At 40.6% G+C, this 60478-nt stretch overlaps 1 protein-coding gene across 1 annotated transcript; it reads right to left on the bottom strand.

Moving 5' to 3' along the window:
• Nucleotides 1-17969: 17969 nt before the first annotated feature.
• On the bottom strand, nucleotides 17970-59188 carry LOC114664511 (zinc finger protein 665-like). The gene is made up of 6 exons (XM_051932412.1): nucleotides 59078-59188; nucleotides 52968-54061; nucleotides 45715-46933; nucleotides 39908-40016; nucleotides 21272-21674; nucleotides 17970-20036 (listed from the first exon to the last, which is right to left on the bottom strand). Exons 2-6 carry the CDS (start codon nucleotides 53344-53346, stop codon nucleotides 19090-19092), a joined length of 3057 nt encoding a protein of 1018 aa, XP_051788372.1. The 5' UTR covers nucleotides 53347-54061; nucleotides 59078-59188; the 3' UTR covers nucleotides 17970-19089.
• Between the last annotated feature and the right edge of the window lie 1290 nt (nucleotides 59189-60478).

Raw genomic sequence — 60478 nt, 5'->3', positions numbered from 1 at the left:
GTTAAGGAACTGGGTTGGAACAAAAACCTGCACATACTGTGGCACTCCAGGACCGACGTTGCCTACCCCTGTCCTACAGCAATGATGAAAGTACAGACAGCAATTCCAGTCCCTCAAGGAGCGCACCCCTAACACATCATTGGGAAGGAGACCTTTCAACTGGAGTCTGAGATAAGGAATGGAACTCAGTCATCAACGTTACACCTTCTTCATCAATTTGTACACATTGTTGTACAATTCAGTTAACAATTGTCCATTGCACACATCTGTTTTCACTAAAATAATCTAGAACATTTCTTAGACAAGACTCGAATTGCAATTGATGCCATCGAGTCCTTGCCTCTCATATGTCCCAGCAAAGTCTTACACTCAGATCATTATTTTATTTGGATTCATGATTACTCCTAATCTACCATTAGCATTATTTGGAGTCAGACCAGATGGGACAAAATCCACAGCACAGTAAGCAGCAGTGAAGATCAGTAATATTCAGTGTGCCACTGTGGTCTGTGAATTTAATTAGCATCAAGTCCCTAAAGTCCTACTGTCTACCACGCTACTTAGTAGCTTATTCCAAGTGTCTATGGTTCTCTGTGTAAAGAAAAGTTTCTTAATGTTTGTGTGAAATTTACCCTTAACAAGTTTCCAACTGTGTCCCCGTGTTCTTCATGAACTCATTTTAAAATAACAGTCTCAATGCACTGTGCTAATTCACTTCATAATTTTAAACACTTCAATCAGGTCTCCTCTTAATCTTCTTTTGCATAAACAGTAAAGGCTCAGGTCTTTTAATCTTTCCTCCAAATTCATCCCCTGTAGCCTTGGAATCAGCCTAGTCGCTCTTCTCTGGATGTTGAACTCCTATAAACAGCCTGCTTATGAAATCTCTCTATTATATAAAAAAAACCTGGGATGAGACGTGACTTTTTCAGAGTGATACTTTCATGTCCTGCGAGATGAGACTTTGTGACAAGAGATTTAACCACACCTGGGGCCGGAAATTAAAGACAAAGAGTAGATGACAAAGAAGAACGTTGTGAAAAATTCAAAAACGTTGCCGCAATACACATGTAGAGCAGAAGAGATAATGGAAGTATGAAAATTCGAAAGTCTCAAAAAATGGATAATAAAGATCGCATTAGCACACACAAATGGAAATTATTATTCAGTGAAATAAAAGAACAGTGAAAATAGATTGAATACAGTATATTGTTTTGGATTTAAACTTTAAGTCGGAGACTTGTAGATTGTCTACTTCGTGTTGCCAGGAGGGGACAGTTCTGTCTCTCAATTAAAAGAATAGAACATTCCTCTTCATAGGGACGTGCCTCCGAGGAGTGGGAACCCCAACAGGAGCAGAGGATGTCTGTGGGAGAAGAGAGACAAGGCAGTGAGACAAAAGGAGAGCTGCTGTACTGGCTTTTAAATGTTTGAAGCGCTGCAAGAGATGCAGATCACGTGGCACGGCAGCAGCAATCCAGCAGGTGATTGAGCAATTAGGAGGTAAAAAAACTATTTGTTTCCCATTGTATCACTGTTTAAGAGGGGGTTTCAGAGGAGCGACCATGTCTCCTTAGGGTGCGTTCAGCCCCCCTTTTCACAACGCGAGTGGCAAAGACGCGAAGTGGCTGCCGTGTAGCATGGGCCAGGGGGGGCCAGGGGGATTAGGGTTGGCGAGCAAAGCAAGCGGGAGGGGGTTTGGCAAGCGAAGCGAGCAGGGGGTGAAGCTCCCTAGTATACTTATGAAAATTATCTACAGGAAATGGTTTGTTTTGACTTTGGAAATTTATTGTTACAGCATGAGAGTGTAGCAATCTTTTGTCATGCAGAAAATTGTGATGACTTTCAAGGGGACTGAATACTTTTACACTCCACTGTATTAATGAAATTCTCCTTTTAAAAGACTATGAACTGGTCATGGGTGTGGATATGAATGTATACATGAATCCACTACTTCATATATGTCTGCCTCCACTTCAACAGTGCATCCCTTCTTCAATTAGGCCACTATGCAGACTTAGATCGGTTTTGAATTTGTGTGATTTGTTCCATTTTCCTAGTCCCTCTGCTAAAACGTTCTTCTTTTACTTCCCCTGCCATCATTCATCACATTCAAGGATTGACTATGTTTTTATTTTGCAGTCTCTGGCCGCTTTGTAATCAAATTTTACTAGCCTGACTAGCTGATCACAGGGTGTCCATTATCCAAATTGTTCTACTGAAGTGTGCTACCCGCACCACTTGTAGGTGGTCTGACACATTCCTGCTTCACAACACTAAGTTCTGTGCCAAGCTGTCAGTTACTGTATGTTAGACAACAATTTTGACAATAAACTCCAACTGTCTCATACATGTGGCTGTCAGTAAATGTTGCCATTCATGTCTTTACCATAATTTCTGCTGTAAATGAGGAGCGTTAGTGCCAACTTAAATTTAAAAACCATCTCTTGGCATTGCAGGATTCACGTCCCCATTTAGTAGATCCTGATTATGAACTGCAGATTTCCATGGCCATATCTGAATTAAACTCTGCTGCCACCGAGTTCTGAATTTGAGATTCATCATATTTGCACATGATGCTATATGTCCAGTGCAAAACGTAATAAATTACTGCCATTGAAAATGCCTAAATGTGATTCATTTCTGTCTATTGCAGCCATTAGAAATAAATTGGGCTCTCACACTACCAATCCACAACAGATTAATAACTGCTTCTTTGACTTGTCTTTTGAGCTTTTCCTTGAAAGCTCTAAATCTTCTGCAGAACAATCTTGTTTTTCAAAAAATTGTCTCTTCCCAAATGCCCTGGTATATTTGCAGCCAAGCGAGATTCTTCAATTTGATTGTGTGAGTTGAAAGAGGCCATTGATTTAATGAATACAGGTCGATCTCCAGGCCCAGATGGATTACCTCCCAAGGTAATTTTGCCATTTTGGAAACAGCTGGTGCCCCCTTATTTATAAATATTAAACTTCTCCACTTCCATATCTAAAAGGTACAATTAAATTAATTCAGTCCTAATTACTCACCGTTAAAAGCAGAGCAAGGACCCAGCAGATTGTTTCAGCAATCGACCCTTTTCATTGATTAATTCAGATGTAAAACTGTTAGCTAAATTTAATGCAAAACAATTACATTCAGGACAGCCGAGACAGTTTGAGCAAATGAGCTTGATGGACTGAACTGTCTCCTATCATTTTTCAAAATTATTATGTTCTTAATTACAGATATCCACCCTGATTAGACAGGCTTCACTCATTCTTGTCAGGTTGCATATAATACACGCTGCCTCTTGCATGTTCTACTTGTGGCCCCATCTTTATCAAGTTCAGCGGCTTTATGGGCTCTTGACACAGAAACGGCCTTGGATCGCATGTCCCTGTAGCAGCTTATGAGATTCTCAGACTGAAAAAGTGAGTCCGAGCAAGAAGACCCACAACGCTAACTGCCTTACACCAGTTCTATCAGGAGGAAAGCACAAACATTCCTGTCACATATCGAGAGTCATTGGTGGAGGGCTACCCTAAATGTTTGATTCAAGTTAAGCAATGTAACCAATGTATGTAAATGACTGACCAACTAAAAATCTGATATAATTAATAATGGCTGAAGTAAATAAGTCTCTTAGCTATTATTTTGACATTACCTCTTACGGAAATAAAGGCAACCTAATGGACATAACACAGGGAATGCATGGTAACATGATGGTGCACGGAGCCCCATTCACATTCCTATTCCTTAATGTGAAAACACTTCTTTGATGTACAGTATTCATGAAAGAGAGACCCCTGTGTAGTGAAGGATTCCCCTCATCCCTATCATCTTTTATCTCTTCATAGACCACCTCTTCGTGGTCTGTAGTGACTCCTGGACAGCCAGGTACAACTGTTCCGCAATGTAGATCTGTTACTGGAAAGGGTTCCGTTCTTTTCTCCATTTAGAAAGTGGAAAACATAGTGTATTGGGAACTGCACCAAAACCACAAAACATCTTTGAATGGGTGCTTTTATCCTTACCTGCTGCCCTTCAGCTACATCTCTCTAGACCTTCGCTGGCTGACAGGAGATTCACAAGGCCACAACGCATTCCTGATGTGTTCTGAGAAGTTTTTTTTTTTTTTTTTTAATAAAGCTTGTACCACGCCTCAAGTCATGTTACTCGCCCTCATCCGGCATGACAAATAAATAAATAAATAAATGGTCGGGAAATATGAGTGACCAACGCGACTTTCCCACAAGCCACAGCTGCAAATACAGAAAGCAACAGCAGAAGTCAATGAAAGAACGGCAAGGAAATTATTGAAAATACGGAAAATACAAACTACACTAGCTGTGCAAAATTTCCTGCTTCAAACTCAAGCTGGGCAAGCCACGCCCCGTAGTACTACTGCGCATTCACGCCGTTTTTTTCTCATCCGTTGTAACGTGAGCACAGACTCTGTCTGCTTGTTTGTGTTTTCAACTTAAAGTTTGCTGCTACCTTTTCTAACTGTGTGTTGTATGTTACTGACAAAGTAAGTTGTCCGCAATCCATGGATTGTCTAATGTAGTTTAATATCACAGCGAACACTTCAACTTATGTTAATGTTTAATTTTCAGATATACGAATGCGCCATCATGGCCAAGTTTGCTGATCGTGAATGAACATGTGATTAAATGTACGGTTAATTAATTAATTAATTCATTCATTATATTTATATAGTGCTTTTCTCAGCACTCAAAGCGCTATCCACAAAGGGAGGTTAACTTTAATTTTCAAGGAGCGATGCGCTGTACTTCACTTTGTTCCAAGACGCTAATATCAACATTTTGTAAAACGTATTAAACGTAAGGGCGATACGGTGGTGCAGTGGGTAGCGCTGCTGCCTCGCAGTTAGGAGACCCAGGTGCGCTTCCCGGGTCATTCCTGCGTGGAGTTTGCATGTTCTCTGCGTGGGTTCCCTCCGGGTACTCCGGTTTCCTCCCACAGTCCAAAGGCCTGCAGGTTAGGTGCATTGGCGATTCTAAATTGTCCTTGGTGTGTGTGTGTGTGTGTGCACGCCCTGCGGTGGGCTGGCGCCCTGTCCGGGGTTTGTTTCCTGCCTTGCGCTCTGGATTGGCACCGGCAGACCTCCGTGACCCTGTAGTTAGGATATAGCGGGTTGGATGGATTAAACGTAAAGCATTTCTTTTGTATACAAAGGCCGTCTTGAGCTTTACGCCGTGACTTTACTTAGAACGTAGGGTAATCGTGCCATCTACTGGTAAGATTAAAGAATACTTAAAGTTCAGGATATGATGTTTGGCTATTGCAACTGCATTAGTAATCTATAATGTTCCAGTATTTACATTTGATTATTTATGTTTATATACAGTGATCCCTCGCTATATCGCGCTTCGCCTTTCGCGGCTTCACTCCATCGCGGATTTTATATGTAAGCATATTTAAATATATATCGCGGATTTTTCGCTGCTTCGCGGGTTTCTGCGGACAATGGGTCTTTTAATTTCTGGTACATGCTTCCTCAGTTGGTTTGCCCAGTTGATTTCATACAAGGGACGCTATTGGCAGATGGCTGAGAAGCTACCCAACTTACTTTCTCTCTCTCTCTCTCTCTCTCTTGCGCTGACGTAGGGGGGTGTGAGCAGGGGGGCTGTGTGCAGCTGCTTCCTGAAGGACATGCTGCACGGAGCTTCGCATACTTAAAAGCTCAAAGAGCACGTATTGATTTTTTATCTTTCTCTCTCTCTATCTCTCTCTCTCTCTCTCTCTCTGCTCCTGACAGAGGGGGTGTGAGCTGCCGCCTTCAACAGCTTCGCATACTTAAAAGCCAAAAAGCCCTATTGATTTTTTTTTGACTGCTTGCTTTGCACTCCTTTGAAAAGGAAGATATGTTTGCATTCTTTTAATTGTGAGACAGAACTGTCATCTCTGTCTTGTCATGGAGCACAGTTTAAACTTTTGAAAAAGAGACAAATGTTTGTTTGCAGTGTTTGAATAACGTTCCTGTCTCTCTACAACCTCCTGTGTTTCTGCGCAAATCTGTGACCCAAGCATGACATTCTAAAAATAACCATATAAACATATGGTTTCTACTTCGCGGATTTTCCTATTTCGCGGGTGGCTCTGGAACGCAACCCCCGCGATGGAGGAGGGATTACTGTATTTACTCCATCTGTACTTGTGTACCTATTTCGTTATTTCTAAACAGATACCACACACGCAAACACACACACGTGCACTTGATGCAAGCCTGAAAGGGGTTCAAACTACTCTCTGGTGTGGCTGCTGTTCTTTCTAACCGAAGAATTAGACCAGCAGACGTACAGTCAGCCCAGTAACGTACAACTGTCCCTCCCAGTAGCTCAACTATTTACAAAATCCTGCGTTGAAGCAAACCCTGCCCCATATAAAAAAGATTTAAGAGAAATAACACATAACTAATCGTACTAACAATAATGAAATTAGAGTATGTAAAAAATGTAAAAAAATCCTTTAACATATAAAATGTACTTTGGATGGACGTTTAATGTTTCTTAATCAGAGAGTTTTGCCAAGCCATAACCCATAGTTCAAAGAAATGTTTGCCCACCTACTCTTCATTCAGGCCAACTAGACCCCCTCTCCCAAATGCACCACCAAATGAGAGTCTGCCATCTCTTCAGGGATTTTCTTTTGCAAGAAATTAACGTAGCTTCACATATTCTATCTATCTATCTATCTATCTATTGGTGTCTTGCAAGTGGTGTATTTTTTCCAGAACAGACCTTAGACGCTGTTCACCATTTCTTTGTATTCACTGTTGCACTTTAGTATTATTACTTATTATTTAACTGATGCCTTTATCCAGCATCATTTTAGATACAACTGGTTACATTACTTTTTCTTTTTCCAAATGGAGTACAGGCAGATTAAGTAACTTGCTCGTGGTCACATGGGGTCAGTAGCGGGATTCTTTCAGGGTTTGAGGTCTATAGCCTTAACTACTGTGCCACACTGCCTACCCTTGTTATTCCTGTACAGACCCCTTTTTCTTTCAGTTCACAATGGTCCTCCGAGACAAGGGCTTCTTTCACTCCAGTCCAGAGTTCCCTGACCTAAACAGACTCTTTATTATTATCAAGACACCGAAATGTATAGTGGGACACTGGCCATAAACTACATGTGACAGCTGTTCTAAGTTCTATAACTCTACACAGCATGGGAGTCATGTAACCCAATATGCTTGGATTGTATTTGATTCTCTACACTATCTGGTCTACCAGGTCTTTCTCATAAGGTGAACTTTATAGTTTCTGTCCCCCCAACTGCATAATTAAATTGAACATTTTCGCCTCCATGGTGTGAAACTGACTTTCAACACACCTGACACATTTCATTACAAATGAATGAATTCATTGTCCAGATATCAACTAATCTGCCTAATTAACTGATACCCAAGGCATACTTGCCCAACTCACTTAGATCAGAGAACATAAGAATTCTGATATAAATCCAAGTGGAAACCGTTACCTGCATATTCTATACTAAAGGTCGTATACAAGGCAAATCTATATTTAAAGGGCAAACACAAAAACCGACGCACTGGTTTATAAAAAATACCCGGCCGCTGAATAAGCAAACAAAAAGTGCGACCCTCTAATCACTGAACTGGTCAATGGACGAGCCATGCATCCTGATAGAAAACCAGTCGGCTTTTACGTGCTCCTGGGCGGCTTTGGCGTTAATCGACCCCTAAAACAAGACATATCACGCCTCATTATTTTCCCGCAACTTTTGACAAGTGTATGCCTGCTTTGGGGGCGCCATATCCAAAATGAACACAGAACATGACACCACGGCCTGAACAGAGAGAAACCCAGAACTACCGCCATCACCACACGAGCTTCTATATTACAGCAAAGCACGTACGTCTCAGGTGACGGAAAACTCCAAGACAGTTACGTCATTTTTAAACAGTTTTCTCATTCTTTCTCCACTGAATATTTTATAAATACATATCTTTTCTCTTAAGGATGTACCTGTCACCTTTCGCCTCATGAACCGAACAGCGAGACACTCAATATGCGAGGAGAGCGGAACAGCCTGCGGTGTAAACTTAGTAACTGAGACACGTGTCAAAATAAAAGTCACTTTAAAAATCTGTAACAGAATTTTGTTTAACTTTATTCATTTTTATTCAAAATTTCACTTTTAGTTATTTACACTTATGGCAAACTATGGTAAAACGATGTAAAAATATTTTTTGTTAAAAATGACCTTTTCCATCATTGACCTTTGTCCCTGCTGTGGCGTTATTTGCAATTTCTGCGCACGCGCCTCCTCGCTCAGTAGTCCAGGTTTGGCTGTGGAGAGGCGAAAAAAGTCGGAGCTGTCATTAGCACCTGTGTTGCGCTGTTTTAAATGTGCTCTAGTTAGGCATACAGTGTAATTTATCTTACAAGAAACTGGTCAGCTTTTAGAAACTTTCTACATTATTTACAAATAAAGTGTTTTTAATGACACCTGTTGATCCTCGCGGTTAAAACCCGCCCTCATCTTCTATTCCAAATCTTACAGGAACGGGTTGACAAAAGAATGGCTGGTTATACTTTCTTTTTCCTTCATGCTATTCAGGTAACCTTTTAAAAACAGATTTATTATTATCACTTTTGAGAAAACACAACTGATTTCATTGGTTCCTTCGTGTAATACAGTTAGGTCCATAAATATTTGGACAGAGACAACTTTTTTCTAATTTTGGTTCTGTACATTACCACAATGAATTTTAAATGAAACAACTCAGATGCAGTTGAAGTGCAGACTTTCAGCTTTAATTCAGTGGGGTGAACAAAACGATTGCATAAAAATGTGAGGCAACTAAAGCATTTTTTTAACACAATCCCTTCATTTCAGGGGCTCAAAAGTAATTGGACAAATTAAATTACTGGAAATAAAATGTTCCTTTCTAATACTTGGTTGAAAACCCTTTGCTGGCAATGACAGCCTGAAGTCTTGAACTCCTGGACATCACCAGATGCTGGGTTTCCTCCTTTTTAATGCTCTGCCAGGTCTTTACTGCAGCGGCTTTCAGTTGCTGTTTGTTTGTGGGCCTTTCTGTCCGAAGTTTAGTCTTCAACAAGTGAAATGCCTGCTCAATTGGGTTAAGATCAGGTGACTGACTTGGCCATTCAAGAATTTTCCACTTCTTTGCTTTAATAAACTCCTGGGTTGCTTTGGCTGTATGTTTTGGGTCATTGTCCATCTGTATCATGAAACGCCGCCCAATCAATTTGATTGTATTTAGCTGGATTTGAGCATACAGTATGTCTCTGAACACCTCAGAATTCATTCGGCTGCTTCTGTCCTGTGTCACATCATCAATAAACACTAGTGTCCCAGTGCCACTGGCAGCCATGCACACCCAAGCCATCACACTGCCTCCACTGTGTTTTACAGATGATGTGGTATGCTTTGGATAATGAGCTGTTCCACACCTTCTCCATACTTTTTTCTTGCCATCATTCTCGTAGAGGTTGATCTTGGTTTCATCTGTCCAAAGAATGTTTTTCCAGAACTGTGCTGGCTTTTTTAGATGTTCTTGAGCAAAGTCCAATCTAGCCTTTCTATTCTTGAGGCTTATGAGTGGCTTGCACCTTGCAGTGCACCCTCTGTATTTACTTTCATGCAGTCTTCTCTTTATGGTAGACTTGGATATCGATACGCCTACCCCCTGGAGAGTTTTGTTCACTTGGTTGGCTGTTGTAAAGGGGTTTCTCTTCACCATGGAAATGATTCTCCACCACTGTTGTCTTCCGTGGACATCCAGGTCTTTTTGCGTTGCTGAGTTCACCAGTACTTGCTTTCTTTCTCAGGATGTACCAAACTGTACATTTTGCCACTCGTAATATTGTAGCAATTTCTCAGATGGGTTTTTTCTGTTTTCACAGCTTAAGGATGGCTTCTTTCACCTGCACAGGGAGAGCTCCTTTGACCGCATGTTGTCTGTTCACAGCAAAATCTTCCACATGCAAGCACCACACCTCAAATCAACTCCAGGCCTTTTATCTGCTTAATTGATAATGACATAACGACGGACTTGCCCACACCTGTCCATGAAATAGCCTTTGAGTCAATTGTCCAATTACTTTTGAGCCCCTGAAATGAAGGGATTATGTTCAAAAAATGCTTTAGTTGCCTCACATGTTTATGCAATTGTTTTGTTCACCCCACTGAATTAACGCTGAAAGTCTGCACTTCAACTGCATCTGAGTTGTTTCATTTAAAATTCATTGTGGTACTGTTCAGAACCAAAATTAGAAAAAAGTTGTCTCTGTCCAAATATTTATGGACCTAACTGTACACAATATTGTAGTGGATGGCGCTGACGTGTTGCATAAGCATGGGAATGGCATTAGTGGAGAGTCAGCAGCAGAAAGAACATCCTGTCTTTCAAATAAGTAGCTTCAGAGGCAGCTTGCAGGGTCATCGGCTCCATATGTAGCTTTACGTATCCTTAGAAAGACTGCTAGCTTAGCCACACTGGCGCATTGTGAGACTTTGGGAGACTTGCTGTTTCAAAGGGCTTCACTACAGCTGGCACTGAAGCTGCTCATTTGTATGACTGAATGCCAACTCATTCTGGTGGTGATTCACAGCGCCTTTACAATTTATTTTGTGATTTGCAAATAAAATAATTGCTAATTTTTCAGTCATGTTACTCATCACCTTGACAACCTCAGTCAGGGAATAAAAGCCATTCGAGCAACAGAGCTACACCAATGTGACCCTTTTTACTACACAATGCCGAGTCACAGTCGTGTCCACTGATGTAGTGCAAAATTCATGACACCTAAATAGTGAAAGTTGGTACTCCCATCAAGAAAAACTTTATAGCCTTGAATGCTTTGAAGGAATGGGGGGTGTCTGGGGGGCGGCATTATTGGGTACAATGTTGATGGGGTTTTATCATCACCTTCTCATCTTTTTTATTGTGACCTTTCTCCCATACATTTGCTCTTTCATCCAAACAGCAGTAGATCTAAACTATGTACATAACTGCTCAAATTTTTATATGTTACAATATTTTACTTGAGCTCTGTCTCTCTTTCTCATTCTTGTCCCATCCTCTTCTTCCTTCTTCATTTTTCTAAATGCACTGTTAAAATGAGTGTATTGGATGTATGAGGTTTGTGTTTTTCAGTGGTTTTGTGAATTTTGATTATTGTGTGTATTGAATCCACCTGATACACTTGCACCTGGATGTGACCCTGGCAGTCGGTAGGAGCATCTCCATTTGAGTTAATGCATCACAATTCTGACTCCATGAATGGAAATTAATTGTAGGACTCACTGGAGACCATGACAAGCTTCCACATTTTGACTTCTGACCAAACTTCTCCCGTTATAAAGGCCTTTCTCAACAGATTTTTCAAGATTCTTACCAGCATAAAACCTAAAAATGTTAGTTGGATGGTTTAGTGGCTTTGCCCAGGGGCTCTGGCCCCCAGTAATTCTACATTGGCTTAAGCAGGATTTAAAATGTAATGTTACATAATAATAATTTCTTACCTGTTGGCTCCAAAACAGCGAGTCAAGTAAAAATATCCATGCAATTAGGAGACCTGCATATTCACTTATCATGTTAGTCTTCTCAATGTTGCAATCAAATAATTCATCTACCTTAAACCTGCTCCTTCAAGGAAGGGTGAAAACACCCCGTTCTGAAGAGCTGGTTAGTTTGGTTTTATCTGTAAAAGCTTCTTTTGCTGATTGTACCATTTATTTATTTATTTATAAAGCAATTTAAAAACAACATAAAGGCTGACCAAAGTGCTGTATAATAAAACCCAACATATAAAACACACAATAACTAAAGAGTAAAAGAAACAGAAACACATAAGAGCTGAAAAAATTCATAATAAAAAATGGGCTGGACTCCGGAGAAATTGTTTTTCCTTTTGAAAACGTAACGGTAGTGGACTGCATACATCAGCACCACCTCTAGATGGCAGAGTTGAGCTGACTGACAGCAATAAGCAGAGCTTTAGCTTTATTAGAGTCCTGGGTGTTGGACCTTGAACAGAATCCCCTTTGTCACTTTTTGTCCACATGTTCTCATCTCCTTTGGACCTTTGTATCTTGTTCCTTGTCTTCTTTCTTACCTGTTGATATTCCAATATTATCTGAAATTCGGATTCTTTTACATCTGTCCTCCCTGCATCTCACCCCTTACCCGCAGAACTTCATCTGTTTAAACAGTCTTGCTGCTAAAGGTCTTTTTGGTTTGTGTTGGAAATCTCCCAATTCTAACTGGTCATGTTGTAATGGGGCTACATAATAAGTATTTATGTCTATGTTGAGTTTTCATCGTCCCATTTACTGTCCATTATTTGTGCATCAGTAAATGTTGTCCCAATAAGTGAAAAGGTGAAGGATGATGGAGAGAGACCACAGCCCGGAGACGGAAATTGCCTGTTAAACTCACCAGATACACCCGGGACATTCCGTATTTAAAACAGAAGAGCGAAAGGCTAAAGAGAATGAGAATTTGAATTTACCTGGGGGGTATTTTCCGTACGTCGCTTAAATCATCTGAGATCAGATGCCTCATCTTGGATGAGTTAATGCCAGTGAAACTCATCCGGGATAGGTTGGTTTTTCAAACGCAGCCGTGTATTAGATTAGTATAGCTGGATCTAATCATACGAGATGAATGCGCGCGCCCGTGCTGAGTGAAAAGCCCATATATATTGAGTCTAGAAAACATGATCAGCAAGTCTTTGATAGGCTGTAGCAAAATGACGAAAGAACGGGCGCATTTTTTTTTTCACACATGCGGAGCAAGACCTTTTATTTTAAGGACATGAAGAATTTCAAGATTTAATATGCACAAGGGTTAACACTGCAAAAGCAGCCCAAACCAGAAAAGACAGCTGGCAAAAAGTGGCCGACAAATTAAACGCTAAGTACTGTGCATTGTACTTACTGAATGCAGCGTTTCATTTCCTATGTGTCAGATTAATTATTATTTAATATGTCATAATTCCAGATCAAACGTGAGCACAAGGAGAACACGGGAACAGGTTAAAGTGAAGTACAAGAATATACTTCAAACTGGTAAATATTGGTATACAGGTACTGGTCATAAAATTAGAATATCATGACAAAGTTGATTTATTTCAGTAATTCCATTCAAAAAGTGAAACTGGTATATTAGATTCATTCATTACACACAGACTGATGTATTTCAAATGTTTATTTCTTTTAATGTTGATGATTATAACTGACAACTAATGAAAGTCCCAAATTCAGTATCTCGGAAAATTAGAATATTGTGAAAAGGTTCAATATTGAAGACACCTGGTGCCGCACTCTAATCAGCTAATTAACTCAAAACACCTGCAAAAGCCTTTAAATGGTCTCTCAGTCTAGTTCTGTAGGCTACACAATCATGGGGAACACTGCTGACTTGACAGTTGTCCAAAAGACGACCACTGACACCTTGCACAAGGAGGGCAAGACACAAAAGGTCATTGCTAAAGAGGCTGGCTGTTCACAGAGCTCTGTGTCCAAGCGCATTAATAGAGAGGCGAAGGGAAGGACAAGATGTGGTAGAAAAAAGTGTACAAGCAATAGGGATAACCGCACCCTGGAGAGGATTGTGAAACAAAACCCATTCAAAAACGTGGGGGAGATTCACAAAGAGTGGACTGCAGCTGGAGTCAGTGCTTCAAGAACCACCACGCACAGACGTATGCAAGACATGGGTTTCACTGTCGCATTCCTTGTGTCAAGCCACTCCTGAACAAGAGACAGCATCAGAAGCGTCTCGCCTTTGGACTGCTGCTGAGTGGTCCAAAGTTATGTTCTCTGATGAAAGTAAATTTTGCATTTCCTTTGGAAATCAAGGCCCCAGAGTCTGGAGGAAGAGAGGAGAGGCACAGAATCCACGTTGCTTGAGGTCCAGTGTAAAGTTTCCACAGTCAGTGATGGTTTGGGGTGCCATGTCATCTGCTGGTGTTGGTCCATTGTGTTTTCTGAGGTCCAAGGTCAACGCAGCCATCTACCAGAAAGTTTTAGAGCACTTCATGCTTCCTGCTGCTGACGAACTTTATGGAGATGCAGATTTCATTTTCCAACAGGACCTGGCACATGCACACAGTGCCAAAGCTACCAGTACCTGGTTTAAGGACCATGGTATCCCTGTTCTTGATTGGCCAGCAAACTCGCCTGACCTTAACACCATAGAACATCTATGGGGTATTGTGAAGCGGAAGATGCAATACGCTAGACCCAACAATTCAGAAGAGCTGAAGGCCACTATCAGAGCAACATGGGCTCTCATAGCACCTGAGCAGTGCCACAGACCGATCGACTCCATGCCACGCCGCATTGCTGCAGTAATCCAGGCCAAAGGAGCCCCAACTAAATATTGAGTGCTGTACATGCTCATACTTTTCATGTTCTTACCTTTCAGTTGGCCAACATTTCTAAAAATCCTTTTTTTGCACTGGTCTTAATTGATATTCTAATTTTCCAAGATACTGAATTTGGGACTTTCATTAGTTGTCAGTTATAATCATCAACATTAAAAGAAATAAACATTTGAAATACATCAGTCTGTGTGTAATGAATGAATCTAATATACAAGTTTCACTTTTTGAATGGAATTACTGAAATAAATCAACTTTGTCATGATATTCTAATTTTATGACCAGCACCTGTATAACTATTTAAAGAATTGTTGACATAAATAATCATATATAATGTAAAGAACATTAATTTTAAAGCTAATAAGAAGGCAGACAAGTAAAAAACAGGTGGAGGTCCACGTGGTCCAGACCTAACCCCTGCAGAAGAGTTGGCTCTCCAGCAAAATGCCCATCGCCCTGTTTCTGAGGACATTCCAGGGGGAAGCTCCTCCCCAGAACCAGTAGCAGGATGCAGTGGTCACTTCATTTCAGGTAAAGGATGGTCACTGCATATATTTGTCCTCCATGTGTGCTATAGGGGCGGCACGGTGGCGCAGTGGGTAGCGCTGCTGCCTCGCAGTTGGGAGACCTGAGGACCCGGGTTCACTTCCCGGGTCCTCCCTGCGTGGAGTTTGCATGTTCTCCCCGTGTCTGCGTGGGTTTCCTCCGGGCACTCCGGTTTCCTCCCACAGTCCAAAGACATGCTGGTTAGGCAGACTGGCGATTCTAAATTGGCCCTAGTGTGTGCTGGGTGTGTTTGTGTGTGTCCTGCGGTGGGTTGGCACCCTGCCCAGGATTGTTTCCTGCCTTGTGCCCTGTGTTGGCTGGGATTGGCTCCAGCAGACCCCTGTGTTCGGATTCAGCGGGTTGGAAAATGGATGGATGTGTGCTATAGGTATGTTCCATATAGCCCTCTTTTTTGTTGGGTCAGTTGCAGGGAATGTCATATCCCTAGAACCTGTGTCTGACCAAGGAGATATTGACTAAGGTCAAATATTTGATGAAGACACTGTGTCTAATTATTCATTAGGAGGAGAGGTACATTTTCCAAATAATGTTTGATCAAACTCCACTCTGATCAGTCCCATGTGCCCCAATCACATTTGGAAATCCTGTGTAATGAGAATGTTAGGCTGATTGTGAGATTCTTTATGGAGCTGTGGGTGCTTTAGCCTGGGCGGAGTGGTGGCTCTGAGGCTAAGGATCTGCGCTGGTATCCCGAAGGTTGCCGGTTCGAATCCCCGTCACTGCCAAAAGAGATCCTACTCTGCTGGGCCCTTGAGCAAGGCCCTTAACCTGTAATTGCTCCAGGGGGCACTGTACAATGGCTGACCCTGCGCTCTGACCCCAAGGGGTATGCGAAAAAACTAACAAACACTGTTGTAAGTCGCTCTGGATAACAGCGTCTGCTAAATGATGTAAATGTATTACCTACCTGCAATGGCATGAAACGCCTCTTTTATTGTCTGCACACGCAGGTGTCCAGGAAACACTATGAAAACCCGAAGGAAATATTTCAGAGCCAAACAGACTTTACGAATTGCCTGGCAAACTGCACTTTTAGTTTGATTTTCCGCATCGCCTACAGTATATAAAAAAAGTGCCGCTTGTAAAAAAACCTCAAAGCAATGCCTACTGTCTGTGTGGTTGTGACAGCCCGACTTCGCCTAGTTTGACTTCGAATATACGGAGCTAATAAATCTTTGAGGTACAATATTCCCCCTTTCGAAAAGAATTTCCTCCGGGAGCAATAAAGGATCTTGCCGATCGCGCAAAACTCTCTCTATATGCAATTCTCTTTGTATAATTTGCGCATCAATATCAATTGGTCGCTCATTCATGAACGGCGAAGCCATGACTGGATGACTTCCACTCACGGTCACTGATCACGTGTGTAAACTAATCCTTATTTACGTAGAACAAACCTGCTCCGAGCAGGTTTGCGGATTTGGATGTGTTGCTATGACAACACTTCCAGCAAGAGTTTCGAAAAACCAACAGATCCAGGATCAGGCCAAATCGTCAACAATTACATCCGGCTAAACGACTAATCCACATATGAAAAATACCCCTATGAAAAAAATACCCCTGTGTTTTGTGCGCACATATTTACATTATTGCATTTTTGTTTGTCTTTTTCATTTACAATATATCCATGTTTGATTTCACATTCCTGTCTACAGTTTGCAGGTTATTTTGTCGTGTGGGGAAAAAGTACAAGTTGTAAGGAGTACGGCTTGTTTACTAGATCAAGAAGCCTCCGGTTATGCAAGGAACAGTCTTGGTAGTGTAGTGGTCGGTCTGGGTAAGGGGTCGGCCACTACAATGTAAATTTCAAATTATTACATATGGAGTTATCTGCATCTCATATTAAGAAAACTTCCATGAAAACCATCGAGAGCTGGTCTACCACTGTTTAGTTCTTTAAGTCCTGAATGTCTGCTCATCCATAATGCTAATCTTACTTCAGTGCTTCCCGATTTAGGATTAGGGAGGCAATGATAGTATGGATTATATTATAAATGTTCTGTATGATTTTGTTTAATTCACTATTTGGAACTATTCAATAAATAAGTGATCACAAAAAAGTGCCACAAGCATCCTAATATCTTAGGATATGCCTGGGCGGTGGACACACCCTTTCTCGTAGAAATGAGACATCAGGAGACCTTAATGCACTTAAGGTTCAGTCCTGGACCCCTGGGTTGTCTAGTGATGGGGCTACCTGCAGCAGGCCTAAAGCCCCTGTTGTCCTGTAGTTCTTGCTTTACCCTTTAACAAAAACATTTTGTCTTACCAACCCGCACCTGAGACCAGAGAACTAGTTTAAAAATGTTTTGTCTTATTTAAGCATAAAATATGTCACATCAAAAGCAGATTAAATAAATAAAATATAGCTAGTTCAACCTCTTTTCTCTGTAATATATAGATAGCTGCTTCTGTTGCACAATTAAAGTGCAGGCAATGAAGAAAAACCAAAGAAAGGTCTTACAGTCCAGCAGCCCCAGCACGGAGGTTCTTTCCTTCTGTTCCATCTTCCAAACTTAAGTTATCCTCCAGCCTTTCTGTAACCAACTCCCGAACAAGTGTGTGAAAACTTCTATCTTTTTAGTAATCATTAAAATGCACTCATTTTTGCAGTAACTCTGTAGCCATCTTTAGAACACCCTTTTTACATATCCTTAATTTATAACATATGTTAAATATATACATTTTCTTAGTGGTGTTACTATTATAATTATATTGTTAGTCCGTAGTACTAGGGTGTTGTACTTAAAGATTTACCAATGTTGTTTCTTGTCCTAGTGCAGCGCTTCCCGATTCATTTTACCCTCGCACCCCCTGTGACAGACGAGGCCGATTTTGCACCCCCTTGGTTTGAGAAGAAGTATGAAAAAATATGAGGTTAACGCAGAAAAACAGATCACCAATTGAAGCTTTATGAATAATGGATACTTTATTCACAGCTAACAAGAGGGTGGAAAGAGCAGCCTTCCACACCTCAACCACACAAAATACAAGTATGAAACGATTTAATTATTTAGGAATGGATAGATAAATTAAGATTTTGTACAAATAATGTTTTTCATTTTTCTTCCTCGATGGATTCTGGCACCCCCAATCAGGAAGCGCTGTCCTAGTGTGTATATAAACACAGGGAACTCCAGTTTCTGTATTACATCTTGTCTGAAGAAGGGGCCCGAGTTGCCTCGAAAGCTTGCATATTGTAATCTTTCTACTCAGCCAATACAAGGGGTCATTTTGCATGACTTGTTAGTCCTTAATATATGTACTGTTAAGGTTTATCATTTAGTTACCTCATTATTTACTTATTATTTCATTAGATACTTCATGACAATATCAAGCCTTGGTCATGACACATCTTGGGTCACACCGACACTGAAACTGTAGCTCAGGACCCTTACCCTCTGTGCCCTGGTCACCTGTTAGAAATTCTTAATGTCGCAGCTCAGCAAACACTTTTATTTCTAAACTGTCCATTTTAACTGTCAAAACATCAGACCTTAACTTTTGTTTTTTAGACCTTGAAGTTGCCAGTCTGTTTTTCACCCAAATCAATTCTTAAACCAAGCCCTTGCTAGTGGGCTGACGTGGCTTGTTTTCTCAAAACTAATCCACTGTACTAGCTCTATCTGTGCAACAGGTGTCAACATTAAATAAAAAGGTGTTACAATGAAGACTTTTTTGACTTTAATGGCTGAACACTTTCTGTTGATCTGAAGACGTCGGATATGTTTGAAGTCCAATGCTTGTTGATCTGTGCACATTGTTTATTTCAATCAGGCCCATGCAATTTCCAGATGTTGGGTTCCATTCACAGGTTGTAAACAGTACTTGATAAGTATGTCACACTTTTCTTTTTACATGTTTTATTTCTTCTCTTCATTGTATTCTTGAACCTGAAGACAGCATTTATTAGAGAATGTTTTCCGACAATAAGAACAGCCACACAGAAATTCACCCTGACAAAAACTCTGTATTACTTTTTTGTGCAGTCCAGACAGGAGTGAATCTTAATCATTAGTTAAGAGGTGTCATTCCTAATGTAAATTCCTGTGTGACTATACTATAGTGAATTTCCCCTTAGATAGATAGATAGATTCTTTATTAATCCCATCTATCTATCGGTGGTGAATTACTTCCCACAATCAGAATAGCAATATGAATTTCCTCCCGAATGAACTTTTGTATGTAACCGAATTCCACGTCTGTCAGAGAATCGTTTGCCACATTCAGAACAGTAATATGGCTTCTCCCCAGTATGAATTCTTGTGTGAGATTGAAGATGGACTATTTGTGAGAATTGTTTTCCACATTCAGAACAGCAAAATGGCTTCTCCCCGGTGTGAATTCTTGTGTGGGTCTGAAGATTGCCTATTTGAGTGAATTGCTTGCCACAGTCTGAACAGCAATATGGCTTCTCTCCTGTGTGAGTTCTTGTGTGTAACTGAAGTACACGCTTGTCTGAGAATTGTTTCCTACAATAAGAGCAGCAATATGGCTTCTCTCCAGTGTGAATTCTTCTGTGAATCTGAAGCCTAGTACTGGTGATGAATTGCTTGCCACATTCAGGACAGCAATATGGCTTCTCTCCAGTGTGAGTTCTTATGTGGATCTGAAGGCCATTCTTCTTAGAGAACCTTTTGCCACATTCAGAACAGCAATATGGTTTCTCACCCGTATGAATTCTGCTGTGGGCTTGAAGATGTCCTACTTGAAAGAATTGTTTTCCACATTCAGAGCAGCAATATGGCTTCTCTCCTGTATGAATTTGTTTGTGCCTCTTAAGAGTGGTATTGCAGGAGAATGGTTTTCCACACTCAGAACAGACATATTGCTTCTGTCCTATAAGACTCCACATATTGTTAGTTTTAGAAGCTGCTGAATTTGTATCATGAGCCTGTTGTTGGGTGTTGATTGCATCTACACTTATTATTTTCACAACAGGCAAAGAACTATATGGCAATGAGGTCAGTAACAAAATGTCTGAGCCTGATGTTAAGTTTTCATTTTGCTGTAGTTTGCAGTGAAGAGACAACTGAGAAAATGAGGATGTGGAGAAGGTGCCACTCTCTTGTAAATCTGCAAAAAAAATCACAAATGCACCAGTTAATGTAAGAATATAAAAATATTTAGTATATAGAACATCCATCCATCCATCCATCCATTTTCCAACCCGCTGAATCCGAACACAGGGTCACGGGGGTCTGCTAGAGCCAATCCCAGCCAACACAGGGCACAAGGCAGGAAACAATCCTGGGCAGGGTGCCAACCCACCGCAGGTATATAGAACAGGTTATTCCTATTCAAATAAATCAGTAACTGCATTTTTAATTTGTTCGTAAAGGATTACTTTCCTGTGGATAAGTGTGTGTGTGTGTGTGTGTGTATATTATATATATTATATATATATATATATATATATATATATATATATATATAAATAAATATATGCCGTTGGAGATCCACGAAGGGAGAAAAAATGAATCACGTATCATAAAATAGTTTTATTCCTGAGCTTTCAACCCCTATCAGGGGTCTTCATCAGAGGATAATGCTTAGACTTACAAGAATCAAAGGCAATATATAGCAACACATTCGGTGAGGGGGGGGTGGGTCGAGGTGACTACGTCAGTATGATCGGGGGGGGGGGGGGGGGGGGTTGTATAGTTTAATTATTGTGTACATGTCCTTCTTAAGTTGGCATATGCTGGATTTATGTCCAAGTGTCTGTTGATGGCGTTTTCATCTGATAGCCAAGACTCGGCCAACTCTCTGGCACTTTTAGTACTGGCCTTAAATTTTACTTTTACGTTGTCCCAGTTGAATGTGTGTCCTGTCGATTTGGTATGTGCATATATCAAAGATAGTGCGTCTTTTCTTCTGACGGTGTTGCGATGTTCCTGTACACGTGTTGAAATGGGATGATCGATGATCGATGTTGTGATGTATCAGAATTTGATACGTGACCGACCAGAGGAATTCTAATGCAGCCACAGGAAGAAGGAGCAGATGCCAGACATGAGGTGACTGGTTCAGAATTCAAACAATAACACCTTGAACCAGGATTCATCAGAAGAGACCACTACACCACTTTGACATGGTTTCATTTGATATTACTCATCATTGAATAGTCATATTAGACTTCTTCATTTTAAAATCTCAAACCGAGTTAGTAAGCTTTTATCAAATCTTATCTTTTCAATTGAGAAGTCATAAATCAAAACAAGCAGCATTTCTATGTTTAGTGAAAGTAAGGTGAAGACCTTCAGTTAAATCATGTTAAACGTGACATTCATTCAACTTTCAGCTCTTACCTTCTCCATGATGCATTGAACAGGATGCTTTGTCAGTCCTCTTCACATTACAATCACAATATTCTCTCTTCACCGTATTCTCGAGGGAGTGAGGTCTACTTTTCGTGAAGCCTGTTCCAGTTAGCGTTTCACCTGAGGAGACACATTGAGTGACAGACTCCTGTTTAATGCCTTGAGTCTTGATACCGTTTATAACTTCATCTTTTTGCAAGTCCACGATAACAGATGCTGGCTCAGACTCTTCTTTAAACAGTACCGGAGCCCATTCACTATCCTCCTTATCTTCATCATCATACACCTTCATCTGATGTAGCACAGATCCCCATTCACAGTCTTCTTCCTTAACATTCACAGAGCTTGTTTTGTTCTCCATGGTGTACATGGAAAGGAGACTCCTGTGGCGCTAAGATTCTCTCCTTCCTCTCTGTAATGTGCCAGGGGATGCTGGCACCTTATAATTAAATTCTACTTGACAGACGGCCTTCCCTCAGCACCATCTCACTCAATGGGAAAGGGTATGACAAAACGGAAGAGGATCCTGTGTACATAGGTCTTTACTGAGAACACGTCCAATTATCAGCTAGAGAAAGATGATAGTGGCAAGCAGTGGTGCGCTTCCCCTTTGGCTTTTGTAGTTGCTGCCCTTGACCGATCTGATAAATGGAGGGTCTTCTACCAGGCACAACAGTTACAGGTGCATACCTTCTCTCAGGTCATCCATGGGTGGGCTTGAGATTGTTAGGAAGCTGGTGGTCTGTTTAATTCCAAATACACAAGCCAATCACTTTGACACAATGTATTTTCTTCCCTCTGATTGGCTAATATGCTCAATTACTCGCCGTTTCTTGAAGTGCTCAAATGTACAGCCTTTGGGTGCTGCTGGTCTTTTGTGGTTCTTTCCATAACTTAAAAGGTAAAAATCTTTACGACAGCACACATCCAAAATACAATAGGTCTGTTTCAGATTTATATTCCAGCCGGACACCTCAGTTTGTTACATGTTACTGGAAATGGTGGCTTCGCTTCTTATCTGTAGACAAAACAGAGTAGGGTACATTCAGAACTGCACTGAAAAACACTAAACATGCCAGAGTCAGCTTCTTCAGCCTTTCCTCATTGCCTACTGCCTTGGAATCTGTTTAGCTTTTTATTTTTACATTTAATTGTGAGTTTAAATAAAAGACACCATTCTCACAATCACACAGTGAAATCCAAGCCCCATGCAAGTACTTTACCATACTTGTAATGCATTAATATTTTGTTGCACCCTATTTGCAATAATTGATTGATTGGTTTTTCATTTGTCATCTATAGCACTTTACTTCAACATTCATATTTGTGTGACAGGCACACATTTTTGCTTAAGTACAGTCAAGTGAAAAAGAAAGTACACCCTCTTTCAGTTCTAATGTTCTACATAATCAGGTGTCACAGATGCCTCTTCACTGTATGGACTGGGGGAGCAAGCCCGGTCAGAACAGTACCTCCCCCGGGATGCTAGATGGCAGCCCCCCCCGGGTGGTAGTGGTGCCTCGGATTCCAGTAGGGCTCCATGGGAGATGGAGTTCCCTACAACCCTGCTGGGATCCGGGGGTGCCGCCAGGGGGTGTTGCAGCTATTTCTGGGCCCGTGTGGGCAGATCTTCCGCCACACTCAGGAAGTGCAGCTGGAAATAGGTCATCAAACACCTGCAGGACTTCTGGGTGGGCTATAATAGGAGCCAGCAGACATCACTCCGGCAGCCAGTGCTGGGAGGAAAGGGATTAAGCTTGCCAGAGAGGAGTGGTGAAGAAAGGAAAGTATTGTGTGCAGTGTTGTGCTCTGGACTGTGTTATGGGCTCATGGGGATGGGGAAGATGTTCCACATGAGCAAAAAAGAAAATGAAAGCACTTTATTTTAGTAGTGTGCATCCAGTGTCTGTCTGTGTCGGGTTAAGTGCTAGTATAGTGCCACCTACAGTCACACAGGACATAATAAAATATCATCTGGTCCTTAGCAGGTCTTAAAATGAGATAATGCAACCTCAAATGAACAACAACACCTGACATATTACACCGTGTCAGTTATTTAACAAACACTAAGCCAAAAGGCAGAAGCAGTGTGTGAAAAATCAAGTCCACCCTTACTGCTTCCATAGGAGTTAAGAGGGGTAAGTAGCAGCCTGGTGCTGCTAGTCAAATGCCCCCCTGATTAACTGATCATAAGCTAGTGTGACCACCTCAATAAAGTAGATGTTTTGACAGTTTGCTGCTCTGGAGCATTCAGCTGTGTGTTGACACAATGCCAAGGAGCAAAGACATCAGCAATAATCTTAGAGGGGAAATTGCTGCTGCCCAACAATCTGAGAAGGGCTATAAGTCAATTTCCAAACAGTTTCAAGTCCATCATTCTACAGTGTGAAAGATTATTCACAAGTGGAAAACAGTTGCCAATCTTCCCAGGACTGGGCATCCCAGCAAATTCAGCCCAATGTCAGACCGTGCAATGCTAAGAGAAATTGCTCAAACCCCACGAGCTCCATCTCAGACTCTACAGGCCTCTGTTAGCGTGTTAAATGTTAAAGTTCATGACGGTACAATTAGACAAAGACTGAACAAGTAGGGCTTGTGTGGAAGGGTTGCCAGGAGAAAACTTGGCGGCACCAGCTTAGGTTTGCAAAGTTGCATTTGAACAAACCACAAGACTTGTGGAATAATGTCCTTTGGACAGACAAGACCAAAGTGCAGATGTTTGGCCATAATGCACATCAACATGTCTGGTGAAAATCAAACCCAGCATATCAGCACAAACATCTCACACCAACTGTCAAGGACGGTGGTGGAGGGCTGATGATTTGGACAGAGGCGTAGCTAGGGTTTTCAGTGCCCGGGGACAACTGAAGATTTCGCGCCCCCTCTTGTTTGCCAAAATGCAATGGGGAACATCAATTTGGCGCCCTCTGGAAGCTGCGCCCGGGGACAGATGTCCCCCTTTGCCCTCCCCCACCCCTAGCTACGCCACTGGATTTGGACTTGTTTTGCAGCCACAATACCTGAGCACTTTGCAGTCACTGAGTCGACCATGAACTCCTCTGTATGCCAAAGTATTCTGGAGTCACATGGGAGGCCATCTGTCTGACAGCTAAAGCTTGGTCAAAACTGGGTCATGAAACAGGACAATGAATCCAAGCAAGCCAACAACAGATTGGCTGAAAAAGAAAAAGAATCAAAGTGTTACAGTGGGCCAGTCAAAGTCCAGACGTCCACCTAATTGAAATGCTATGGCAGGACCATAAGAGCGCTGTGCATAAACAAATGAACTGAAGCAATGTTGTAAAGAAGAGTGAATCAAAATTCCAACACAATGATGTGAGAGACTGATAGAGTCAGAGAGAAAACAATGACTTCAAGTTATTGTTGCTACAGGGGCTTCTACGAGCTACTGAATCATGGGCTGGGCTTTTTCACATGTGGCTTCTCCATTTTGGTTTCATTTTTGTTAAATAAATAAATAAACAACACGGTGGAATCTGCATTATTTTCACATTTTACTTTAAAACTTTAGTAAAAACAATATTTGGAATTAACTTTTCTTCAAGATCGCATTGAATTTTAATTCCATGTCAGGACTTACATCATGACAACGCAGCGTATATCTGCCTGTGAGTGAATATCGTTTCTCTCTCCAATAAGTAAAATGACTTTTTTTGAATGTTTCTCCATGCTCTTTCTTCTTCGCTTAGCCGTTGACGTGTCATCTAGAACGTATAAAATTATTGTCCTGATAAAATTTATAAGAGCTGAGGACGCAGGAACTGTGTCTGACAAAAGCATTCACATGACTGAGGTTAGATGACCATGGTCTTGTTTGAAAATAGTTGTAAGTATGGCGTGACTTGAAAGAATCTCATGTTACAAGTTTCCGTCTCACGGGATTTCATACCGCAACAACGTTGTTGGAATCTTTTAATTCTCGCTGGTAACATGAAATAGACAATCTACAAGTCTCCAACTTAAAGTTTGTAATGGCAGACCCCTTACCCAGCTGGCAGCTACACTTCCAAGACCTGTGGCATGGATAAATTACTGAGATGAATCTTATATCAAGCCGTACCTCTAACAAATAAAATTTTCCCCACAATCGACGGTTTAAACATAAGCACAAACAAGCAAATATGTCAAATAAGTGAATATATTAAATGCAAAACACTACTGCACATTCCCCACGTAGAAAAAATATATATGTATATCCCTCCACCAAACTAACAATGTGACAACACCATATACAGTGCATCCAGAAAGTATTCACAGCGCATCACTTTTTCCACATTTTGTTATGTTACAGTCTTATTCTAAAATGGATTAAATTCATTTTTTTTCCTCAGAATTCTACACACAACACCCCATAATGACAACATGAAAAAAGTTTACTTGAGGTTTTTGCAAATTTATTAAAAATAAAAAACCTGAGAAATCCCATGTACATAAGTATTCACAGCCTTTGCTCAATACTTTGTCGATGCACCTTTGGCAGCAATTACAGCCTCAAGTCTTTTTGAATATGATGCCACAAGCTTGGCACACCTATCCTTGGCCAGTTTCACCCATTCCATTTTGCAGCACCTCTCAAGCTCCATCAGGTTGGATGGGAAGCGTCGGTGCACAGCCATTTTAAGATCTCTCCAGAGATGTTCAATCGGATTCAAGTCTGGGTTCTGGCTGGGCCACTCAAGGACATTCACAGAGTTGTCCTGAAGCCACTCCTTTGATATCTTGGCTGTGTGCTTAGGGTTGTTGTCCTGCTGAAAGATGAACCGTCGCCCCAGTCTGAGGTCAAGAGTGCTCTGGAGCAGGTTTTCATCCAGGATGTCTCTGTACATTGCTACAGTCATCTTTCCCTTTATCCTGACTAGTCTCCCAGTTCCTGCCGCTGAAAAACATCCCCACAGCATGATGCTGCCACCACCATGCTTCACTGTAGGGATGATATTGGCCTGGTGATGAGCGGTGCCTGGTTTCCTCCAAACGTTATGCCTGGCATTCACACCGAAAAGTTCAATCTTTGTCTCATCAGACCAGAGAATTTTCTTTCTCATGGTCTGAGAGTCCTTCAGGTGCCTTTTGGCAAACTCCAGGTGGGCTGCCATGTGCCTTTTACTATAGAGTGGCTTCCATCTGGCCACTCTACCATACAGGCCTGATTGGTGGATTGCTGCAGAGATGGTTGTCCTTCTGGAAGGTTCTCCTCTCTCCACAGAGGACCTCTGGAGCTCTGACAGAGTGACCATTGGGTTCTTGGTCACCTCCCTGACTAAGGCCCTTCTCTCCCAATCGCTCAGTTTAGATGGACGGCCAGCTCTAGGAAGAGTCCTGGTGGTTTCGAACTTCTTCCACTTATGGATGATGGAGGTCACTGTGCTCATTGGGACCTTCAAAGCAGCAGAAATTTTTCTGTAACCTTCCCCAGATTTGTGCCTCGAGACAATCCTGTCTCGGAGGTCTACAGACAATTCCTTTGACTTCATGCTTGGTTTGTGCTCTGACATGAACTGTCAACTGTGGGACCTTATCAAGACAGGTGTGTGCCTTTCCAAATCATGTCCAGTCAACTGAATTTACCACAGGTGGACTCCAATTAAGCTGCAGAAACATCTCAAGGATGATCAGGGGAAACAGGATGCACCTGAGCTCAATTTTGAGCTTCATGGCAAAGGCTGTAAATACTTATGTACATGTGCTTTCTCAGTTTTTTTATTTTTAATAAATTTGCAAAAACCTCAAGTAAACTTTTTTCACGTTGTCATTATGGGGTGTTGTGTGTAGAATTCTGAGGAAAAAAATGAATTTAATCCATTTTGGAATAAGGCTGTAACATAACAAAATGTGGAAAAAGTGATGTGCTGTGAATACTTTCTGGATGCACTATATACAATAATAAGCCCTCCCTTATCCCAGTAACATATAACAAACACAAAACATGAATAACAATGAATGGAAACGGAAAATGCCAATGATAGTGAACTTGAGTCTGAGTATACAACTGTCCTGAATATGGATGACTGGTTAACAGATAAGTGATGAGTTTGATTTTCCCGGAAAAAATGGAGCAACCTCACCGTGAATCCTTGGCATACGGTGGATGATGAAGTCCAACCTCGGTGTCTCTGGTGATGATTAATTTGAAGTAAGTCCGGTGGAATGAAAAAACAAACTGGTTATGAAAGCGCGATGTGGAAAACAGCTGGTAAAGTTAGTTCGTTGTCGTGACAATGTAACCCCCATCTTTCTCCTCTCTCCCGGTCTGTTCCCTCCTGATTGTTTATATAATAATGAGCCGGATGTAATTGATTGATTGTAAACAGGTGTTTTTCATCTTGGGGCTGCAGTCTCTTTCCATCATCCATCCCCTCCTGTATTTACGGGGACATCATTCATTGATGCACACAAACAGCAAACGGGACGATGGAAACAAAACGCACTTGGTACAAACATTGAACAACACTATTACTACTATGTAGCCCTGCTACAAGTTTAAATCCGAACAATATATTCAATCTCATTTCGCTGTTCCGTTATTTCACTGAGTAATAATTTCCATTTGTTTGCACTAATACAATCTTTACTATCATTTTTTTGAGACTTTGAATTTTAGTACTTCCATTATCTCTAACCTGCTCTGCATGTGTATCGCGCCAATGTTTTTGAATTCTTTACAACGTTATTCTTTGTCATCTATTCTTTGTCTTTTACTTCCCGCCCCAGGCGTGGTTAAATCTCTTGACACCAAGTCTTGTCACGCGGGACGTATAAGTGTCTCTCCGAGAATATCACGTCTCGTCTCCTTCCAAGATTTTTTTTTTTTTTTATAATAGATTTATTATGTCCTGATACATAAAATCATAGAACTGTAAGGGGTTGTGCTTTCTTTTTCACATGGCAGTACAGTGGCTACTCCATTATATTGGCTATGAGCTGGATGTCTAGCGAGGAATCCATGTTTTCATTAAGAAACAAAATGGCAGTGTTTATACTGATTTTAAATAAAAAGCAGACACTTTGTCAAAATCAAATAAGCATTAATATATATACAGAATTTTGGTGTAGAAAATAAATTGACTGTACACAGCATGATGGACACCCTTATGGATGGAAGAACAGGGGGAGATAGCTTACACAGGGCTCTGTCTCCCCCAGGACACTAGATGGCAGCGAGCTCAGGTTCAGTTCCCCACATGGGTGCCTGCAGGGCATACTGGGTACTGTAGTCCCAGGTGACAGCACTGTGGGATCCCTGGAGGCCACCAGGGGGAGCTGTAGAATTGGGGAGTCCCTATGTCATGGGGTTTCCACCTCACCTGGAAGTGTTTATATTCCACATGTTCAGAAAATTGAGAGCACTTCTGGGGCAGCTAAAATAAAAGGAATGCCCTACCTCGCATCATTGTGCCACAATTGAGAGTAAGAGGGATGATGCTTGTGTGGAGGAGGCAGTGAAAGACAGAGTTATTGTGTGCAATACAGTGTTTGTTGCACTTATGGTTGAGGTGGTGAGAAACACTTAAACAGAAGAGTTTCCCACAATAAGACTCGTTGGCTTTTAATTCATGTCCTGAGATTTACGACTCCGAAAACACAGTCCTTATTATGGCCATATTACCCCTTTTTTCACTAACCATGATACTGATTTGATTACGTTTTCTCAGGACATGACATGTAACTGCAGTAGCACACTCTCTAAAATGTGTTAATTTAGAAGAAATTCAGCAAGGTGTATGATTGCTATAAATTTAAACATTTAACTTTCTTTATTATCCATCCATTTTTTTAAAAAAACACAGCAGGGTCACAGTGGAAAGTGGGGCCTATGCCAGCATTTCTTTTAAATTTATGTTAATTGTATCCAAATACTGACAATTAGTGACAGGCAGTGGTGATGGACACTGAAGAATAAAAAGAGCAGCAGCTACTTCAGTGTGTGCTCATTAGTACAAAAAGGCAGAACATAAAAAAGAAAAATCTTAGAAAGCAAGAAATAGAAAATATTCCACCTTATAAAAATGCTTGCTATATTCCAATAAAAAAAATCAAATTAAAACAGCATCTCATTAAATGAGTCTAGCAGTTCTAGTTTAGGATGAACACCTGCAGTTACACAGTACTGCCCTTGAGAATCAATGATTTTAGCCTTTTCTTTCAAATTAGCACACAATTGGACATGAAGCTGAGGCAGTGGCACCCCTTTAGCATTCAATGTCATTTGAACCTGTGTCTGAAATACTCGTCATTTACGGTCAGTTACTTCGATACAAACAATGGTGAAAACTTATACAAAAGTCTAAATTAAAAAGAAAATCATAAAATTAAAGCTATGGAAAAAATACTACCTTCTGGAGTTCTTCTAAATATAAATATCATACTAGGGCACTTTCCTTAACGTAAAATAAAAGAAGAATCACCCAGACTATTCTCTAACATTTCAGTAATTATTTACTGCTCTGATGCTGAACTTTCTGATCATAAAGTTGGTCATTACGATAGCAATTACAATATTTGAGGGTTCCTCTTGAGTGCCTCTTTCTCTTGCACGATTTGGCTCAAAAACTCATCAGCACATCGTCATCTCATAATGGGCTTAAGTGTTGAGTTTGGTATTTTCCCATCCAGCCATTTTAGTTTTAGACTGTCCTCAAGAAACAGTGACACACAGACAGACAGGCACACACCCATCATCGAGATATCAATGTTTTCGGTATTAGGGGACACTAAAACATCAAGATCCATCGAAAACCGGAGATTTAAATTTTTGATGAATCTAAAGCTTTCGCTTCTCTCCCATAGTTGATGACTTATGGTGGTAGAAGGCGCAAAGCAAAAAAGTACTAGCTAAATAAATAGTTAGACCTGCTAGGCATAAGAGTAACTTATTAGTTTTTGAAGCGGGTTGTAATAAAAAACCTGCAGCCACAATGGTACCAAACTTTAAATTAAATTTTATTTGTCACATACAAGGATACACACACAGTAAAATATGAGGAGGAATGCTTAGCTGATAAACTGCAAGATTGTGCATTAAGTAGAATTTAAACACACTAACAATAATAAATAACTTTTTGTACAGAGAAACAATATGCATTACATTAAAATGTATACAACTTGTCCCAGTATTTTTTTATATAATAGAGAGACGAGATGAGACTTTTTTCAAGAGATTTTTTCAAATCCCAGCGCCAACTAAATTTCGAAAGGTAACGTAGCCTATGGTGTTCCCCCGTACGAATGGGGTATCTGTGCAAAACCTGGTGCAAATGGGTTTAAAAGTGTGGATTGGCATACCAGACAAACAGACATTTACCTTTATATGTCTGATCATCATTATATGGTGTGGCCATCCCTATTGAATCGTTAAGCACAGAAGTCGATGTTTTTGAATATCCGCTCTACAGAATAAGGCAAAGCTCACACAATCGTCGCCGGCTATGTGTCTGGGTAATTTAAAAATCGAATAAAGACTTGACGGTTCAGTGAGGCACGGACAGAAACCGAGGAGTGGAGAAGAGACGTGGGCCCAATGACACATTGAGTACTCAGCAGAGCAGACAGAGTTTCTTTGACGGCACTCGTATAAAACTAGACTCGTTAACACGGTATAAAACATCACTGCACTCTTCAACAGACATGCGGACATCTACTCCATAACCTTCCGGAAGCCACTGTGAGCAGAGTCTCCTTCGTGTGTATCTCGATTACTACAGTCTGTCTGTCTTTCTTTGTTTCTGGCGTCTGTGAGCTCCGAAACTACTTTTGTTTTCTCCTCGCATAATACACAATAAGCACATACCGTTTATCTTTTTAAAGGTCCGCTTCCTCGGCAGTACGACATCACCCAGCCTCTCAGTTCAGCAACAGCCTCAGGCTGTAGAAACACATGCTGTCATTCCACTTCCGTTTACGTCGCTGTGTCACACGATTCGCCGAAGTCGACTTTGATTGGCAATTATCCCGCCTCTGGATCTGCCCATAATTTCTATTCGGATGCGTCTGTTTGCAGAGCCTTGATGTCAGTTCAATTTTGAGAGGTTTGTATACGCATACGCAGGACGGAACTTTTATACACATAAAAAGCCTTTTCTATAGAAAAGCAAACATCGAATAATGATTACAAAAGGCGTAGTTCAGTTTGGCAAAAAAAAAACTACTCGCTTTGAACGGTTCTCACGTCCCAGCTCTCAACTTTTTGCTTCCTGCGTACCGACCGAAGCTGAAGTAAGCAGGTACTCGCCAGTATGCAGTACACCGGAGCTCCTACGTTCTTCTCGTATCGTCACTTTTTCTTTCATACCGGCATTTCCTTTATTATGCCAGACGTGCTGCCTTGTCACCGGTAGCGTCCGCTAAAGTCTAGTCCTCACTAAACTTCATTACCCAGAATGCATTACCCAGAATGCACTAAGCTCCGCTAAAGACTCGTTTCTTTTTCATGCTGGTCGGCTCTCCGGCTGATGGAGAGTGGAGGTGAAGAACATCTGTGCTGAAGTTAAGCAGGTTACAAAGAGGAAACGAGAAGAACAGCCGAAGCAGAAGAAGCGTCGCTTCAAAATCAAAGTGAGTCGAACTGCGATGAAACACAGAAGCAACAGCAAGCGAGCACCTGTAAATCTGCGCGATTAGTAAAGAGTCTGTTGACTTAGCTAATGATAACAACAATATTGGTGCTGATGAACAAGCAGAGGAGCAAATTCAGTACTTCTGTTCATAACGAAAGTTATGCAATTTTTTTTCAGGTCCATAACCAGTTCTGAAGTGCTGGTGGTTTGGCTGCTGATTAGGAATGTGGAAATTGTAAAGAAAATTATTTAATTTTTAAAGTGATCTCTCTATGAAGTGGGGCAAACCCAAAACCCAACACCTTAACTATCACCACTTTGTTTCGTCCACTTTGACCACTGCCTAAACTGAACTGATCTTATGGTGCCACGGCTCTGGATCCTGAGAGGGACATGTTCCTCAGAAAGCTGAGGATTATAAATCATTTTAGAGAAGCAATTAAATGACTTCAATATAATACGCTTCCAGGCAGTTATTGTCTAACTTGTGAGCTTTATTTAAAAATACTCCAATGAACTATATCTTTTCTGCATAAGAGAAAGCATAAAAATGCAATGTCTTCCTTGCACTATAACTCAGACCAAAAGATAAAAAATCTCCTTGAAAACTGGCACAATATTGTCTTCAGAAGGATGATAAATTCCTGAAGTAATGTCTAGCTCAAAAATAAAGGACGGACTGAATGATGTAACAGGTTAAATGTAAGCAGATTTTATGGCAGGCAGAAATGTCATTAACAATATAAGACTTGTATTGGTTATATTAGATTATTCAGATCTGATAGAGCAGTGCTCAGCAACCTTTTCTCACCTACGACACACCAAAGTTCTTCCTAGAATCCCGCGGCACATCAAAAGCCAAAATATATAGCAGTGGCTTAGCTTGGGGATGGGGGGTTTGGGGCGATCCGCTCCGAGCGCCAGCTATTTAGGGGCGTCCAAACTACGGTAGTTTCCTTTTTTTTTTTGTTCCTTGAGGAGGCGCAAAAAAAAAATTCTTTCAGCTTTGGGGCGTCAAATTTTTCACCGCCCCGGGCAACATGATCTCCAGCTACGCCATTGATATATAGATATTAATTTAATACACAAATTTTACAATACATTTTCATTTTTTATTATAAGTATACATTTATTATAAGTATACATACATAAAAACTATACTATATTTACTTTTATGCAATCTTAATAATTATTATAACATAATGACTGATTAATGTGATACCTGCGCTTGTTTCAATGAACACAAAAGTTTTATATTCGGCTCAATATTTGACAGCGCAACCCGAAGTTCTTGGTCAAGATCTTTTAAGCATGACCGCTTATCATTTTTAATTAACACAAGAGTTATTTGTCTTTTTTGGCGTAACTGGGATGGTTTGAATTTAGATGGCGATTTAGTTTACTGGGTGCCATTGCCTCGTTTGATAGCTGATCGCCGCAAATGATGCATTGTGGCTTTGGAGCCGTTTCGTCACCACACCACGAAAATCCATATCGAATGTAGTCTTCGTTGTACTTCCATTTCACAATCTTCTTTGTTTTGTTTTTTTGCAACACTTGTGCTGGGTTCTTCATCATCTGTACGTGAAGACGAATCTTTTCCACGTAAAAATGTATCCATATTTAAAGGTGTATAAAACTAAATATGAATCACACGAAGAGCGTTAACCATACACAATTCAGCAACACAACTAATAGTAATGAATGATAACTACTGTCGCAAGACGAGTGAATGCGACGTAGCACGACTAATACGTCGGCTTGAATTGAATCTAGGTGAGGACACGGAGCGCTCTGCCTATCAAAGCATACTACGGAGTTGTCTGGCGACTACGTAGGGCCTACGTCGTAGGCGACAGGCGCCAGGCGATGGGATTTATTATTTCAGAGAAATGACACATAAAATTATGAAACCTTTAAAAGGCTATTTACTCAGATATTTCATTGCACGTATTCTCGTTATTGTGTTTCTAAGGAGGACCGTTGAAATATTATTTAGTTAGAAAATTGTCTTATTTGACCGCGTCACACCTGTATCGGCTCAAGGCACACCAGTTGCGGAGCACTGTGATAGAGGATAGTAAATTGATAATTTTCCTTGACTTTTATAAAGCCTAGGGTACTACAGAAAATGATTTCATTTCTGAGACTCTGGAATTGTTTGGTTTTGGACCAGCTTTTAATATGAATATTATGACCCTTTATAAAAACAGCAATTGCTCTTTTTGATTATCAAGTGGTGCAACTGTATACTTTAACATACACAGAGCAATTTGCCGAGGATAGTCTATTTCAGCTTAGCTCTTTCTGTTAGTTATGCAATTTCTCCTGTTACACATAAAACAGCAGTGATGTTATGGGCTTGTAGAACTATCTTTATCAATAAGTCAGAAGATTGCACCACTCAATTTTTAAAACACACACTCCAGATTGAAGAATTCATAAATGCATTGAATCCGTTCTCACTGGTCTGTGTTTAAATACCGCCAAGTGTGAACTTTTTCCAAAAGCAACATACATGGATTCAATAATTTCAAACACCCCTGTTTGGAACACAGTAACATATCTCGGTATCAAGATTAACAAAGTTTAGAGTGAGGGGATAATTTAAGAATTTAATTATTTGATTAAATCAATAGCACAGAAATTTACTTGTTGATTCTTAACAAATCTGCCAGTATCTGGAAGGTGCTTGTTAGTCAGTGTGAGGGCCCGACTGGGTTTATTTATACTGCCTTAGTATTGGAGATGCCAACAGGCTGTTCTACCACGACAGATCAACTCGTGTGTAACTTTATTTGGAAAAATGTTTTGACGAAAAGATTGTGTTTTGCTGACCTAACTGCTTTAGATGTCTCCACAACTAACCAAACCTTTGAAATAAAATCTTTTTGCAACTGTCTCTCTTCCATATGGCACATTATATACCCTGGTATGTCTTCAGCTCTACTGGTGGAGAAAAGAAGATGTGGACAGAGCAAACCATGAGTCAAAAATACAAAGGTGGGAGGTGGCACGCTCACAGACATGGCACCAAAATGCAACAAAAAATAGCCTGTTTTCTTTGCTTGATCCTGACACGCATCTGAGATTGGAGCAGGAAGAACCAAGTTAAGTGGATATTTACATTGGTTATTTGGTCCACTGTATTAATCCCCAAGTGGAAATTGGGTTTTTGCATGACCTTTTGGGTGAGTAGGATGAACCTCTGTGTAAAAAGAAAAACATCAATTGAGTTGAATTTACTGTAAAAAAAAAAATTGTGCGTCTATATGATTTGATATGTGCACCAACATTGCATGTTAAAAATATGATGTGAGTAACAATTGTGCTGCTGGCAGTGGCAAGTTTTGAATCGGGTACAGTCACAATGGTTTGATGGCAGACCTATACTCCAATCAAATTATTTCATAGCATTCTGACTGCTTTGCTGTCATATCAGACGCTCGGCTCACCTTTGTGAAGAGCACCATTTGTTCCAAAGCCATGATAGAATATGACCGGTATCTGGGAGGTTGTCTATTCATAGTCCCTTCCAGGCAGAAGGGATCCTACTCCGTTGGGCCCTTAACCTGAATATTGCTTTAGGGGCGCTGTGACTCTGCACTCCAAAGGTCATGTGAGAAAACAGTTTCCCCTCAGGGGTTAATAAAGTATATCAAATCAAATCGAATCAGAAATTAAAAACCATTGATGAAACCAAATTGCAGAGACAACCATGTTGTCATTGTTCTATCTAATTGTGTTCTTTGCTCTCTATTTAAGTCTTATTTCTGTAATTTAAAGTATGTTTTGTATGTTTATCATGTTTGTTTGTTTTGTTTGCAAAATTTCATTATTTTTAGTTTAGGGTTAGGGTTATTTTTTTCTATGTGTGGTTAGTGCCCTGTGATGTCCCTTGTGCTTTGTGGGTGGCTCCCCAAGAGCCTACAAAAGCTGAGGAGACCCACTGGTCCAACATAGTTCATTCGCATTCTCTTCATATTGGCGAGTTCTCTTTGTGTTTCATGGAAAGAATGAACTTGCCAGTCGAGGTGTTTATTTTTTGCAAAGTGTAATTGTCAGAGAGGTGGAGTTCAGTCTTCAGGAGGACGGACTTAGATGCTGCCTTCTGTGGAGCGAAGTACTGTGGGTAGCAGGAAGAAAGAGAAAGCGTGGTTGTTTCCACAGCCTGTTTGAGTATTTGCACTTCACAAAGTTAAGAGAGTTCCTTAGAAATAGTGTGCGTCAAGCGAAGCAACGTAAGTTCTGTTCATTTGTTTTTGTTCGTATTGAATTGTTTGAGTATATATGTGTATCTAAGAACCAATAAGTTATTCCTATGTTAAAATTAAATGAGGAAAGAACCAGAAAGTAATGATGTATATTTTTGAGAACTTTAATTGACCATGAAGTTCTTATAAGGCACTGTTAATTCAGAATATTGAATTTATTAATAGCGTTATAATAGTTACGCTCCGGTGGGCTGTTCTCTGCCCGAGGATTTGTTCCTGCCTTGCGCCCTGTGCTGGCTGGGATTGGCTCCAGCAGACCCCGTGACCCTGTGTTAAGATATAGCGGGTTGGATAACGGATAGATGGATGGACAATAGTTACGCTTGTAATTTCATTAACTCTGTAAAACGCTTCTCAATAGTGCCATTAGTTACAATGGTGCCATCTAGTGACCAACTTCAGTATTGTAACTTTTTGATTAATAATTGTGTAAGATGCTGCAACGTTATTCGCCTTTATGTGTAATTTGAGAACTAAGAATAGTTGTACTTTATTTTTTATTGTAGACCACACACAGTCATATGTACATCTATATCTGCATTATAAAGTTTGGATTTGAAATCTGCTTTCCAAGTGTTTTAATCGACACTCTGCTGCAAATGCCAACTATTCCTGCACAAGCAGAAGTCCTTTAGTTTGTTTCTCCATTTCACTAATCCAAGAGCATACTCAGAGACAGACTCCGATTTGACGTCTTCTCCCTTGACATTGTTTACAGTTTCATTTTTGTGCACCCTTGAAGTTAGCGTAGATTCTGCTTTAATGCCTGTTAGTCCCCATTCACAATCCTCCTCTTCTTTAATATCTACACTGCTTTTCTCTGTGGTGTTCATGAACAGGATACCCCTGTGTAGTGAGAGATCCTCCTGTTTCTGACTGTTACATTCTCCCAGACCACGTCTTTATTTTTACACCCCATCTGCAGTGGCTGCTAGACATCTGTGACTATATATCTTCTCCATTGTATATATCTTTAACTGGAAAGGGCAGCTTTCTTTTTCTCTGTAGACAAAACAGAATGTTACCAGACTTACAACAAAAAGCACTGACCACATCTGAGTCTAATCTTTTAACCTTCTTCACTGATCATAGTTTGCTACCCTTGAGTCCGTCTAGTGGAATTTCACTGGACTTTCTTTAATGTTTATACAAGTCCTATAGGCTCCCATGGATTTTGATTTCATGAAATCACAGAGGAAATTTCAGAATTCATACATGAAAATGTGAATTCTGTATAAAATGGAATAGAATCTTAATGGAATTGTATGGGATTGAAAGTAAGTCAGTCATTATCCAACCCGCTATATCCTAACACAGGGTTATGGGGGCCTGCTGGAGCCAATCCCAGCCAGCACAGGGGGCAAGGCAGGAACAAATCCCCGGGCAGGGTGCCAACCCACTGCAGGACACACACACCCAGCACACACACTAGGGACAATTTTAGGATCGCCAATGCACCTAACCTGCATGTGTTTGGACTGTGGGAGGAAAGCCACACAGACACGGGGAGAACATACAAACTCCATGCAGGGAGGACCCAGGAAGCGAACCCTCAACCCAGGTCTCCTTACTGTGAGGCAGCAGCGCTACCACTGCGCCACTGAAAGTAGCATAGTTTTTATAGTTAATCACATTTTGTGGGTGAAACACTCACAAAGCAGAGAGCAGTTTTATTTGAATTCCTTCAAAAAGGAAACATCAAACATATTGAAACATCAGACATCTGAAACATCTAAGCCATCTAAAAATAAATAAATAAAATAGAGAAATTTAACATCGACTGTCAAAAACAGGACTAAGCAGAACTTCAGCAAGTACTATCAATCAGTTATTCTGCAAAGCTTGCCAACACATCATTGACTGGGCCCACAAGTGCACATGCAATGACCACCTTAAGTCTCAGGGGGTCTCATGCAATTACCACCTTAAGTCTCAGGGGATACTCACAATGACCACCTTATGTCTCGTCACTCACAATGACCACCTTAAGTCTCAGGTTGTCACATGCAATGACGACCTTAAGTCTCAGGGGATACTCACAATGACCACCTTATGTCTCAGGGGGCACTCACAATGACCACCTTAAGTCTCAGGTTGTCACATGCAATGACCACCTTGTCTCAGGGGACACATGCAATGGCCACCTTAAGTCTCAGGGGATACTCACAATGATCACCTTATGTCTCGTCACTCACAATGACCACCTTAAGTCTCAGAGGATACTCACAATGACCACCTTATCTCTCGGGGGGCACTCACAATGACCACCTTAAGTCTCAGGTTGTCACATGCAATGACGACCTTAAGTCTCAGGGGATACTCACAATGACCACCTTATGTCTCAGGGGGCACTCACAATGACCACCTTAAGTCTCAGGTTGTCACATGCAATGACCACCTTGTCTCAGGGGACACATGCAATGGCCACCTTAAGTCTCAGGGGATACTCACAATGATCACCTTATGTCTCGTCACTCACAATGACCACCTTAAGTCTCAGAGGATACTCACAATGACCACCTTATCTCTCGGGGGGGCACTCACAATGACCACCTTAAGTCTCAGGTTGTCACATGCAATGACGACCTTAAGTCTCAGGGGATACTCACAATGACCACCTTATGTCTCAGGGGGCACTCACAATGACCACCTTAAGTCTCAGGTTGTCACATGCAATGACCACCTTGTCTCAGGGGACACATGCAATGGCCACCTTAAGTCTCAGGGGATACTCACAATGATCACCTTATGTCTCGTCACTCACAATGACCACCTTAAGTCTCAGAGGATACTCACAATGACCACCTTATCTCTCGGGGGGCACTCACAATGACCACCTTAAGTCTCAGGTTGTCACATGCAATGACGACCTTAAGTCTCAGGGGATACTCACAATGACCACCTTATGTCTCAGGGGGCACTCACAATGACCACCTTAAGTCTCAGGTTGTCACATGCAATGGCCACCTTAAGTCTCAGGGGATACTCACAATGACCACCTTATGTCTCGGGGGGCACTCACAATGATCACCTCAAGTCTCAGGGGACACATGAAATGACCACCTTAAGTCTCAGGCACATTTCAGAAACAGAGAATGGAGGAAGGCAGGGTCAGGCAGCTCATCAGACTGCAGTCATTGGTGCACTTTGTGATTTCAGATGAGAGTTTCTGGAAGATTTTGTTGATGTTTCTGCCGAATCCGATATTTCACTTAAGAAAATGAAGAAACTCAGTCCGTTTACAATTAAATATTGTAAGCATGCTGGTGCATTACCAGAAAATGAGAGCAGCCTACGGCAAATCCAGTGCTCGACAATCACGCATTTCATTGGAGATGTGTGTCTGCAATGCCAGAGAAAGGCAAAATACGCAGACATCTGTACATGTCATTTCACTTCAAGGAAGGACTATTGGAACAGCTCTAAATGTTTGTTTGTTTAGCCTTTCCACTTTAACTCATTTTAATTTATGAAACATTTATGCTAATCTACTCCATAAATTAAGTGAAATATATAGTATAATGTAAGTGCAGGAGTGGTGTTCCAACTGGGTTAGAGGAAAAGCCCCCAACCAGCTGGGAGAACTGAATGGAAGGAGTGCAAGAATGGAGGCAAAACCTGGCTGGGAAGAGCCTATGTTTCTATCCCCTTCAAGAGGAACAATTGAAGAATGAGCAATCTGTGCCCCAGAAGGAAAGGTGGCAGTGCTTCTCTGACTGGGTCCTGGATTAGACCCCCGCAGGGTTGCTAAGGACTTGTAGTACAGAAGGACAACTCACCTGGGAGTGCTTTTGGGAGAGGATCTCCCAGCTATGGGCAGCATCCTTGTGACTAGGAAGTGCTCCTGGGTCCAAGATAAATGGAGGAGTCTCAGCCTCACCTCGGGGGCTTGGAGGGGGAGGAAGAGGAAAAGGTTACCTGGAGGAGAGTGGAGGAAATACTTACTGTACTGAACTGTCCATGTGATTACAGGTGTTGGAAGAAGAAACAGTGAAAGGTATTTAGTGAAATAAAAGACACTTTATTTGTACCCTTGACTGTGTTTGTGTACTTCTGTCTGGAGTCTGGGGCGCCCTTTTTGGTTATAATAATTAAAGTTAAATGCGTCTAAGTTTTTTTACTTGTACTGAATTTTTTACATGCAAATTAAAGAGTTTAAAAAATAAACTGAAAAGATAATGATGCAGTTTTTTTCTTAAAAATTATGCTATACAGTAAATTTTATGTGATAGATTAAATAAAAAATAAATACTAAAAACCCAAGCATCTGTTGTTGTAAAGTGAACTTTATATCATTAGACCCCTTGCTGTGTAATGATATGCATCGTTTTGATTCTATTGTACAGGACTGCGTATCATTTCACCGGACTCATGTCAGCCCAAATCCAAATTCTGTCCAGAACAACCTATAGGCACTTCACCAACTTTAGGGTACCATCCAGTCTGCCCCATTAGGGTACCATCCAGTCTGCCCCATTTATTGTTATGTCCATATCTGTACCTAAATCATTTTAAGAAAAATAGAAGACCCCATTCTTTTACCACAAATTTGTTGTTGTTTTTGGTGCTTAAGCCACTTCAGCATCCATCTCTTCACTATCACCTTGATCCCCGATTCTTTACATTTGCTGACAACTGACTAAACCCAATGTGACCGTCCTCTAGCACAGCTGTAATGGACTGGTGGCGTTCTGTGTTGCCTCCTGTCACTGCATCTGTTTATACAGTAGACAGGCTTTCCACTACGAGCTTGGACTTCAATAACTGAAGGTTCTATGCCATTTTAACTCTTAGGAGTGTTCCTAGTGTGTAATGGTTTTCGAAAAATTTGTAAATATCTATATTTAGATAGGTAAATAGGAAAGGCACTATATGATAGATAGAAAAGGCACCATATAATAGATAGATAGGAAAGGCACTATATGATATAATGAACATTTTTAATTGCTTTTATTTACTTTATTTGTAGTTTCCACTTCCTTTTCTGCATACTCTCTGGTCTTGAGAAATGCAATTTTGTCCCACTGTATTAAATATATTAGATATAGCTGAAATGACAAATAAACTGAACTTGATTTGCTTATATTTGGGCACAACTGGAAATCTTAATTTAATCTATGTAAAAAGTCTGTCTTTTAAGTAACGAGACTGACACAATAACTCACTTTTATTTATATAACAATTATAATGCTTGTCCCCTTCAATTTACTCCCCATTCACAATTACACACCAATGCAGTCTTGGTTTCTATGGGTCGAAGGTGTGGAGCAGATCAGTTTCTGCCAGCTGTTTCAAGACATCTGACATTTTCTTCTTTTCTGAATCCACTGCCTCAAAACATGTTCCTTTAAGCACTGATTTCAGTTAAGGAAAACACACATGCACAAGACATGCAGTCTTCCCTGTAAACCTCAGTAAGCATTTGAAAAGATTCTGTTGGTGTTTTGTTCAATTGTACTAAAAATTTCAAATTGCCCCTTGTCACCACTGCTTTTTGCAATCGCCATTGAGCCACTGGCAGTTCACTGTATAAATGCTTATGAGATAATGGGGATTATCAGAGAAGGACTGGAACAGAAAATGTCTCTATATGCAGACGATATGGTACTGTATATATCAGACCTACAAAATACTGTGCCTGCTGTCCTAACAGAACTAACAGAATTTCAAAAGATCTCTGGTCTCAGAATTAATTTGAATAAAAGTGTGCTCTTTCCAGTGAATTCTCAAGTACACAATATTAGATTGGACACCTTCCCTTTTATCATCACAGATCAGTTTAAATACCTAGGGGTAAACATCACAAGTAAACATAAAGCTCTCTATCAACAAAATTTCGCCGACTGTATGGAAAAAATTTAAGCAAGACTTGCATAGATGGTCAACCCTCCACCTCACTTTAGCTGGAAGAATTAACATTGTTAAGATGAATAATCTTCCTAAGCTTCTCTTTTTATTTCAAAACATTCCAATATACATCAATAAATCACTTTTTTAAGAAATTAGATTCAACCATAACCTCATTTATTTGAAACTTAAAATATCCACGTATTCAAAGAGTGACCCTACAAAGACTTAAGGCAGAAGGTGGCATGGCTCTACCTAACTTTCAGTTTTATTACTGGGCAGCAAACATACAAGCAATAAAAACCTGGACACAAATAAACAGACACAGGCTTGGTGCGCAATAGAAATAAAATCCTGCAGTACTTCTTTATATTCCTTCCTATATTCCTTCCTTGCTTTGTGCCCCAATAAATGCAAGTTCTCGCCAAAATACTAATAACCCAGTTGTGGTTCACTCACTCAGAATATGGAGCCGATGTAGAAAGCATTTTAAGATAAAGAAGCTTTAATCAGTGGCACCTCTGCACAAGAACCTTTCACCCTCTCAAATGTATGCAGCTTTTAATATCTGGAAAACATTTGGGATTAAATCACTTAGAGATCTGTAAATAGACAACGTCTTTGCATCCTACGAACAATTAAACTCCAAATTTAACTTTCCAGCAACACATTTCTTTCACTACCTTCAAATTAGAAACTTTGTTAAACAGAACCTACCCGGTTTTTCCTCACCTCCCACCCACCTCTATGCAGGAAAAAATATTGATCAGTCTTGAGGACTCAGACAGCATTTCTGTAATATATAAGACCATTTTACTGTCCCTCACTTTCAAAGATCCCAGTGAGAGTACAGTGAGAAAAGGATCTCTCACTCAACATCTCAGAAAATGAGTGGAAGGTAGCCATGCAGAGAATCCACTCGAGCTCCATATGTGCAAGGCATTCAATTATTCAACTCAAAATTATATATCAAGCATATCTCTCTTGGGCCACATGTTTTGGGCCTGCACCAAATTAACATCATTTTGGACCAAGATTTTTAAATGTCTATCAGACAGCCTTGGTGTCACACTCCCTCCTAACCCATTAACAGCTGTGTTTGGAGAAAGTTGAGAAGGACAAACAAACTGTGATTGCACGTAGACTTATTTTGCTCAATGGGAAGAATCCCAACTCTCCTATTCTAAATCAGTGGGTAACTGATGTTATATACTATTTGAAATTAGAAAAAAATCAAATTCTCACTCAGTGAATCTGTGCAAAACTTTTTCAAAACCTGGCAGGATCTGCTCAATAACATTTTAGAATAAGCTTTTAAGTTGAGGAAGCAGGTTCTCTCCCTATTTCTTTTTCTTCTCCATTTATCTTTATCCATCCATCCATCCATTTTCCAACCCGCTGAATCCGAACACAGGGTCACGGGGGTCTGCTGCAGCCAATCCCAGCCAACACAGGGCACAAGGCAGGAACCAATCCCGGGCAGGGTGCCAACCCACCGCAGGACACACACAAACACACCCACACCAAGCACACACTAGGGCCAATTTACAATCGCCAATCCACCTAACCTGCATGTCTTTGGAATGTGGGAGGAAACCGGAGCGCCCGGAGGAAACCCACGCAGACACGGGGAGAACATGCAAACTCCACGCAGGGAGGACCCGGGAAGCGAACCCAGGTCCCCAGGTCTCCCAACTGTGAGGCAGCAGCGCTACCCACTGTGCCACCGTGCCGCCCACCATTTATCTTTATTTACTTATTAATTCATCTATTTACTTATTTTTACTAGCTTTAAGCTTTACTCTGCTGGCCTAGCCCTTTCTCTGGGGTTGGGGGTTGATTTGTTTTTGAACTTGCGTATCAAAAAAAAGAAAAAACAAAATTTCAGATTGACATGTTGCTCAACTTTTAAACTCGGCATGATTCTGGCACACAAGGGGAAACACAACTGCATTACACGGTGACTGACAATCAATTAAACGCCAGAGAGTGTCCTCGTTAGTCGTTTAGGTTTGGACAGGTTTAAACCTGCATGGCAAGAGCTCATAATCAGTTGTCACTACTTTGTTTAAGAGGTAGAAACACAGTCTCTATCTTGTATTAATAAATGTGTAACTTTTTTCTCCTGTCTGTTCTGGTGCTACATCTGCGTGCCAGGCTGAAGTGCTGAACTACAGTAGCAGTCAACAATGACAGTGAGAGAAGAATATTGGATTTGGGGTATTCTTTAAGGTCTCTATAAAGGAGAATAGGGTCACCCTAGGAGCCTAGCACAACAAAATCACCACCATGATCTTCATAATGCTTTTCCTATTGGTTTGGTTATCTGTCCATTTTTGAAAACTCATTCATCCAGGTCACATGGAATCTTCCACCTATGCCAGCAATAGCCATGCTAGATAGAAGTAGCTGAAGCCTTTCAGTGTCATTTGCCCAAGTATCCCCTTTACTTGTCATTAATTCTCATCATTAGATTACAATTAAGAAAGCAGAGTCTGCAGGAAGGAAAGGTGAATAAGATGTACCTCTAGAGGGTGAAACAAAACAAAACAACCCCTACAAAAAAGTAATATGAAATTAACGCAAATTTAATGAATTATATTTTGTTATTCAGAAATAATGGGGGGTGGGGGGGAACACCAAACCAGAAAACAAAATTATTAAATAAGATAACTCAAATTGAAATAGCACCTGAAAAGTGTAAAGAAACAGAAATTTAAATACACACACACACACACACATAAGATAAACAGTGCTCTATACAAAACCTGTGAACTAAAAGAACAAAAAACAGACCAAGAACTTAACAAGGGGGAAGTAATTAAAGAAAGTAAACATAGAACTCAAAACAAAATAAAACTCAAAACCTCGACCCAATACGCATCAAAGGATAATGGGAGGTTATCTATCTCACTCCATAAGCAGCAAAGCCCGAACAAATACAGATGCCTTCCCCAAAAAAGAAAGGATTTGGATCCTAATGGGTAGAACCAAAAAAATCAACTTAAACTACTACCAAGAAAAGCAATTGTTTGTAATTTTGGGTACATCATCCAGGACATTGTGTCTTCCAGGTAATGGAGGCTCTGAGTTTTTTGTTTTTTTATTTCTTTGGCTGTTACCCCCAAGGCTATTCCATTTGTTTCATTTGTATATTTTTATGTCTGTGTGCAGCTGGCTGGTGTACTCCATTTATTCTGTATTCGTTTTTCTGATAATGTAGCATAGTTATCGCTGGGTCTACCCTCCATGTTTCATAAAACATTTTTGCGGTTGTTACCAAATAATATACCCTATGCACTTTATTCCTGGATTTTTTAGCATCTTTTCAGATTCTCAGTTTACAAAGTGATCAGGCATTAGAAGTGTGAGACATTTTTGTTTCATGTTCCAGGTGGTGTGCCAGGACTAGAAAAAGAGATTTTATAAACTGGCAAAAGTTTACACAAGTGAGTGATCAAAGATGGGCTTGGGGATTTCTTTTAATTAGTCCAGTGGATCCCACGATCTGGCAGAAGTTGGGTTGTTTATATGCCATATCCCAGATTACATTTTTTGGTTCTTTGTTAAACAAGATTAGTGTGACTTCCCACATGAGGTCTGCTGAACATATGAAGATTGCTATTAGTGGTGAATCATTTACCACAGTCACTACAATGATATGGCTTCTTTTCGGTGTGGATTCTTGTGTAGGTTTGAAGAGGAGTACTGCCGAAGAATTGTTTGCCACAGTCAGTACAACAACTTCTCACATGCATGAATTCTTGTGTGGGTCTGAAGACTGCCTTTGTCAGAGAATCCCTTGCCACACTCAGAACAGCAATACGGCTCCTCACCAGTATGAGTTCTTCTGTGGGTCTGAAGATAACTATTGCAGGAGAATCGTTTGCCACACTGTGAACAACAATATGGCTTTTCTCCAGTGTGAATTCTTCTGTGGATCTGAAGACTGCTGATTTGTGAAAATTGTTTCCCACATTCTGAACAACAATATGGTTTTTCTCCAGTGTGAATTCTTGTGTGAGCCTGAAGATGGCTACTGAACGTGAATTGTTTGCCACAGTCACTACAATGAAATGGCTTTTCTCCAGTGTGTATTCTCTTGTGAGCCTGAAGATTGCTTTTTTGGGTGAACTGTTTCCCACAATCAGAACAACAATATGGCTTTTCTCCAGTGTGAATTCTCTTGTGCATCCAAAGACTGCGACTGAAAGTAAATCGTTTGCCACAGTCAGGGCAACAATGTGGTTTCTCTCCTGTGTGAATTCTTCTGTGAATCTGAAGACTGCTGATTTGTGAAAATTGTTTGCCACATTCTGAACAATGATATGGTTTTTCTCCAGTGTGAATTCTTCTGTGAGTTTGAAGATGGCTACTATAGGTGAATTTTCTGCCACAGTCAGTACAACAATATGGCTTTTCACCAGTGTGAATTCGCTTGTGAGCCTGAAGATTGCTTTTATGGGTGAATTGTTTTCCACATTCAGAACAAGAAAATGGCTTTTCTCCAGTGTGAATTCTCATGTGTGTCTGAAGACAGTGATTGAAAGCAAATCGTTTGCCACAGTCAGAGCAACAATATGTTTTCTCTTTTGTGTGAACTTTTGAGTGGAACTGAAGACTGCATTTGTCACAGAACTCTTTGCCATGCTTAGAACAGCGACATGGTTTCTGCTCACTATGACTCCACTTAGTTTTAGATTGTTGTTTAAAAGTACTTCTCTTCTCTTGGTAGACATACACAGCCGCTGAATTTGCATGATGCCTCTGCTGTTGAGTATTGACTGCATCTATTCTTGTTAATTTCACAACAGGCAAAAAGCTGCATGGCAACAATCCCGGTAATAAAATCTCTGATTCAGGTGTCAGTTTTTTCACGCTTTCATTTTGCTGTAGTCTATGGTGAAGAGAGGACACAGGAAATGAAGATGGGGAGAAGATACTGCTTTCTTGTAAATCTGCAGAAATACACAAACACACAAATTAATGGAAATCTAAGAAGGATTTTAGAAAGAACAGCTGACAACAGATAATCCCTTATTGTAAAGTAGCGTATTACTGTTGGGTTTGCTTCAGCTCACAATGACGAATCAACTCTGGCATTTTCATTTTGATGGTCAAAGATTCTTTTGCATGTGGGTTAAAAAACTGGTTTGACAATTGCGCAAGTGCAATGAATACTAACAAGTGTCCATCTGAAAAGGCACCAAACAGAAAATTCAGAAAATGAAATGAGAGTTAAAACCAGAGAACAAATATTATTTCTCTTGTGGATTTGTTTACTTATGATTTCCTTTTAGGAAACTCCTATTTGCCTTTTTTTGCTCTTTTGATCATTTTGCTAGTATTTCTTTCTTTTTTCTAATACATCCTTTGTTTATGAAGACTCTTTCTTTGCCTTTTTTATACAATCTGAAGGTTTACAGTCATCCTTCTTCTGGTGAAGTGTTTGCTATACTTTGGGACTTTTTAAATTATTTTGCCATTTTGCCTTGTTTGGAGTCTGCTAGGGTATATTTTGTAAAACATCCTAGTTTGTTTATTGTTGTGATTAGGAACACCAAATATAGCCAAACGGGTGTAAGACCTCCCAAAAGGACCATAAAGACAGGGCTACAACCCAAACAACCAGTCCAACGAGACTCACCCCAAAATCCAGCTAGTCTGAAAATAGGTAACTGCAGGCTTCTGGCTTAGAAGAAACCAAACAAGGCAAGCTATCAAAATAATAAGAAAAGTCGCAAAATACAGCAAAAGCCCCACAAGTGGAAGGGTGACCATAAACTTCTGACTTGGGTACAAAAGGGCAACCAAGGAATCTCTACTAATGAAGAATCTGTATGTATGTGTATGTATGTGTATATATGTATATATATATATATATATATATATATATATATATATATATATGCAGCTGGAGATCCACAAAGGGAGAAAAAAATGAATCCCGTATCATAAAGTAGTTTTTATTCCTGAGCTTTCAACCCCTACACGAGGTCTTCATCAGAGGATAATGCTTAGACTTACAAGAATCAAAGGCAATATATAGCAACACATTAAGTGGTGGGGGTGGGGTGGGAGGTGACTAAGTCAGTATGATCAAGGGGGGGGGGGGGGGGTTTGTATAGTTTATTTATTTTGTACATGTTCTTCTTAAGTTAGCATATGTTGGATTTATGTCCAAGTGTCTGTCGATGGCGTTTTCATTTGGTAGCCAAGACTCGGCCAACTCTCTGGCACTTTTAGTACTGGCCTTAAATTTTACTTTTACATTGTCCCAGTTGAATGTATGTCCTGTCGATTTAGTATGTGCATAGATCAAAGATAGTGCGTCCTTTCTTCTGACGGCATTGCGATGTTCCTGTACACGTGTTGAGATTCTTTTTGAAGTTTGTCCTATGTATACCGCTGAGCAAGAATTGCATGGGATACTATAAACTGTGTTTCGTGTTTCTGCTGTCAATTTCTTGTTTTTGGCATTAAAGAGGACTGTGCCCAGATTGTTCGTGGGTTTGTGTGCTATTCTGATGCCCCACTTGGTCAGGATGCGCGCTGTACCTTCTGACACCTTGTGGTGATAAGGGAGTGAGTGCCAGGTGGGGTGGGGGTTCTGATTTAAGTCGATTGTTTGCTGAGTTATCTGGCGTCTCCTGTGTAGGCTCCGATTAATGAATGTTTTTGAGTATCCGTTTGAGGTGAAAAGGTGGAAGAGATAGCGTCTCTCATTAATTTTTGTTTCCTTAGTATTACAATGAGTGTGGACTCATCTGAATAGGGTTTTCACACAGCTCCGTTTATGAGATACCGGGTGGTTGCTGGTGAAGTGTAAAATCTTGTCTGCGTAGCATTCTTTGCGGTAAACACTTGTGGTCAGGGTGGCGTCATTATTTCTTTTGCTGTAGATGTCCAGGAAGCTGATGTGTCGGTTCATTTCTTTTTCCATTGTGAACTGGATTGCGGGGAATATTGTGTTGATATGATTGTAGAACTCATTCAGCTGGTCCTTTTTTAGTATGACGAATGTGTCGTCTACATAGCGTATCCAAATTTTGGGTGTGATCTGGGATAAAGCCATGTTATATATATATATGATCAAAATAAGGCAAAAAGAAGTTATCTCAAAGGCAATCCTAAGCAAACAAGTCCAAATCCACAAGAGAAGAGAAATAATTCAAGAAACCAGAAAATCCAAAGAAAACAACAATTACACGCAAACTCATGTCACAAACAATGTTCTTGTATTGCTGAGCATTCTATGCTCTGACTAAACTGCAATAGGAGAACTCAGGAGTGGTGATGACAGGGTGATGCCATCTACTGATGATGAAACATTTTCAATCCTTTTCATGTACCTTTCTGGAAGAAATCAAATGAAAGTAAATACTCTTAACTTTGTTAACATTATTTATTTTCAATGGAAACATTTTAAATGCAACCGCAGCTAGTGAAATAAATAGTTGAAATTCAAAATTTATTTTGTATTTTAAACTTTTCGCAAAAACAAGTGAATATAAAGATTAGTCAATAGTAAATACCATTTATATATACGGTTGAGGACAGAAGTTTCCATACACTTAGGGTGAATTCTTTGAAACTTATAAGCCCTCCACAGATTTCACAGTTACAAACTATATATGTGGCATAACATTTAAGACATCTGCTTTGTGCAAGGCAAAAGTCATTATTATATTTATATATATATTTATATATAATTAATATATATACACACACACTACTGTGTTATTACACTACTTGCTGTGACAAATGGCGTTTTCTTCTGAGGTGCATACAGCTCTCTTCATCTCTTACAGGTTTTCTGTGAGGAACACGAGCCTACTGACAGTCCCATGCCTTATTGGTGCCCAGTGGCAGGTTACAACATTATCACTAGAACTGAAAACCAGGGGAACTGGTGGCCGGGGTGCTAAGATCATTCTTCGCCAGAGGGTTCCGTGCTACACAGAGGATTTCATGTTCGTTCCACTAATTGAGTAGTTTAAATGTTCGTCTATAATTGATTTTTGATTTGATATACTTTGTCATTCCCCAAGATGAAATTGTCTTTACGCACAGAGTTGCCTCCCTCTGTGTTTGGTGCTGGTGGTTGTTCTCTCCTCGAAGAAGCGTGCAAGCGACTGATTGTTCTTGAGTGTTGGTGGCACAAATTCTGCTCCTTCTTGGCCTGGAGGCACATTAGGCACAGCTGTGTAAGGATGAAAGTTGCCCTGATTGGCCAGCAGAGTCTCTGCCTTCAAGACAACTTTGTGCTTCAGTGCATCGGTCTTGTCACTTGGAATATATTTGGATGGTAGGGTTGGATCAGTAAGTCAGGCCAAGTCCAACAGGTCACTAGGCCCTGGTTTGTTGCTTGGAGGTAACCCACAATCGCACTCTTGGTGATTCTTGGTGATCAATATCATGTGCCATCAGGAGACTTGAATTAAAAAGATGACGAGGCACAGGTCTGACATATAAGAGAGAGAGAGAGAGTCACTTAGTCCTCATTGAAACAAGCATCTGTAAGGTCCTGAAAGGATTTCAGAGCCTTCAGAATTGAGGACTGTTATTTCATGCCATGTAGGGAGGAGATGCCTGGTCGTTTGTAAGTGCTCTCTGCCTCTCCAGGACCCTATCAATCATTTGTTGTGGCCGTCTCTGTAATTCACTGGGGAGCAGGCACTGTGGTGTAGTGGCTAAGGCTTTGGACTTCAAACCTTGAGGTTGTGGGTTCAAATCCAACTACTGACACTGTGTGACCCTGAGCAAGTCAGTTGACCTGCCTGTGCTCCAATTGGGAAAACCAAAAGAAATGGAACCATTGGTGTCATAAATGGTGTAAGTCGCCTTAGATAAAGGTGTCAGCCAAATAAGTAAATGTAATGTAAATGAGCAGGTAGGCCAATCTTGACTTGCCCTCATGCCAGTGATCTCCTTTTCCTCCAGCTATAGGAGAAGCTGCTGACGATTGTCTTACACAAAGAAATGGCAGCGTATTGCATCACAAGAAATGCAATTTAAACACAAAAAATGACATTTCTGGCTCATCAGGTTATATTTTGAGGTTTAAACAATTGAGTAAGATGAAAGGTCAGTATTATGTCACAACTCCGAGAATTCAAGTAAATTGGTTTTCTTTGAGTTGTCCAACTTTGTAGGGTGTTAACATTAAACTTCCAACTTCCTATCTGTCCAATAATGTGTGAACGCAGCACAAGTAGCCATCTGCTAATCTAGCTGCTTGCCTATGATGGGGCATATTGATGCAGTTGTGCGTACCACAGGTTAGACCAGGTGACACTTGCATGTGAGGCAGAAAATGATTGAAAATAGTGACAAAGTACGAATTGTACATTGTGTAAGGGACGGCCGGCAGTTTATCCCGGCTGGGACGCCCCAGTAACAGAAGGATGGGGGAAGACAGCTCATCAGGGACACTGCCTCCCCCACGATGACAGATGGCAGCTTCCCTGGACTGCAGCAGTGCCCCGGATGCCTGCAGGGCACTATGGGACTTGGAGTTCGGCAACACAGCCCTGCTGGGTACCATGGGTGCCTCCAGGAGATGCTGCTGGGAGACTGGGGAGTCCCTATTGTTTGCATAGCCCAGAAGTACTCCAAAGTCATGGGGACAGAAGCAGAGAAGTACTTCCGGTTTGAAGAAAACCTCAAGTCCTCCATCTGACCCGGAAGTGCTGGCAAGTCACAGTGGAAGGGAGAACAGAAGCACTTCTGGGTCAAGGACTATATAAAGGACTACTGAAGACCCAGCAAGCGGACCAGAGTCGGGAGGTGTGTGACAGAGCTTGCTGGGAGGAGTGGAGGAAAAAATATTGTGCTTATTGTGTGTGTATTATTGTTATCATTACCTGTTTTTTGCGGTGGAGGTGCATTGGGCACTGTATAAGAAGGCCGTTGTCAGTGTTGTCAGCGTCTGTGTGTTGGGTTAAGCGCTGGTATAGCGCCATCTAGTGTTACAATTGTTATGGATCAGTGTCAGTGATTCACATTTGTTAAAAGTAGCTTCCTTCATTCGGAAGTAAAAAATGTATATTTCTAGATGAAAATTCTTTCAAATGCAACTGAAAAGAAACAGTTTTGGCTTTTATGTACTCACTGAAATGCCACAGGTCAAGACCTGCATGCATTGTTTGAAATAGCAAAGCCACACTTAAACTTACTTTAAAGCATTTTGTGATCCCAGGTTTAACAACCACTGTAAAAAAAAAATCAGCTGGGATAAACAGAAACCATTAAGAAGGCAAACAGAATGTCAGGTTATATAGCGCCCTTATGTGTGGAGTACAAGTCCAAGGAGGTTCTGCTCAAGCTTTATAACACACTGGTGAGGCCTCATCTGGAGTACTGGGTGCAGTTTGGGTCTTTAGGCTACAAAAAGGACATAGTAGCACCAGAAAAGGTCCAGAGAAGAGCGACTGGGCTGATTCCAGGGCTACAGGGGTTGAATTATGAGGAAAGATTAAAAGAGCTGAGCCTTTACAGTTTAAGCAAAAGAAGATTAAGAGGTGACATGATTGAAGTGTTTAAAATTATGAAGGGAATTAGTCCAGTGGATCGAGACTGTTATTTTAAATTGAACTCATCAAGAACACGGGGACACAGTTGGAAACTTGTTAAGGGTAAATTTCACACAAACATTAGGAAGTCTGTCTTTACACAAAGAACGATAGACACTTAAAATAAGCTACCAAGTAGTGTGAGTTACGGACAGTTAGGGGTTTTCAAAACTCAACTTGATGTTTTTTTGGAAGAAATAAGTGGATTGGCGAGCTTTGTTGGGCTGAATGGCCTGTTCTCGTCCAGAGTGTTCTAATGTTCTAGCAACTTAATTCAGTTAAAGCTTGTACCGATGACACTGTTTGTAGCACCCTTTAACTCTGCAGTACAGAATTCATAAATCAAAACAAGCGAGAGTCCCCACATTCAATTAAACACCCTTTAGGTTTATCACACCATTCTCAGTTCAGCTCTTACCTTCTCCAGAGTACGTTGAACAGGACGTATTCTCAGTCACCTCCATATTATAATGGAAAGGTTCGGTCTTCACCTGGACAGAATGATTCTGGAGGGAGTGAGGTTGACTTCTCTTGAAGCTTGTCCCAGTTATTTCCTCCTGTTGGTACACATGCGGATATTCCGACTCCGATTTAAGGTCTTTTGCCTTGGCCTGGTTTACAAGTTCGTCTTTTTGCAGGTTAGTGGTGTCATATGTCAGCTCAGACTCTTCTTTAACGATGACTGGTTCCCATTCACAACCCTTCTCTTGCTCAATGCCATAAATGTTTGTCTGACATTGCACAGATTCCCATTCGCAGTCTTCTTCCTTAATCTTCACTGGTTTTTTGCTCTCCATGGTATACTTGGAACGAAGAGTCCTGTACAGCAGCACCCTGCAGGCACTTGCACCTTAATGTCCCAGCCTTCCTGATAAATGGTTTCCCTTTGGTGCTCTACCCCAGCTTTTCCTCACAGAATGCATATTTCACAAAGGCTACTCAGTAAATGTGTCTTTAATGAGAACAGCCAACACTTCAGGTTATCAGCCACAGAGGGACGTTTGTAGAAAGTGGTGCCAGGCCTGGCCCTTTCGCTTTTGAAGTTGACACCCTACCTGTCCTGAGAAATGGGGGGTCTTGCACCAGGCACAACTGTTATTGGGTCAGGCAGTCTCTCAGGTCACCCGTGGGGGATTTTCAGCTTTCCAGTGCTTTGTTAAGCTACTTTAGGCAAAATACACCAACCAATCACATTCAGCGTTAGCAGTTTTCTTCATTCTGATATGCAAATGCGATTGGTTATTAGCTGTTTGTTGAGCTGCTTATTGGTTTTGGGTGCTGCTGCTCTTAAAAGTCCACACTGTAGCACAGAACCAAAGCAGCAAACAAATTACACAGCAAAGCAACTTCCAAATTAGCAATACAGGCCTTGACACCACCCCACACATCACTTGTCATTACTCTCCTCTTTGGAGGTCACTTCTTCAGATTTATATTCCATCTCTCGAGTCTCCAGAACTGCCAGATAGTTCCACTTCTTGTCGATACTTTAATAGAAATGCAGACCTTTCTCTGTGGACAGAACAGAGTAGAATATGTTTTTAAAAAATGCAGCAAAAACCACTGAACACATTTCAGTCATCTTCTTCACGCTTTCCTCACATCTTATTACCCGCTTGCCTTGAATTAGTTCAGCTGCTCTTGCCTGTCCTTTCTGCAGTGTTCTTTAACCAAAGCTGCTCACTTTATCTCACATTTGTCCTCAAGTGAATGCTATTCAATTTAAACTTAGGTTAAATGTGGATTACAAGTAGACATATACTCTTTTTAAATGCTCCAATACACTGGTTGAATACCCAGCAGTCTTTAACAGAATATCATAAAAACTGCTGAATTTTAGTCAAGGGGCATTATGCTCAAACTATTTCAGACCACATCTGGAGTATTGTGTGCAGTTCTGGTCACCACAATACAGGAAAGACATAGCAGCACTCGGAACTGTGCAGAGGAGAGCAACCAAGTGCATCATGGGACTTAAGGGCATGTCCTACTGTGACAGACTCAGGGAGTTAAACCTGTTTAGTCTCAAGAAGAGGAGACTGCATGTGTGGGAACCTCATCCAGATATTTAAAACACTCAAAAGATTTAATAAAGCAGATCCAGCAACATTCTTTCAACTTAAGGATGATTCACGTATTCGAGGACATCATTGGAAATTAAGGGAAGTGCATTTAAAACTGAAGCCAGGAAGCACTTCTTTAACACAAAGAGTTGTGGGACTCGGGAACAAACTACAGAGACACAGAGTTGAAACAGAAACTTTGACAATCTTTATTAAGGATCTGATGAGATATTGGGACAGCTTAGCTATTAACAGAACAAACGGGCCTGATGGACTGAATGGTCTCCTCTCGTTTGTCATATTTCTCGTGTTCTTCTCATGTTCAGTGTTTTATTTAACTTTATTCCTATTTTTTCATAAACTTTTAAAACAATTATTAAGATTAAGATTAGATGTGATCTGGCATCTGGTGTGTCACTATAAATTTACAAATACACTTATGAATCAATAATAATAATAATTCTTTGCATTTATATAGTGCTTTTCTCACTACTCAAAGCACTCAGCAATTGCAGGTTAAGGGCTTTGCTCAAGGGCCCAACAGAGCAGAGTCCCTTATGGCATTTTACGGGATTCGAACCAGCAACCTTCTGATTGCTAGTGCAGATCCCTAGCCTCAGAGCCACCACTCCGCCATGCTGTCAATGCAAACCTGAGCATCAGCTCGTCTCAACTATCTTTCGAGAAAGCTGGGCACTTCAGAGGTCTAATAAGGAGAGTGAAGACGATCTAAGGCTACCTTACATCTCCAACATCTGACAACATAAGAGACTCGGAGGAACGTAAAAGGTGGGATTTATATGAGATATTCCCTAACTCAGCTAGTAGCACTGCGATCACTTAGTACATAAGGAGGTCCATTACACCTTCTCTGAAGATGGAATGGGTGAAGATCTGGAGCGAGGATAAAAGTAAGGTGAGCTGCCCTGCCTCCATTTAACGAGGGATGTTCAATAATTTTAAAATAAGCTGGATGGCAAGTCTTGGGAGTTCAGGCACTGTGGTATTTTGTGTACCGAGGAGAACAGGCTTAAACATCTTCTTTCATATGCGGACATTAATGCTGGATGGGAGTCATCTGATATGATCAGGCAGAGTGGAACAAAACCAAGCAGGGGTGACTGGAGATCTATGTGAATGAACAATGGTAAGAAAAAGTGAGCACATTACCATGTAAACTAAAATATGTAATCCAGACATTGAGAAGTCAAGCAACATGACCCCTTTTATTGGCTAACTGAACAGAACAAGCTAAGTGGTATAACGTTATCAGGGCCAGCATGAACAGAGCTTTTTGAATGAGAGGATCAGGTCATCTCACAAGATCTTTCTGGGTCCACGCAGCAGCTTCCACTTGCTCTTGTTACTGCTCACTGCCTCTGTCCTGTCCTTCTAAATGTCAGTGTGCCTATATTTATTGTTTTAGAAAATCAAAACAGATTTATTTAAAAAAAAAAAAAACAAGTGAAATAAAATCCTGACAATTGCTGGGGGCATTAACATGGTTTAAAAATGCTCAGATTTAAAATAAAAGATGTGCTTTTCCATACAATGTGGTCAATAATACAAGAACCGGTACTTGTGTACTAAACGGACGGCAGTGAAACCTCCCGCATGGAGCCCAACACTAGAATGGGTAGGGGAAACTATTCCAATTTCTGTAAATTTCTACATATATATTTTTTTATCCCAATAAATATGTTAATAATAAGTTCCAATTGAACGTATGCATTTGTATAATATTCCAATATTCCAATTTCTGTACATTTCTATATACATACTATATATACATACTATATATATATATATATATATATATATATATATATATATATATATATATATATTTTATCCCAATAAATATGTTATGAATTTGTCAAAACGGTTCTGTTTTCCATCTGTTTAGTACACAAGTACACAAGAACCATACACATAATTAGCAGACCCGTGATGCACACATGTAAATAAAGTCTAATGAGCCCAATACCCCTATTTGTAATTAATGTCATATTATAATAACATTCTCAGGCACACTCCCACCCATCTATTTTTATTAACTCCTCTTCCTAAAATGCAGAGTTGGAGAACTGAGCCCTTGAATAACTTGTGTGTCAAAATGGCTGAACAGGGCCTGGTGAGTACATGACAATGAGAGGGCAAAATAATGGACATGGTGCAGCTCATGTCTATAGCACATTGAGTTTGTCCTCTCAAAATTACTTTTGGTCGGATGCCACTGAACAATTGCAGCAAAGTTAAACCTTATTTAACTCTATAAACCCTTCCATTTTCCTTAGTCCCATTATCCAGTATAGGGTTAAGGAAAAGAGGAACGATGATTGATGGAAATATGGACCAAAACTAGACAGAGTATCACCTCAGGGTGGAATAAGGCATCTCTGCTAGATAATATATCCTTCTGCGTGTAATACACTTTAGAAAATGTGTCTCACTACTGTGCTGTCAATAGTAGTGCATCCACGCACAGATGGCACTGCAGTTGTTAAATAATGATCTTCAACTATATCTTTACCTGCAGTGGATAAGCAAAGTCCACACACTTTTAATATACGTCTGGCTTTTGCTTCTGTAAAAGGTGACGTTACGACATCACAGCAGGCCTTCTGTTGCTTCTAATAATATTTTGTAACCAACAATATTTAAGTGAGAAACAAATTATTTTTACATGAAAAAAAACAATCCCCTAGCTACACAAATGTGCTCACCCTTTAATTCATGTTCTTTTCTGTAGTAGCTCAGAGTATCACCTCAGGGTGGAATAAGGCATCTCTGCTAGATAATATATCCTTCTGCGTGTAATACACTTTAGAAAATGTGTCTCACTACTGTGCTGGCACTAGACTTAAACCATAAGGCTGCCAGTTCAGTCCTCACTTTAAATTAATTGTGTGACACTTTGTGTTATTTACTCTGGATGTATTCCTATTGGAAAGAAAGAAAGAAAGAAAGAAAGAAAGAAAGAAAGAAAGAAAGAAAGAAAGAAAGAAAGAATTCAGCTGTAATGTATCTAGAACTTTTAAGCTGCTCTGGATAAAGCTATGACCCAAATGTATAAATCATACTGTTTTAAACAGCCCTCCTCTTCTTTTGCTGTTGTCATTTTTATATGAGGTCACTCTTTGTGACTAGACCTCTCATGTACTAATCGTGTATTGGCTTCATCACAGTTTTTATAGCTGAATGTCTTTTCTGATGCCAACCCTCTTCATTCTCCCACCAGCTGTGTGTTTATGTAAATGGCCCGGACTGAGTGCAGAACATTTCTTTCTGTCTGCGTTCTTAATACAAACACACAAGCTTAGCACTGGCATGTTTGTGAGCTTTTTTGCTGACAAATACTGTAATTGGCACTATTTCATTCATTTTATGTATATTTTACGTTATTGTTTTAACATACTTTACATCTTCTTTGAATGTTCCCTTCCAGTCAAAATACCAGAAGAACCTGTTAGAGTCGGACTTCTAATGAATGTGAACTGGAAGTCAAGAAGTTAAAGCTGAATTTCTCGTGGAGGTGTTATAAACCCACTTTTTCTTATGTTTTTCTTTTTTTTTTTTCCTTATCAGTTTACACATCTGTCAAAGACATCAGGTACCTTTCATATTGCTGTTTTTTTTTTTTCTTATTTAGACTGATCCTGCTAAAAGCTCCACCGTTCTTCAGCCATCTCTACAATGAAGAACCCGTCCAAATAGCGTGTTGCTGTTTATGCACTTCTGTAATAGAGTTCTACCACAAGAAAACGTTAGAAAAGCGGCAAGCATGCAAAGATTTGGGCTGGTTATTTTCCCAAGATAAAACAAAGCTATGTGTATTTGAGTACAACGGAGTAACTTTATATCAATTGACTTTATTGACCTTAAAAATGATTATGCACATTACTTTTGTATAGAACAGAAAAGATAAAAAATTGTTTGTATTTATGCAATTTAAAGCTCCTAAAACAGGCCCGAATGCACAAAGAGCTTAATGAGGACGATTACGGCATAATTGAGGTTTGCGCGTTCATCAGTTGTTAAACTCTTATATGGACTTGTGTTTTCCACTAGACTAGGTTTTCGCATATAACGTCGATTTCACAAACCACTACCTTGTATTTCTCATACGCATTTTTTATTTCGTTCACTTACATTTCCAAATGACATTTACTACATAAAATTAGTTTAAAATACAGAGGGTGCAGTCACTCTCCCTGGACGGCTCTCGTGTAAAGTCGGCATTCGTAAAGACAGCACTCGCCGTACGTCCTCGTCACCCACTTCAACACCCACTGAGTGACCATCCGAGCGCCAGGCTGAGCAGAGCCTGCGACACACACCGTACTTTGGACGGCCCTTCACGTGGGCTCCGTTATTAAAGCCTGTCTCCGGTGTAACTGAACTCCACCGATGCTCTCTAATGCCTTTCCCTTTCTTTGCTTTTATACATTATAGAAGTACTTACCGTTTTTAATTTCGGAGCTCAGCTTCTCCGGACAGTACGACAACATCAGCCAACAACTGGACTTGCCAGTTCACCGTCTGCAGTAATGCGAAAACAGCAATAACGGGCAAACGAAAAGCTGCGCTTCCGGTCCTGAGAGCAATGAAATGTTTCAAAATAAAAGACCCGCCCCTGCTCTCCCAAGCTCACAACCCACTCTTGCTGCTGGAAAAGCAGCGTTAAAAGTAGCATTATACTGTATATATATAAAATTTGGCACATGAAATGCATGAATGACATATTTTACTGATTTACTGTATACATTCCAACAGCTATGATTTTTTGTTGCTTTTGAGAATAACCCAAACATCGCTATTCTGTGGGCATAATTCGGCAAAAAACGCTGATTTCAGTTGCAAAAGGAATGCAAAACCAAGATGGGTTGAAGGTCGGCCATTTCAGGACACGGATATGTAGATACATCACCATGGCATATTACCTCCAGAACTTTTTAGCCTCCTCCGGAATATCATAAGGACTGTCTAGCGCAGGTGGAGCATTGCCAAGCAGAGGAGACTGGCCAAGGGAGTATAGATCCCCAAGGAGGAAAAGTAAATATATTGAGCAATTCAGAGCCATCCAACTGCTAAATGTTAAAGGAGAGATATTTTTTAGCTTGATGGGCTTCTTCCTCAAGAACAATACACCGACACCTCTGTGCAGAAAAGCGGGATCCCAGGCATTCCAGGGACACACAGGTGGGATTACACAGTTTATCAGACAGGCATGGGAGGGAAAAGGTGACCCAGTTGTGTTGTGGTTGGACCTTGCCAACGCATATGGGTGCATGCCACTCAAGCTAGTGGAGACCTTATTGAACCGGCACCATGTCCCCAAAATGATCAAAGACCTCATCCAAGATCACTATAGCAATTACTAGTTCAGTAGCATCTATGAGCCGTCTAAAGTTTCTTGCACATGGTAAGATGTGCAGTACAGAGAATCTGGAGATCTTAAGTTCTCAAAAAAGGCATAGAAGTTCAAACTGGCAGGAAGTGTAAGGCTCACAATGAGCTGGAGTTGTTAGAGTCTTGGTTGAGACATAGGCCACTGCTGGGAACACTGTCATCTGGGCCAGCAGGGCTAGGACAGCTCCCCTAGACTCTGGCATGTTAAGACCCAAGTTAATAAAAGGTTCCAACTCATCCAGGAGGAAGTGTGAGTAAGTGTGGATGGTTGGGCTGAGGTAGCCAAGGAGCCTGGTCTAGGTGGGAGAACATGCTGAAGCTGAAGACTGGTTACCTGGTCTGAGATCTTGAAGGTAGACAAAATTACTGATTCAGACTGTCCACAATGTCTCCCCAGCCTGGCAAATTATTCTACCTGGGCAAGAATGAGACACCATCTTGATTATTATTATGC

This window comes from Erpetoichthys calabaricus, chromosome 1 (assembly GCF_900747795.2).
Source record: "Erpetoichthys calabaricus chromosome 1, fErpCal1.3, whole genome shotgun sequence".
NCBI classification, from domain to species: domain Eukaryota; kingdom Metazoa; phylum Chordata; class Cladistia; order Polypteriformes; family Polypteridae; genus Erpetoichthys; species Erpetoichthys calabaricus.
The sequence above is the reverse complement of the archived record's forward strand: the minus strand, read 5'-3'. Positions and strand labels throughout refer to the sequence as shown.

Bases quoted from the DNA above. Each gene is read 5' to 3' on its own strand.
- LOC114664511 (XM_051932412.1), bottom strand. From the start codon at position 53,346: ATGGAGAGCAAAAAACCAGTGAAGATTAAGGAAGAAGACTGCGAATGG. The intron at 46,934-52,967 runs GTAAGAGCTGAA...GTATTTCTGCAG, and splicing joins TTCAACGTACTCTGGAGAAG to ATTTACAAGAAAGCAGTATC. The intron at 40,017-45,714 runs GTACTGACTGTG...TCCCCCTCCAAG, and splicing joins CATGCATGTGAGAAGTTGTT to CCCCCGAGGTGAGGCTGAGA.